We start from the raw sequence: 68,828 nt of genomic DNA, 5'->3' as shown, positions 1-68,828 counted from the left end.
GGCTCCCTCCCTCCTGCCCAGCCCTGTCCTGGCTTCTCTGCTCCCAGCCCCCTGTCGTTGCCACCTACCTCCTGAGCTGTCACCGCTGGACACCCCGGTCCCTGGCCACCAATGACTACATTTCCCAGCCTCCCCTGCGCACAATGGTCATTCAGCCTTCAAGTCCCAGCATGCCTACGCCAAACATGGGGGGCTCCCCCCCCGCCCCTATTAACTCCTTAGGTCCTGGGGTGCACTGGGCTGCCTGTTCCAAAAAAGTTTTCCTAATGAATGCCCTAACCTCCACCTCTGATCCTCTAAGTCATGAGGCCAGATTTACCCTCCCAGGGCCGGGAAGGAAGACAGTCATGTCTGCCTCAAGAGAAAAAATAATGCATTTTTATTTTCTCCTCAATTCCTTTCTCAACTCCTCTCATTCATGTGGGCCAACTCTGGCCTCTGCTAGAACTCTTCCTCCCCAAATAAGTACCCTGTACTAGCTTAAAGGGGGAACAACACAATGAAGAACCATTATCCACTTTCTAGCTGGAGAAACTGAGGCTCAGAGAGATTCCCCAATTTGACCAAGGCCCTGCAGCTAGCAAGTGCAAAATTGGGCCTCAACTGATTAAGTCTGACTCCAACTTCTATGCCACTGGCCAGACACCGGTACACGCTGCCTGTTATTTCTTCCCTTAGCTTCACGTGTATGCATATGATGTATGTATGACATATGATGGGGAACACCCAACCTGTCTGCCTCATGGAGCGGCATGAGAATAGGTGTGAATGCACTTTGTAAAGGATGTGACACTGTTCCTATGCTGGGCTGTGCTGAGTCCCAGTTCTCTCTTCTTCTCCTCCGGAAACAGTGCCCTTTATTGTTCCCAAGCCCCATCCCCTGATTCACCGAGCCATGTACACTTGGGCAAGGCCTTTCTCTTTTTAGGCCTCATTTCCCCATCTAAGATGAGGAGGTTGCTCTAGATGGACAAAAAAGGGCGAGCTCAGATAAGAGAGTCCAGTACTGGTCTCTCAGCCTATTGGCCATTTCACTAAGCTGTACCCTCCCTGAGGATGGGACTATGTCTTTTCCTTACCACCCTGGCACAGTCAGCCCTCATGTTTATTGAATTATTAAATTAATGAATTATCATAATGACTACACCTGCCCTCAAGCTTTGACTCAAACTGAAGGGGCTGTGCTGGGGAAGGAGTAACGCTGTAACTTCTAACCAGTGCCTCTTCTTCCTTCCCTAAGCTGGGAGTTGCTGCCCTGACGACTTTATATGAAGTCCAACTTTGTATATATAAACCTGTTCCAGAAACAACCATCACCTTCTTCCCAATCTTTTCCTTTTCCTGGAAACAACCACGGCACAAATGAATATCAGGTTTATTTGAATTTGGTTTCAGAATCATGTGGAGGATGAGGGGAAAGGGGATTGATACAGACCCTTAGAGGTAAATGGGTTGGGTGTCACTGCAGGAAAGTGGGGGAACCCCAATCCCAGCCCCATGCTTTAATGTCAAAGGCTTGGGAGGAGGGTATGGGAAAAATGGATGGGGCCAGGCTCTTTTTATAATCTTTCCCTTGCAGAACTTTTGGGTCTTCCCACTCGATGAGGGTCAGGCAGGAAAAAAAAAAAAATTGTTCTGTTTTTTCGGATAAACCCCAGCCTCTCCTTGGGATTGGGGCTAAGGCCCTGACTCCTTAGAGGACACAATGGTTAGGCAAAGGGGGAGCCGAGAGCCCAGACAAAATAAACCCCTTTTAGTAAAGATACAGCTATAGGAATCAGAGCTGGGGGTGGGCCTGGGGGCTTGCTGGATGCTGCTCCCCAATTCAGCTGGGCTCAGCTAGGGGAGCAGGAATAGGAGCAGGGCAGAGTTGAGGAGCAGCATCGCCCCAACCAGGGACCAGTACAGGGGGTTCCTGGTGGCCCCTGGGGCTGCTTGGTTGAAGTGGAGGTTCCCATCCAGCTGGAGGCAGCTGCCTGAGGTTGAGGCTTGGCAGCACTCCTGGAAGCAGGACTGAGTCACAGCCCCATAACACCTGTGGATCCCTGCCATACAGGCCTGGCTGCAACCCGCAGTGTAGCCTGAGCTGAAGCGTTTCAGCTGCAAGAAGAGATGGAACCATTCATCTCCCAGGCCCCTTTCCCCAACTCACGGAAGCAGAAAGTGTTAAGTGGGCCATGGCTGAGCTGAACCTCTCTGGACCCCCAGCTCCCACCCCATGAAGTTAGCCAGCCAGTCTCCAGAGGGCATACAATGTGATTAGTAACAATGGGGGCATGTCATGGAGACTTAGAAAATTCCAGCATAATGCTGAGTTGAGAGGGCCAAGCATGCTAGACCCCAGGCAACCCGCCTCCCAGAGGTCTAGCTCCAGACAGATTTATCTGCTGACCTACTCTGCCCAGGCAGAAGGAGAAAGGCCTGCAGTTCTGTAGGACAGCACCCCAATCCTTGGAGCACTCTGGGGGCCCACCTCACAGAAGTCCACGCCAACGGGGCACAAGGCCACAGCTTTCTGACCTTTGAAGCAATTACTGCCTTGGCAGGAAAAGGTGGCACAGATTTTCTTCTGGAAGAGAAAGTGGAAGGAAGGTTGAGGGGTGGGGAGCTGTTCAGACTGAACAGGCACTGAATGCCAGACAGAAGCGAGGCTGGAGCCTCATCATGCCTACCCCACTGGCTCCAGCCACCGCACAATATCCATCCCTGCCTCCACCTCCCAGAGCAGACAGGTGTGAAAGAGACACTCACATTTCTCACAAAGGCTGGTGGAGTGAGAACCAGCTTGTCCTCTTGGATGGTCAGGTGGCCTAGACCTAAAGGCAGGGCAGGGTTGCCTGGGGGAAGTGCTGTAACACCTCAGCTGCGGGGCAATTCCTCTGCAAAGTCCCAGCCTCCGCCCCAAGGGAGGGCATCTTGTGTGTGGGACAGTCACAACCTGAAACTTTCCCCTATGCTACCACCCTAGACAAGCACAGGAGATTGTTCTGGCTGCCTTAAAGCTTGCGGGGTGTGGGGGGGTGGGAAGGGGTGGAAGGGAGCGCTGGCTAAGAAGGCCTGGGGAAAGGTGGGAGTTAGGAAAGAGAATCTAGTAGGGGGTAGAACACTGAAGGTAGAAAGCTCAGACTTGGAGAGTCAGTAGGATAGACCACAAAGATAAGGGTCAGCCTGGAAACGTTTAGAGGTTAGGGTGTTGACAGAAGTTGAGAAGTTGGCAAAAACTGAGCTCAGATTTGAGGACCTGTGAAAAGGTGGGATTCAGAGGTGAGGGTTAGTGAGCAGGCAAGGCTCAGGGCTGGGGAGAGATGTGGTGGGGCTCAGAGCTTATGGGGCCCATGGGAGCAGGAGTCAGAGTGGGGGCTCGGAGTTGGAGGGCAATGGAGGATAGGCTCGGAGCTGCGGGTAGTGGGACTGTCTCACCGGAGTCCAACTCATTGAGCACCAGGCAAAGTGGGCCACCACTGCAGCACTGCAGAGAGCAGGGTCCCAGGCTGAGGGCCGAGTTGTTGGCCAGTAGGCAAGGGCTGAAATCAGTTCCAATTTCCCCCTCACACCTGGAGCTGCACCGGGCCATGTAGTGAGCAGCAGTGAGTTGAATCAGCTGCGTAAACAGAGTGCCAGAGAGTCCAGGAGGATGGGGATGGGGAGTCGAGATACAGTCCTGGGCTGTATCTTGAGTTCTCCCAGCATCTCAAACACTGACTCCTCTCCCTCCTGCTTCAGTGTCTCTCTCCCAGCACCTTCCTGTATGTACCTGAATGTCAGCCCCACTTCCAACGGCACACTCCCAACCCCTGCAGCAGCCCCTCGTGGTGGCCTCCCACCTGGGGCCCCACATTAGCCCCACGCCACACCTCACAATGGTGCTCCCCAGGTTCACACTCTGCTATTTGGTTGGCGAACTCCGCTTCCTGGTAGCACATCTCTCCGAAGCAGTGGAAGCTGTGGCATATCTGTGGAAGGGTTTGAACACCATGGCCTCATTCCCATAGCTAAAGGGATCCAGGAGGCTCAATTTCTTCATACGCTGCTTACCTGGACAGGAGCAGGGGTCAGCTGACATCTGGCCAGGTTCTGGGCTACCAGTAATATCAGCAGGACTGGTAAGAGGAAAAAGAGAGAAGGGATCACTGCAGAGAGTAACCAGCTCAAGGGTTACAGGTCAAGGAAAGGTCATGCAGTGGTTAAGTGGAAGAGGTCATGAGGTCAGGGCAAAGAAGGGGCAGATCTAGGGTCCAGCAATAGTCATGGGTTAGGGTTGATCACAGAGTCTAGGAAAGGCTGGGATTCCTGGGCTGAGGACAGCTACCTCTGAGCAGAGCAGCCCTGTGGCTACTATTGGCCACAGACATCTTCTGTCGAGGTGCTGCAGGAGCTGGAGAGAGTGAATGACAGGTCCCGGGCAGCCCAAGTGAGGGCTGCAAACAGAGAGTCCCATTATTACACTACGCAGATGAGTAAATTGAGGCTGGGGAGCAGGGGAGATCAACCTGCAGGGAAAAAAAGGGCCCCAGGGGCAGAGCTTTTGCTTCCTACAAGTCATACTGTCAGTGACATTAAGGCAGGCACAATGGGGCCTCCAGCCTAGTGACAGCCCCTCTGAGAGGGAAAGTTATTGGCCTGGCAACAGCAGCAGCCCAGAGAGACAGAGCTGGAACAGGTGCAGTGACAGGAAATAAACATTGGTGCCACTGATCTGGCCTCATTTGCCTCTAACATCAGAAGGTGCCAAGGGTGGAGGGTGGGGGGTAACAGCTGGCCCAGGGCAAGGAAACCCTGGCTCACAGAGAGGGTCAGAAGTCAGGGCTCACCTTGTCCAGGTTCTTCTGGTTCAGACCCCGCTCTGTTCCCAAATCAGAGATGAGCCAAAGGAAAGAGGTAGCTCTCAGACCCTGGATATCTGGATCCTGGCTCTTCCCCCAGGACTGGGGCATCAGAACTGTAAGGGTCTACTAAGCCTGGTTCAGGTTTTTCCATGCAAGGTAGAATACTGCAGGAGATGAGAAGTGCATTCTCATCTTCCCACCCAACCCTGGGAGGCTGCGCACAACCCAGCCCCCAACATTTCCAGGGCATGTTTCCTTATCTTCAGGGCTATACTCCTCCATTAGCCCTTGGATGTGTCTCTCAGGTGATGGCTAGAGCTAGGACCCTCTCTGGGCTGGGCCCCTTCTGGCTGTAGTCTTTAATGCACAAATGGGGGCAATGCTCAGGATCCAGGGTGCTGAGGTGAGGCAGGATAGGACCCCTTAGGAATAGGGGCTACTTCTTTCTCTACTCTTCCTCCTCCTTACCACCAGGAGCCTCAGCCTCTCCGCTGTTCTCTCCAACACTACACTCAAGAAGCAGCTTTCGTCCAGTCAGCAACTCTCCAAGGGGACCTCCATCTCCAAGATGAGCAGGTTAAGAGAAGGTCCGTGTGTCCTGAAAGGAAGGGTCCAAGCCTCCCACACAAGTCCCTCTTCCTCCCCCTGGTTTGGGTAGATGAGGCTGCCGGGACAGCTCAGGAGTGGGAAGGGGCCAAATAGACACTCAACAGAATCAGAAAGCCAGCAAAGCCTTGATTGTTATCTCCTAGTCTGTATTAGTTCTGGCTCCTTGCCCATCTACTTTAGTTTGTGCCCCTCTCCATGGCTGGAGAGAATATTCTCAATATTCCCTGTGCCCCATTCCCTCCAAGCTGTAGACCTACCTGCACACCCGTAGGTGCAGAGGGCAGAGAGTGTGTGTGCATGAGTCAGGGAGGCTGCAAATGCAGCCCCCGGAAGCTGGCAGCTGCTCCTCCTCCCCTCCAATCATTTGCCAGCTCTGGGAATTCTCTGTGATGTTGCTGCCACTGGGGACACACAGGGGTCACAGGCAAAAAAGGAAGCACAGCCAATGTCTAGACTGTAGCTAGAGGGAGAAAATAAAGCCAACTGACAGCTTAGGCAGATCGAAGGACCCCCATCCCCACATCCCACTGGGACGTGCTTTGTATAGATCAGAAACATGGCAGGTAGAGAGGGCTCTCAGAAGAGATCAGAGGAGGGCGGGGCGGGGGCAGTGTCCTCCCAGAGCCTGCCTGGAATGGGAGAACTGTCCAGCAACTAGTGGAAACGGTAGCGTGGGAAGAAGTCACAGACTCATTCCTGCCACAAGAACGCTGAGGTGAGGCTACTGGCAGGACTTGATGGATGAGGTGGGGAGAGGCAATATCATTCCAAGGATAAAAAATAATAATAATGAAGGAGGAAGAAAAACCTCAGAACTTTGTGTGCCTCTCACTCTCCCAACACATCAGTTACCTTTGGGGTGGTCCCTTTGTAGAGTGTTCCAGGCAGAGAACAGAAAGTGGAGGGAGGGATGACTGGTTGAGGCTGGACACAGATTTCACTTTCCTCTCGGAGGTAGGGAGCGAGGAGACTCCTGCTCCTGGGAAGGTCATCCCAGGATCGGCCCCTGGGTTCAGCAACTCCAATCTGGGGATCAGTCCCAGATTGGGTTCTCCCCAGATGCTTTTTGCCTGGGGTGGGAGTAGCAGACGGAGTCCTGCAGCTTCTCTGATGGGGTAGCTTTCCTCCTTGAAGAGTGAACTGAATCATCTATTCTCAGCAGGAAGCACCCTGGCAGAGGTTCAGACTCCACATCTAAAGGAGAGATTCTTATGAGGCTCAGGAACCAAAGATGGACTTCCGGAGATTCATGAACCCCTAAAATTGTGTGTAGAAATATCTATGCACGTCTATCTTCCTAGGGAGAAAGTCCACAGTTATCTTTGTATTTCTAGAGGAATCTATGATCCCAAAAAGATTAAGAACTACTGATCTAAACCAAGAAAATGCAACCCTCCACTCTTTCCCCAGCCTAGTCAGGGGGCTCAGCTGGAATCCTGTTCTACCTGCAGCAGACCCTCTCAAGTCCAGACTTTGAGGAGTCACCTCTGAGGAGAACCACTTCTGATGCCAAGTTTCACTGAATCTAACAGCTGTGCCCTTGGGGCTGTGTGGAGTTGGCCACATGGCTCTTCCTGCCTGACCAGGAGGTTGTCACCGAGCCTCATCTCTGGTTCTGCTCCCACCATCTCACCTCCACCTAATCTTCAAGGTTTGCAAACCTCACTGTACCTGACACATAAAAAGCATGAATACAATATCTGGATGGAGGTAACAAAGAAAAGTAGCCTTTGCTATGATAGGGAAGCCCCAGGTTCCCGCCAAGGCTGCTCCGGTACGTAGTTCACAGGACTGCAGTTATCTGGGCAAGGGTGAAGGCAGGACTCCACAGAACCAGGTCCCATCTCCCCTGCACACTGTGAAGAAGAAAAACAGGTTCTTGGCATAGCGCCTTAATCTTGAAGTTCTGGGTACCCACTCCTAAAGAGGGGTGCTGAGGAATGTGACAGCTGCACTCCTTGGAGGCCCCGATGCTGCTCTAACAGAAAGTCCCCACATTTCCCATTTCCAAGGTTATTAAATCTCTTCCCACTTGGCAAGGTCTCCTTGCACTTTGGGCTTGTTTTCGGTAATCAGTGTTTCTAGATGGCTCAATCAGGTTTAATTATCCACTCACTCTGCTTCAGCAGCTCAGGCCCTGGACAGGTTGCCCAGCTGGGATTTTAAGTGACTGGATGAGCCAAAGCACAGACAAGCACGTGAGGAGTTGCCCTAGGGATAGGTTGAACCAGAAAGGAAAATATCGAGAGTGAAGTGCCACAAGGGCTGGGTGGTGAAAACCTATTGCCACAGAGGTTACCAGGGCAACAGGGAAGTGTGAGGGAGAAGGCCAGTTCCAACTCAGGAGTTTTACAAGTAGATACATTACAGACGGACTGAAAGTCTGAGTGCTGAGGGGCAAGGGGGCTCTCTGGAGAAAGCCCAGACCTTCAGATGATTCTGCCTGCGGGCAGATCGGAGCCGCCTCGGCTCCCCGTGTTTTCCATTTGGGATAACAGATTCAGCTCCTGGGGCAGCTGCCCAACTCCACCCAAATCTTGGCTATCTGAACTTGGAGGGCACAAAAATATTAGCCACTTCTCAGTAGAGGAGAGATCACCAAAGACATTCGTTCTGAACTAGCAAGCGGGTGAAGTCACAAAGTCACTGTTGGTCCTAGTTCCACTGTAGGCCAGGCTGCTGAGGCTTGGGGAAGGGAAAGGGCTGCAGGCCCATTCCAAAACAGCCCAACTCATTTCTTTATACAAACAAAAAGGGGAAACCTTGGTGCCAACAGCTTTGTCCTTAACAGAGGCCCTGGCTTACCCTCCCCATCTTTCCCTTTTAATGGCTGACTCAACTAAGGGCAGGGCTTATCATAACTGGGGTAGTGCTATTAGCTATTAGGTCCTCATTTGGGGAAGTGGTGAAAGAGGTTATGTCACATTTACCTAACGATATATGTAAACTAACAGGTGCTCATTACCTTAGTTGCTACTGAACTTGATGAGAAAGTGGTAGGGATGTGTTAAGAACCAAAGGTCTGAACTACTCCATAATCCAGGGCTTCAGAACAAGACACATTCAGAACAAGGGCTAGTTTTATTTTCAGAGAGAATCTTTTTTAATATAAAACAAAGATAAAACCCATCTCAACCCTGCAATCTGCCAGCATACCTTGTCTCTACAAGACACATGCTAGACCATAAGACTAAGTAACAAAGAGTCTTTAGGAGCATTTGGTTGAGAGAGATAGAAAAAGCAGGTCTTAGGGAAGCCTGGGCAAGCCCAAAGGCTGAGACACATTCCTGACACTAGAGCAGTCCCTGCCTTTTCAGATCCTCATATGTCTTCTTATTCACAACATTCCCACTGGAGTCTTCATACTCTTCCTGAAAGAGAAGAGGTACACTGTTAGCTTACACCTCCTAGGAACCAACATCTGGGTACCTGAGCTCACCCTGGCCTGATTCCACAGCGTTCATCTAAGGCAGCCCTTCTCAGCTGTGGTTCTGGAAAAGAATTAAGCCCCACTGCCCTAAGGCACCCATTGTGTGTAATGAACTAATTTCTCTCCTAGAAAAGTAACACTTATGACCCATCCTTGGGACATATGAGAAAACAGTTCATTCAAATCACTTTCTGTGTTTAAGATGAGGAACCCTGGTTGAGAAAGGCTAATCTAAGATGACAGTTTTCAAATGGTTCCTAACAACCCTCGGTTTCTGCCCAAGAGGCCACTGCAGAAAGGGAGGTTGAAAGGGAGGCCAAGAGGCTGGGCCTCCTCACTTCCAGAGCAGTTCTCTCATAAGCGATATCCCTAGAGTTCATTAAGGCATTTAAATCTCTTACATTATTATAAATAAGATAGCAATATCCGAACGTGAAGCTATTAGTTTATTAGAATTCTACATTACAGTGTGAAAAGAACATTGCTGCTAAAAAAAAGAACTACTGAAAACCACTAACCTGAAAGAAAAAGACTGGCTACCATACCTCATGCATATCACCCATTATTTCTGAAATCTGCTGTTTGGGATGACTACTCGAGACCAATAGGGACGTCTCCCCATCCCATGAGAGGCCCATCTCTCATTAAATGCTATCTTCAGAGGAGATCTAATATATAACGCGGATTCTCAATGTCTTAGTTTATAAATCCCCATGGCAAGACAAGACATTGGGTACTCCTGTTGGCCACTTCAAAATTTCAGTGAGAGAATACAATTCATCTTAAGACACAGATTTAAGTCTGACATATTTGATATAACAAATAACTTAGGCTTACATGTCATGAACCAGTTTATAGATACTGTCACATTATATTTGCTACTGCAGTGAACCAGGAACCATTTTTCACCTCCCTTCTACATGATGACTGAGCCCTGTCACTTGATGCTATCCTTGGCCTTATGGTGCTACCCACCTCAGTGTCAGGCTGCCATCGTTCTGATGCCTTCTGCAGTTTCAGCTTGGCCCACACTGCAGGATGAGAAATGAGCAGACTGAGTATCCACTGGGCACACAGTGTTACAACACACCCACCATTAGGATTCCCCTGGATGACTCTGCCTTTGAAGCTTCTGCTTGCCCCAAACTGGAATTTTGGTTCTGGACCACCCACAGACACTTCCAATGCAAAATTTACCATAATCTTCTCTGTTTTGCTGTAAAAGAAAAGTTGGATCGAATATAACCAAAGACCTCTCAGAATAGAGAACTGATGGTCTCAAAGGGAAGAAGTAAATGTGGTACAAGTTATAAGAATTACTGGACAAAGTGAACTGTCTTAAAGTTCACATAGAAGAAAAATAAAACATCAGACATTATCAAATATGTTTATTTGAAGTCTGGTGGATATATTTCAGACTTCAGAGGAAAAAAAAGAGGTAAAATAATATGGCCAAAAAGTCTGAAAGATAAGATGGCTCAACATATACTGGAGACATTAAAACAAGAATTCTGACAGCTCAACAACAAATTATCCCAATGAAGACAAAAAGGGGAAGATATCTACAGATACCACCACGGCTTCAGAGGGAGTGACCAGACATGTATATAAGACAGGACAGATACAAAAGCAGACTTAAATCTCTAAGAATGGTGTCAGGAAGGTGCACTCTCAGGACAAAGGACAGGTCCACTGGCAGAGAAGGAAGGTGATAAAATATTAATAGATGAAGGTAGGAAGGTACAACTACTTGCTTCCTATATTTTACATTTCCCATCGAGTAGATCTCTAAATTTGACAAGATTAGAAGGAACATCTCATAGAGAAAGTTGACGCCTAAGATGGGTAAAGAAATAGTAAAGGAGAAAACATGAGAAAGTGCTTAGCTCTGTCCCTAGCATATAGGTGCTCAAGTAATCATCTTTTCCTTGCTTGCTAATTGCTTTAAGTTAGCTGAAGTCCTCCGGCCCAAATAACATGTACGTCACCAAGGAACAGAGAATTTATCATGTGACCATGTGCCAGGGCAAGGCCCTGTCACTCTTTGTCCAGGCCATTCAAGAATCCAACCCAGAGTGGCATTAAAATACTGGAGATTGGAAATGCTGTCATAATTTTCTTAAAGAAAAAAATGGATGTAGGAAACTATAGACCAGTAAGAGAAATGTTACTCTTCAGAGGGATCTAAAAACAATTAGAAAAGAATGGGACCACCTCTGGGCACCAGCATGGGCTCACTAAGAATAACTGCAGTAAACCAACTGAATTTCCTGTTCTTGATGGGATAGCTGACCTGATAAAAAACCATAGACACATGACATTGTGACTTTAACAAAGCAATTGCTCTCATAAGCAATATCCCTAGAGTTCATTAAGGTGTTTAAATCTCCTACACTATTATAAATAAGATAGCGACATCCGAACATGATGCTATTAGTTTATTAATAAGGTGGATTTCTACCTAGTGAATACTAGTCAGTTATGACTAATCACTCAAATGGGGATCTCTGGTCACAATTCCACAGAGTTCTTTCTTAGATGTCATTTGTTAAACTTTTTAAAACGATCATAAGTCTGCAACAACAAAATAACTGACATAATAAATTTATAAGTGAAATCTTTCATTTAAGTAAACAAACAAAAAAATTATTATAATTGAAATCAAAATACTGAAACCCTCCCATCTGGCTATAAACTCTAAAAGAAAAACTTCCACAGAATGACTTAAAGCAATGACAAACAAGTAAATCCAGTGTAACATCTGTGCCAATGGGTTAATGGCTCTGCACACTCCATTCTTAGGAAATATGTCCTCCCGACGTGTTCTGGAAGGAGCAGTCCCCTCGAACAAGAAGCTATGTTAGCTTCCGGCTACTGGAGACACAGCTGACTGGACTACAGATAGGACCTGACCCGGCGATGCCCACCTTGTCTTTCTCAGGTTTTAGAAGTTGGGACACTGAGAGAATAAATGGACATTAGATGACGGTAGGCTCTGAAAACTGAAAGGGCACTCAGAGCAAGGACTGGAGCTGCCTTCATAGTGAGCTAAGGTTAGAAGATATAAAAAAGTGAAGAAGGCATATGTATAGAGAGAGGCGCAGCTGAATAAGCATATTCTTGCAAATAAGATGGAGGGCATGGAGTTAATTTTAATTGGCACGCGTCCTTATAACCAAAAATCCCTAAGATGTCTAGTTTAGATGCTTAAAATAAAAAAATAAAAAGCACGATCCAAGTTTAATTAAAAAAAATTATTCTGATAGGAAATAAAGAAAAATTGCAGAAATTCTACAGAATAAGATAATTCACTTAAATCCAATAATTAATTGATGCTTACTATCAGTAAGATGCCTGAGATAAAGTCTGTGACAGTCTTGTGGGAGCCAATATGTATCCAATCATCTACCTGTTATGAAAGTCTGAAAGGAAGCCAGAGAGTTAATCTAAGATGTTTACAAAAAGGAATAATGCCTAGGAAAAAAAAAAGGGGAGGAGGGTGGTGATAATAAATTTGTAGTACACCTAGGAATGATCTATTGAGGATCGGGGGAGAAAAAATGAAGAGAGACAGTGATACTGAGATAGAAACAAAACTCTAAATGCTATGCAGAACAGAGAACCTAAAAATATCAAAGGAAGTCATGATGGGTGGAAATAAAACACTAAATCAAAGAAGTGGCAATAATAAAAACATCCATGTGAGAGAAACTGATTAACCTAGACATTTGAACAAGGAGATAAATTCCGAAAATAATATGGATAATGGAATTATGACCCTGCCAACAATATTCTGGAAAAAACAAAAAAAATTTTTTTTTTCCTAAAATATCTCTGTATGGCTAATGAGAGACTGCATGAAGTTTCTTTCTGGAATAACCCTCAATGATCAATTCTTTAAAAAAATTCTACTTGATAAGCATGATTTAAAAGAAGGCAGAAAAGAAGGCAGGAAAGAGAAAAGACTGCTCTAAGACAGACATGGGTTTGATCCCTGGCTTTTTTCTCCTTACAAACTGTATGACCTTTAAAAAGTTACATAACTTTCCTCTTTTGAAAATGTGAATGACCTCCCACTTTACTGGTTGTTCTGAATATTAAATGAGTGTAAAACATCTCCCATTTACCTGGACCAGAGCTGGCACTTGATACGTGGTAGCTAATAATGCACTTGATACATGGTAGCTAATAATACTAACATCTAACTCTCAGTGAAGAGATAAAAGTAACTTTGGATCTCAGACTCTGCAGAGCAGCCCATGAGTGAAGGTGATGATGATGGCAGCTTATGCTTACTGAGCACATTCTATGTTGTGTGTCAGACATGATTGTAGCACTTGACCTGTATTATCTCATTTAAACTCTGAGACAGCTCTGTGAAGTAGGTCTACTATTACCACCCACATCTGATAAATATGGAAATGCAATTATATTAGGAATGTGGTACTGAATCAAATTTCCTCTTGAAGCATATCATTATCAACATGTAAAAAACTTGACAGAATCCATCACCAAGTCCTAGAGTAAAGATCATGGTAAGAGATCACAAAAGTAGAAAAATCATGTTTTATAAACAAGGTGAAAAAAATATTGATAGGCATGGTAAGATTAAAGACATAAAAACTACTGAATTATGAGAGTAAGAAATAAGTACTTAAGATTTACAATTCTTGAGCATTAAAATATAATCACCTCCTATAAATAATTCAATTGAACATATTAGTAGCAGAAAACAGATATTAGAAGCAGAATAAACTCTTAGTTGAAATAGTTAAATTAGAAATGTTAGAAAAATACCTATATAAAAGGAATAGGTTCAAGTTTACTAGATAATCTATGTAAATGAGAAATCTAAAAAAAAAAAACAAGAAAATCTTTCCAGCAAAGGAGTTAAATATAAGTTAAATACAAATAGATCAATCAATACATCGAGTGTCAAAGGCTTAGTATCCCTATACAATGATAAATATTAATGACTGAAGTAAAAAAAAGCCCACATTTGCTATCAAAATTTTGATAATTGGGAAAATGGTCTAAGTTTATGACAATAGAACAAACAAGCTATCAGATAAAGGAAATTTGAAAAAGAAAATGGGAGTGGTCAATATGGTTACAGTATAACATTGAGTTTATGCGGCTCAAATACTACAAAACAAAATACATACAAAAATGAGAGAAATGCAAGAGACAAAATTTAGTTGTATTTAGAAATGCCAACATGTCCCCATCAGAATTCAAAATAGATGTAAGTATGAAATTAAGGACCTGAACACTCTAAGAAGATTAAATAGCTTAGATGTAGAGAAAGATACTTCTTTTAAGGTATATCTAAACTTTAACAAGTCACTGATTATACACTGGACACAAGGATAAAATATATTCTAAATTCAGGGAGTATCTCACTACATAGGCAAAGAAAAATAAGAATAAATAAAATAGTTAAAAGGTGTCCAATCAACTAGAATTAAAAGTACTCTTAAATAATTTCTGAATTATTTTTAAAAAATCAGAATAAAATCTTTACAAATAAAGTTCTAAATATAACATTTATTGAATGGCTATTCCCAATGGATTCCTAACAGAGGGACATCTAGTTGTAAATGTTTGTATTAGAAAGGAAAAAGAAACAAAGAGAAAAAGTTCTTGACTGAAGACTTAAAGAAATAAACAAGATCACAGAAGTATTAATAGAAACAAGGAAATAATAAAACTCAGAATAGAAATAAAGCACTTGGTTTCCTACTTTGTCATAATAAATCTAGGAATTATATGGGTTATTAACTAAACAATCTTCTCAGAGTGGTCCCTTTATATGAAGATGTAATAATTTCTATTTAAACATAAACGGTTTCAAATGACAAGAGAATGTAGCAATGTAATATTTCCATTTTGTCATATAGTTTTGATCCCTAAACCAGGCAAGTGTCTCAAAGGAAAACAGGAAGCTCATCTTTTATTTATGAACATCAGTATAAAACTTCTGAACAGAATCCTAACAGAATAAATACATTAAAAGAATAGTCATTACCCAGCATAAGATAATCCAGGAACACTGTTTTATCCAATGCCTGACAGAAGTAATAAAAACAATCTTTTTTAGATAAACTCACAAGTCAACTTAAAATTAGTGTAGGTGCACAAGCATCGTTTCTTTTAAAAACAGCATCCAGGCAAGGATGACCTACCTATCTCATGCTTCTACTAAACGTAAGACTTGAGGGTAATGCTTGGGGATAACTATCCATGAAGAAAAATAAATACATGGAACAAAATTAATAAAAGTATCCCTTTGTTTTTGCAGTTGGCATGACTTTAAGCCTAAAATGATATAAATCTATCTTGAGGTATCGGAATAAATTAACTCAGGCAAATTGTAGGACATAAGAAAACACAGAAAAAATAAACTGTGACCTATTAGTGGCATATAGCTAGAAAATATAACTCAAAATGAGAATGCATTCAAAATGCAGCATTATAGTTCTAAGGTATTTCGTTTCTAATTTCTTCCCAGAAAAAGACTGACAAAAAATGAAGAGGCCAAATGGATAACCTGGCAATAGAGATACATTATAATTCTGATTGGAGGAACTGTATGATCCTGACTCCTAAATTAATAAGGGAAGACACGAAAGCAAGGAGTCCTCAAAGGTGACTACACATAAAAATCTTAATGAGAGTCTCTAGAGTCCATGGCTAATCAGGGAGCAGGGAGCTCCTCACAAGGTCATTTCTATTTGGCTCTGCCATGAAGGATATTTGAACAGCCTCAGAGATGGGAGCCAAAGGAGTGAGCAAGCAGCTGAGCAGTGAGAATGAGTGCCTAAAATTTACAAAAGTGGACTGGTAAAATTCCATTCTTCTCAGTCTAACCAGCTGCAAACTGAAAACGTGACAGAAGAGATAAACTCGAAAGAAAATAGAAAGCCTGCGAGGAAGATGCTAATGGCAGAAACAGCTACCACTGCCAGGTGAAAAGGGAGCCTGACTGAGGCCCCGGGTGCTTTAACAACACATTCCCTGACATTTGCTCACTTCACTCGTCCTCCAAGAGGTATTTCGCTGCTGAATTTCTGTGTATCTCTCCTGTCACTTCAGAAATAAGCTGAGACCAGTTCTATTTTTTCCTTCCTATCAGTGGTACTTAACATATTAAAATCAATTTAGAAAAATATACATATACTCATTCACTCAAAATCTTGCATACAGGGGAGTTCATAGCTACTAGTTAAAAGCCTCATTTCATACTCAGCCTAGGGCTCTTCTCAAGGGAGAAACAATCGGTACAACTAACTCATTCTCCTCAAAAATACAGTAATTATATGACTGTTGTAGCTTTTACATATCCACAACCTGCTGCCCTTAGGCCTGGATACACCAGGGTAATGGGAAAGTGAGCTGTAAGAGTGGCCACCTAATGTGGCCAAGGGAACAATAAATAAAGCCTACTTACAGGAGACAGCATCTTCAATTTGTGTCACATTAGCAAAGTGGGCAGTGTTTGGGATGCCCAAACACCTCATGCCATGAGCATGACGCCATTCCTGGAAGGAGAGAGAAAAAGGACAATGTAAAATGGGAAGAGCTGAACACAGGGCACTAACTCCACTCTCCTCATAAGCCCTGACCTGACCCTTTGCAAAAGACTCCACTAAAAAGCATTTCTTCTGTGGTTCATGTTTGTAAACAACTGGCCATGACTGACGAGACACAGATATTTCAAAGCAGCATTGCACTGTTTGCCTCACTGGGGTGGTTTATAAAACCAAGATCCTAAACAAAACAAAACAAACCAACCTAGATCCTAGATTTAGCACTCTTTCAGATAAAACCTCTCAAGACTATGGAAGAACACCACAACCAACCAGTCACCTATGCAGTTTGCACCATCAGCATGAGTAAGGGTTATTGGCGGCAGGTAAGTGCCATCTTTGTAAACAAAGAAGACTGTTTATCAGATATAGGAATGTGAAAAAGAGCAGGGAGAGGCACTAACGTAATGATAGTTTGGGCTGAGGGATGGCATGTGGCATGGGCTTTATCCTGGATGCCAATTCCAATTTACTGGAAGTGATGTTGAGAAAGATTGAGACTACTCAGGGGCTCAGCAGAGAAGACCCAGGATCAGTTAGTACTATGTCTGAGGGAGGGAAGGAGGGAGAGCGTACAAATTCACAGTCCTTGGTCTAGTAAGTCTTTTTCATTCTGTAAAATTTCCTTCCAAGTACTAAGAACTGAAGGCAGAAACAAAATGAGGGTGAACCCACTTACTGGAGCACCACCCAGAATAACTTGGTAAATGTCATGACTTTAGTATCTTTTTTTCAAGGAGGCAAAGACCAATTTAAGACCCAAAGAAGGAGGAAGTCAGCCCTTCCTCGTTCCTGCGTACTAGCACTGGGGTAGAGAAATGACCAAGGAGTCAGAGATTGGTCTAAGATGCTGGCAGAAAGACAAAAAGAGGGAAGTACGAGAACAAGTGAGAGAAAACCCAAATGAGGTTCAAACAGCAAAATGGAAAAATGCCGCCGGAAACTCTCAGGTGTTATCCAAGGGGCACTGGCGCCAGAGACCACATGCCACATGCTTGACTGGAGACCCACTCCTTCTCTGATTCTCTTAAGCTCCGGACACTAGCGATACTCTCAGGCTGCTCCTATCCTCTTCTCTGAAGACTCATGTTTCATACTGCAATTTCCAGGAGAAATGGCTCTGAATTCCTTACAGCAAAGTGCCGCTGAAAGGCCTTGGGACCTCGGTAGGTGTAGTTTCCACAAATCTCACAGTTGTAGTTGATATTCAGGCCATGAAGCTTATACAGCCAGTAGGGAATGGGCTACAAGAAATCAGAAAAGAAACAGCATTAGAAGAGTGTCTGCATCTGCTTCCAAATGGAAAATGGGGAGAAAGATGGTAGTGCTGGGACTTACTTTGCCATCCCAGCCAAGGGGCAGGTTTTTGGGGTTGTAAATGATCTCGTTCTCTTCATCTTCACTTTCACTCTCACTGATCTGCTCTTCCTCCTCTTCTTCTCGCTCTTCTCCTGTTCTTGCCTGCTTGCGCTGTACATTTTCATGAGTGAGATGCCGCTGTTCCTAAATCAGGTCCATAAATGAAAAGTGAAGCCACAGAAAAGAAGTGGAAAGCGAGAAGGGAAGTTTCCTATTTTCCTACAACCCATGCAGATTCTATTTCTAGGGATAAGGTTTTCTTTCTTGTAGAATAAAGGAGAAGTCTGCCTTCATATCAGAACTCCTATCAACAAGCCTTCGTTAATTCCTCCCCAAAGGTCGAAGGTTTTGTCACTTGCCTAAATTACTCATCTGTAGCCAAAGATAATCACAGAACAGAGAACAGTCTCTAAAATATTTCTTAACCAGTCCTTTCTTTCCCTTCCCACTATTACTGCCCTCACAAAGATGAAAACCTTCTAACTTGCCCTGGGTCCCTCCTCACTCCAGTCCAGCTTCTACTTTGTTTCCAGGTTTATCTGCTTAAAAAACCCAATCTAATAATACACTTTGTATAAAGTGCTTTTATTGGATTTCTACTGTTTATAGGACACAGTTCAAATTTCCAACATAACACCAAATTTTTCTCTGACCACTCCCTCCCTCACAAGGCACTCTTCATACACACTGAATTTCTCATTTCCTGAACCTCTAATTTCCTATCGTAATATTTTACCTTCACGGCTTGCCATTTCCTCTAGCTGAAATATTTTTTCTTCCTTTTTCTACTGAGAAAACTCAATCTCAGTGTATTATAACATGAATCACATCCCACACATTTATTTGTCTCCCAACCACAAAGTGGATTTTTCAAGGGCAGAAGGCTGCGTCATATAAACTACTGTATCCAAAGATTCAGCACAATGTCTGGAAACCAAAAGATTATCAATAAATGGTGAAATGATAACAAAAACCGTATTGGTATATGACAACAACTTCTGGAAACCATTTTGGCTGGAATTCCAAAGAGAATGGTGCCACCTCCTGGCAAGGAAAGCAAAATGCTCTCAAAAGAGGGAGAAAGTAATAGGTAGGTACGTACACCTTATGTCAAGGGCACAAATTAGCTTCCCAGTCATCTTCAGGAAACTGGCAACTCAGACTGCTGCCCATATTAGTAAAACCTAAGTTTACTGTAGAGAATATAAGTGTTCCCAATGTCCAACGTCTATTCTCCTTTTATTGAAAGCAGCTGTAACAGACGCAACCAAGTGACTAAATTTGTAGTGATAATATTGACTAGATTTATAGCTACTATATATCTGGTCCTTAAACAAGAGCAGAATGAAAACATCCATGGCAACTGACAAAGATACATAAACAAGCTACCTAAGCCAGAGCCACCCACTCAGAACACCATCTGAGCATTTGTAAAGGGAAAGGCTCTGAAAACAGTTGAAAATCGCACAAAGCCGACAGTTATCAGAAAGGCTAGTTTACTGCAGGATGCCCAGAGGCACTGCCCACAAGTGCTGCCCTTTCTTCCACCTTCCCTTCCCTGAAAGAGAGGTGTATTCCTCCCTATTCCTCCTATTCCTCCTATTTCTGACTGAGATAAGCATTCTGGCCAGGTTAGGCCTTTTTCCACCCCAACCAAGCCCCCAGATCCTTCTTGAAAGAATATTCAAGGAGCAGCTCATAGCCAGCTTTGAACCACTAACATGCTAGCCCCAATAAGTTTCTCACAATCTTGTGAATATGTAATACCTTTTCATGGTCATTGACACCTCAAGAGCTGCTGTGAGTAGCCTTTCTCTTACTTCCCTTTTGAGTGTCTGCTTCTTGGGTTATCCCCTGGGTATATTCCAGAGTTCAGGCAAAGAACATGCACCATTTTGGATACTATACTGAGAGGAGAGTCTAGTCTTTCCACCTAGCCTCATGAGAATTAGGCAACCTTGGGAATATTGCCAAACATGGACTCCTAAGAACAGAAGAGGACCTCACTGAAGGGTCAATTACCCTGAGAAAACTCCATTTTCTCTGAACTAGTTTAACACCTACCTTTCTTTTATCAAGTAAAAAAAAGATCCTATGAGTTCATATTTCTCTTACTCTCATACTCTAGCATTTATAGTTCTCAGCAGAGTTGGTTACTCACCCCAAGAATCTCTACATATTCGTAGATCTGGGCTTCTAGGAAAGCAATGTCTTTGTTCCTCTCAGTGTCTCTGAGAACAAGAAACAAACTATCACTCTAGGGTTCTTTTACCTCATGCTTGTTCCCTATATCTGAGAACATTTATTACACCAGTGCATTAAAAATTATAAGCACATGAGAAACATCATGCTCTGAAAGCAAATGCTCTGTTTGGCTCAGGACTCACTCATAGAAGTACCGAGGTTATTTCTTAGAATGCATGGAAGCTTCCTTTTAGACCTCATTCTAGAAGGTAAAAGACGTACCCAGATATTTAAATTTCCATCATTATAATCTATAAAGAAAACGTGTTACAGAAGAGTGAGCTCAGGAATAGGCAGACTTGGGCCCAAATCCTGACTTTGTTACTTACTAACCGTGAGAAAGTAGACACAGTTCCATAACTTTTCTGAGTCCTTATCTGCAAAAACTCAGGATAACAACTACTTTTCAGGGTGGTTGTGAAAATTAGAAACACGTAAAAAATGCCCTGTACAAGCCTGTGGCTCAAAAATAGATCCAACTGTCATCAGGAAAAATAAACTTAGGAAAATAGTTTTTGAACCTATTCAGGCTCCATAAGCTATTAATGCAACAAAAGGTATCTTAAGCAGTTTCAGCCTTATGGACTTCACCCACTCTTAATCACCTGAGTGCAGATTGTCCTTGGTTTATAACAATGACAGCACTCTCTGCTATGAACAGAGAAAAAGAACAGACTGGACTCTATGGATAAAACAGGCTTTAAAATCTCTTGTGATACAAATCCTGCATAGGAATAATATTTAAAAACTATGCACACAGGTGCTATGCCAGCCACTCACCGCTTGGTGCCCTTTGACTTGGGATTTTTGGCAAACAGGGAGGTGTCAAGTGACTCCAGGGACTTTCCTTTGGTGCTGAATAGCCTCTGGGCTCGCTCTTCTAGGGTCCTAAGGAGAAAGGAGGGGCAAAGGATTTCAGGATTACCTTACCACACAGACTTGCTTATTTTCACAATCAGAGACGACAGAAAGAATGGTTATCAGAGTCACACAGAAGATCATGCAAACACAGTAAATGGACAGTTCTGACAGAAAACCAGTCTCTTACCCGCCACACTTCAGGCCTAAAGCTAAGAGTGCAGATTTTAATCTGTCCAGACCCAGGGAGGCCAACTCCTGTATAAAAAGAGACAAGTTATAATTTTGTAGAAGATTTTGAGAAACAACGAATGTTCAAACCTAGGTCTTTGCAGGCTAGTGTGTGGGTGTTCCTGAAGCTAGCAGTAAGCTCAAACTCTCCTACGGACTGACTCTGTGGTCAGGTTCATACGTAACCATACTGATAATGTTTCATACCTTCACTACAACTTAATATTATGGAAAGATTGGGGGAAAAAATTTATCCAGCTACTTTGAAATTTGTGAAATAATAGTTCTAACTATATTAAGTTGTAGTGGACGTATGAAACATTACCAGTATGGTTACGTATGAATCTGACCACAGAGTCAGTCCGTAGGAGAGTTTGAGCTTACTGCTAGCTTCAGGAACACCCACACACTAGCCTGCAAAGACCTAGGTTTGAACATTCGTTGTTTCTCAAACTGGTGTCTTATCATAAGTCCATGGCATTAAAAACAGGAAATCGAGTGGTCTCTCAGAGGAGTTAACAGGCAAGACCAGTATAGTGGCTAAAGAAAACATACCTCCCAAGAGGAGAAAGCAGAGAGGTCAAGATGGGCTCCAGCATGGGTCAGGGCGCTGCTCGTCTCTTTCTGGCAAGAAGAATAAGATGATGTTCATTAAGATCTAGGTTTAGAATGAAGGCAAGGGAGCCATCTAAATTACCAGCTAAATTATACACACGTATGAATAAGAATCAAATTCCCCCAAGAGCAGAGCGAAAAACCGGACAGTCTATTCTCTCTCCGAGAATTCAGGAAAACTCAAGTTTATCCCCAAGGGTGAACATACATAGTAGAGATTGCTAGCCCATAATTTCATCAGTTTTTGGTCAGTAGGAACCACGCAGCAGTAATGACATGCTTGGTGAAAATCCTGGGCCCAGCCAATGGCAAGTGGGCCCTGACAAATTTCACTGCAAAGTGCACAGAGATAGCCTAGCATAGTGGGCAGAGAACCCCTCAGGGGCACAACTGATCCCGAGGGATCAGCATCTAATGCCTTAAAGCAGAAGCTTAAGATTATAGTAAAACAGTTACTTCAATTCCCTGGCATGTCCTCCCCCACATCCCCGCTGAAGCTCACCGGCCATCCAGGAAAGGTACCATTCTCCCATTTCTTCTCAAACTCATTTTGAATCTTCCCGAAAAGTTCATTCTGATCTTGGAGAGGCTTCACTCTATCTGTGTAATCCTGAAGGTACTCAAGCAGCATCTCCAGGTATCTACAGAGAAACAAGCAATACAGAGAAAGAGGGTTTCTATTTTTGATATACTGTTATGCCCTATAAAATATATTTATAATTCTAGTGATACTAGTTTTTAAAACACTACTTTTTAACATGAGCTTACAACTGACTTTTTTTCCTAACATGTCATCTCGATTCTGATCTTTCCCATCTTATTTCCTCCTCATTATATAATTCCAAATAAAGTCTTAACTCACACATAAAAGATTTCAGGTAAAAACAAAATTGATTTCAGGTCAAAATAAAATGTTATTTTATCACTAACCAGAGGTATAATAATACAAACAAAACTTAACACCTATACGTCAGACTCAGGCACCTTACTTAGTCACAATCTGAGAGTTTAATTTTTCCCCATTAAACTCTAAAGACGCAGAAGTCTCTGGATGGGAGACTTCCTTCTACAATGAGACAAAATTAAGAACGTATGGCCATAAGATTGCAGATGTGCTCACAGACACATATTCTTCCAGAGCCAAAGTATTACAAATGTTTTAAAACTATCGTTCAAATCCCTAACCTCCAAGAAATCTGGAAGTCATTCATGAATGCTTTTTAAGCAACGAAATTCAGAATTCTGCCCTCAAATCTTTACAGTAAATAATCTTGTAATCAAATCCAGAGGAGGCCTAGAAGCAGTAATGCTTACCTCTTGTACTCTGCATTCTTCCTTTCTTTAGGAATATCAAATAACTGGTCAAAGATGGATAGGTATGTGATATAATCCAGCTTCTAGAATGAGAAAAGAAACAAGAGTTTCAGTTTGGTGTCTCTATCAAGTTACAAAATAATCTCCAATACACGAGATTAAAGTTGTTGCCTAATAAAGTACCGAGGCCTGGCTCATTTAGCCTCTTTTTTCCCCTCTGTTTAATTCCCATACAGTTATCAGACACATAATTAGCTCTGCAAAATAAAGATCGAGTTAATAAACAGTAAACTAAAAAGAAATATTTGTTAAACACTTACATGCCAGGCACTTGGTTAAAGACTGACACCCATTACATCCTAAAATAAGGTCCTGGAAAGTGCCATTTGTTCCCTCATTCAATCACTTATTGAGCAACTTTGGACCAAGGACATGGATACAGATGAGAACAAGACAGACATGGAATCTGCCCTCACGAAACTTTAGTCACTGAACTTTTGGGACAGTTCCTCACAACTTCCAAGAGGAACTTAATCATATACTTGTGACCTTTCTGAGATTGTTATATTAAATGTCATCTCTTGTGAGAAGTTAATGTCTTTTAAGACGTTAAATAGCCCTGGTTCGTATCTTCCATGTACCTAGTACTATGTGTGCCTAAACAGTTCAATATTTATGAATTTTTCTAAAATTTATTTTTACAAAAACAAAATATGCTTGTTGTATTAAAATATTAAAATTTATTAATAAAATTACTTATTATATTCATGTAGAAACCTGGCTTTCACTTTGAATACTGTTTTAGTCTAAGCATATCACTTCTTTAGTATTCGCATAACAGTTATAAAACATAAGGAAAATCCTCTAATTGCTTCATCTAGCAGGCCCAGTCCAGCATCATGACTCACCCCTAGATTCAGAACCTCTCCCTCTCCTGGTCTTACCTCAGAGGCTTTCAGGTTAATGTATTTGAGGTAACAGTCATGGAGATCGAGGTAACGACCGTATCCCTCCTCATCTGTGAACTCCACCAAATCTGAAGGAATCAGAGATACCAATGATTCAGATATTAAAGACCACTTTCTTAGACTTACTTGGCTTTTCAAATGGACTGTTAGTCCCTTGTTTCATAAAGTAGACCTTCACCCAAATGCTGTCTCTATGTTCACAGAGTGAATAGACCTCAGCTTTCCAGGCAAGTAAATTTAAGTTAGGCTAGCACAAAATTGAGTATTCCGTCCAAGGCCAACGTAGAAGGTCAATATAGTCCAGAGACTAGCAAAGAAAAAACCAGTAAGAAAATCTGACTACAAATTTCTCTGGAGCCCTGTTTTCTAGGGCTCTCAGGGCAAACTGAGCTGTTATTAACTTGTACTTCTGCTAGTGCTGGATGGAAATGCTAAATCCTATTTAAAACTCTACTTACTTTGTGCCTCTTCACTTGGATTCTCTCGAGCCTTCAGGAGCTCCTCAAATTCCACTGACATTGGCACACAGATCTGATAAAAAAAGAAAAAAGCTCAGGTGGATTTTTCAATATAAAAGTTGCAATACTATAGAAATGGGCTATGCAGCAAATTAGACTTTTGACCCTTTGGCCTTGATTTTTCTTCAGGAGCCTACTACTGTTCTCCAATTATCTTGCTTTTTTCTTTTCCTTTTCTGTATTGCTTGACTAAAAATTGCTAAAGTAACACATGCTCACAAAAACTCAACACAAAAAGACAAAATGAAGAATCAAAGTCCCCCTTTATTCTTCTGCAAATAGTTAACCACTGTTAACGAACCTTTTTTTATGCCAGTCATTCCCAAACTTTGCTGCACATTAGAATCACCTAAAAGTGTGTTAAAAAATCCTGATGCATCTGATACCAATTTAATTAGAAAGAGAGCAGGTATCAGTACTTTAAAGATCCCCAGGTGATTCAAACATGCAGCAAAATTCGGAAACCACTGTTCTATGTGTTTATATGTATTTATACAAGCACACACTAGTGGGAGCAACGTTATTGTTGTTTTTCAATCCTTTATATAACCTCACCTTTCTACTACGGCTGGAATATGGCTAACACGCTGGAATGGGACATATCTTCTCTCTTGATTAGCAAAAGACTCAAACTCTACCCTCCAAGGGAGGGTGGCGGAAGTGGGGGATACATATGTAGGTATGTGAGATTATATTCATCTATCTCCACTTAACTTCAATTGCTTTTCCTTTCTGGTATTTTCAGTCTTTTCCTTTTTCCATCTGTTCCTTTAAACAGGTACATCTTTCTCATCTTTCTTACGATCTTTCTGTTTCTCTTCTTCTATTTTCTGCCAGTCTTTCAAATCTATGTTCCATACTCCATACTATTTCCCCATTACCCACTCTTACCCGTGACCAGATTTTCATTCCCAATACTTCAGTGGAGCAGCAACCCTGGCAGTTATCAGTCAACACCAACACCAGCTGATATCAGAGACTTCCTTTCTAAAACTCTCTTTTGCTTAGCATCGGTTAAGATAACATTACCCGAAGCTGTCATTTGACTTCTGTGATGGAAGTCCTCCAAGGCTCCTTTTCAGTCGGTACCTTGTGAGTGTACCCCAAGGCACACAGAGAAACTCCAACACTCTCCCTTCACACTGTGTTTCTCCCACAGCTCTATGAGTCATGGCTTCAACCATCAAGTTCACGTGATAATTCTCAAATCTAAATCATGATCCTTTACCTCTTGCTTGAGCCCCAGTCGCTTAACTTCAACAGTTCAGGGGACATTTCTACCTAGATATAATATCCCCTGAAAACATATAAAAATTCATCTTCTACTGCAAATGAGTTATCTCTTTCTTCCTTATTTCTATCAAGGGAGAAAACAACTTTCAAGTTACATAGCCATGAAAGCTCAGTCATTGCCGACCCGTCCCTCTCCACTTCCACAGCCATGACTTGTCCCCTCTCCCCCTAAAATTCCTTTGATTAGCTGTGCAAGATGCTTAATAGGTTCTAGACAATTTAGACATAATCCCTGCTCCTTATAGTTTTATGATATAGTGGGGCAGACATTCATTGTCATAAAATAAGAGGCTCATAAAGAAAGGAAAGATCAATGGCAGGGGTAAGACTAGGTAAGATATCTCATGTGAGTTGGCCTCTGGGCTGAATCTTAAACGTGTAATGATCACTAGAAGTGAGTAAAGCCTCTTTGTGTTAGCTGGATGCTCTAGGCAGCAGATTTTAAGACAATTAGGAGTAGAGGTGAAATAGCCATGAAAGATGAAATGGAGAGGACTGGGCAGGGAGAGCCTAGACCATGATAAAGATAGGACAAAATCTTGACCAACCCAATGGAGAGCTCTGCAGCAAAGATTACTCATAAGAAGAGTCTCACACTGGGCAGAAATAGCCAGGCTACAATCTCCCCCACTGTGCTGAGTCACTGGTTGGGGATGCCCATCAAAAGAATGGCTTTGGCTTAAATCTGAGGGGGATCCTAAAAGAATTGGAGTTGTAGGATGTCCGCTAAATACATTCCTTGCAGCTAAACACCAAGTTCTTTATTGAAGGAACATAAGAGTAGCACATCTCCATTTTCCTTAAACCTTTCCTTTAGCAGGCTCTTCTTAGACAGGTTTGGAGAAAATACTTTTTAAGGCCATACCTCATTTGGGTGCTTCCGGTGGAATTCTTTTATTTGCTTGAGTCTATTGTAGAATTCAGCAAACTCATTGGGTCCTGAAATGGCATTGAGCTCCTCCTTTCGTAACCTGCAATTTCAGAAAAAAACCCAAAGAACAGAGCACAAAATCAGTTCTTTGACCATGGCTCCTCAGAAATACTAACTCCTGGATTGGCTATGACTGTCACTTACCCATCCTTATCATCATACAAATCCCTCAGGTTCCCACTGACTTCCATATACCTCTGAAAGGCAAACACAAACCCATGAGAATGAAGCAATGTGTACAATTATAGAGCTAAGCAATCAACAAAGGAAACCTTGAGTGATGTGGTGTTAAAAGTTCCTGTGCTTTCAGGTACCTTTAATAGATAGCACTGATTCCTGGTTAGTGTTTAAAGCAGGTCAATTTGAAGACTACCTAAGTGATGGGATTCAAGGGGTGGCAGAGAGTTCCTATATTTACATACTACTGAGGCTTAACTTTCCCCAGAAGAGTCATAAAAGACAGCCATATGGTAAACAGTATTTCACACCTAAGACTCTCGAAGATAAAAGGGTGGCCCAAGATGATCTTTACTACTTCAAAAAGCTTGATTGAGGAGTGCACATCGCACAGCTAGCTTCCTTTGGATTCAAACTCAGGATGGAACAGGTACATAGTCTCTCCTCCAAAACTTAGGGACCAGATCTGCCTTGGAATTTGGGATTTTCAGGTTCAGAAAGGTACTATATATTATGTAATACCCCTAGTAGAATCTGGAACAAATATTAATAGTTCTGCAGTGAAATCTATGCATTATTTACTAAATGGGATAAAGACCATAAAAAGCCTCTCATATGTTCAGGTCAGGTTTTGCTGCCAAGTGAGATCAAGTCAGTTATTATCAAGTAATAACAAAACAAATAATAAATCGTTTGTTTTCAGAATATTTTGGATTTAGGAACTCCAATAAGGAACTAAGGGCTGTGATACTAATTATCTACTACAAATCAGAAACTGATTAGGTCTTTTATTCCTTTCTAAACAGATTTCAAACATATGCAAGAGTAGAGATCATAGTATAATGAACCTCTACGTACCTATCACTCAGCTCTAATGAGAATCAACATTTTGATTTTGATTAGTTTTTTAAAAGAAACTGAACTACTACTACGCAAATGCAGACAACGTAGGCAAAAATACTTCAAAAACGGTGCATTCTCAGAGCGAAGAGACAGTACCTGAGTCATGGACTCCTCATAACCTATCTAAGCACTTCCATGAGATGCAGAATGCTATAAGAAGGGGCGTTTTCCCGGGTAACAAAGAATTTCGCATTCCGAGAGGTGATGAAGGGCAGTTCAGACCCTCAGGCTTAGCAGCCGCGAGGACGTCTCCAGGCAGACAACTCAGGACTAGCCACTCTGGTTATTTTTGGCCAGGGCTCAGGTGACCCCCGCACCTCGCCTTCCCTCTCTTTCCCAGCTCATCCCGACCCAGAGAATCGGACACCCGGGCACTCACATCTTGCATGGCCCGTGTGCGGTGGTCAGAATTGATCTGGTCCCGGAGCTGAAGAAAGGCAAACAGTAACACAGACGCCGTTAGTCGGGAGTTCTGGAGTTAGAAAGGCCGCCCGAGGGCGGAGCTTATCCGCTCAGATCTTAGCGACTAAAGCAAGTCGGCCTTTGGGGCGCTGGATCCGGGAGGTTACCAAGGCCGGAGCTCGAGGAGGGAGCCCAGAAGGGTACCGGGGGTGGGGGTGGGGCAGGCGCGGGGAGAGTCCGAAGATCAAAGAAAGCTCTCGGAGATTACACACGGGGATGGGGCCCAGCCGCAGATGGAAGCCCCTACCCAGGCCCAACTCACCGTGGACTTCTTAGTGAGCATCTCTTTGGCCATGACGTCCATGAGCCGTTCCTTCTCCTCGTGATATCGCCTTTGCTGCTCCAGAATTGTCTCCATCTTTCCTAAGCCTCCGCAACTCAATTCAGACCTACAGGGCCGGAAACAACTCCTGCCGCCTTGCGCGCCTGAGTCCCCACGCAGCCGGTCCGCCTGTACCAAAGTTCCGCAGTGCCGGAAGTACCTCGGGGACTGAAGGAAAAGTGAGCACCACCAGGAGAGCTCGTCTGTGCCATTGAGATCCCAGCAGTGCCCCCTCCTGGCCGGGGGTGTGGTGGAGTGATGTCGATGGGTTTGCAGGCACCTACCTCTAGGGGGCGCACAGAAATCAAGGAACCCTAAGATTCGGGGCGGCTTCCTGAGGCCCGCCAGGCGGGCAAGGATTAAGGAGTAGCTGAAGAGCAAGGATGGAAGGTGGGGGACAGGAACTTGAGTCTCTAGCTCTCCTTGTGACTTCTGACAATGTTTTCTTCTTCCCTGGCCTTTTCAGTAAAATGACGACGATGGTGGTTTTGTGTTGTTTCTTTTGTGAACGAAGAGGGCATTCTGTAATAAAACTGACAAGTCCAGTGAGGAAGGTAACTTTATAGGGTGATCTGATCATAAATTCCTAACCGGGCAGGTCAGGGTGGGCATATAACTTTTTTAGTAAAAGGTTTAAGCAAACCTGTCCATTGTGTTAGCACACCTTTGGAGTACCAGAGCAATCCTCTTTTTTAGACCCCTCTTGGCCAGCAAGTAATCGAGGGCTAGGCAAGTGTCAAGGACCACTAGAGCAAGAGAATTTAGGGACTTTTGCTGGGCAGCAATAGTCTTAGCCTTTTTTTTTTTTTTTTTTTTTTTGGCTATTTGTCTGGTGGCGGTGGACAAATTCCTAATCATAGCCCTATTGACATATATTCTGGCACTAGGGATTAGTATGCTGAGTATACTTTGTCCTTATCTTGTCATCATAACCGGCCAGCATTTCTCTTTTGGGCCTTGTGATCTGCCTTTGGTCCTGTTAAAATAGTTCTTTGTTAAAATAATTTGTCTTATGGAAAGGAGGGGGGTCCTTATGAATAGATAAAGAAGTGACAAATTGCCCCAACAGGCAGAGTTCTTATATTTGCCAACTGTCTAAATATCGATGTGCCCATCCTTTAGTCCGGGGATCTTCTTCTATAGTGAAAACAAAATGAACCTGGATGGCGCACGTTTCCTCTTCTCTCATGCCCTAGTACTCTCGTTTATGGATTTATTCATAGGTGTGACTGAGAAAATTTTTGCAACCAAGTGTGAAACCGTTTATATGCTTTGCAAAATCCATCAGAGTGGCATCCAATAGAAAGAACAGGCTTACATGATTTGGCTATATCGTTCTAATTTTGTCATGTAGACATTTAGAGATCAAGTAAGGAAGAGATGAGGGGCAGATTTAAATTTAAATTCAGTGGGCACAGATAATGATAAGCAGGGGGTAGGAGCCTCTGATTTTTAAATAATATCTACCTAAAAGACGAAGTTAAATCTGAGAAAACAGTGACATTAGGAATGGTATTAAAGTTGGTAACTGGAGCAACTAGTGCCAGGTATTGTTATTTTATCAATTTAGAGATTTGGTGACATACCCAAGAACTAGTTAAATTTCCTCTCGTAGCAGCACTTTGAGATAGTTTTACTAAAATATTGTCTTTCCAAACATCAGAGAGAGAAATGAAGGAGAGAGTAAGAAAAGGAGAAAAACTGGGTTTGTTCTTATGTTGATAATCTTCCCTAAAATACAGTGTAGCTTTATAAACAAAGGTCAGCAAGAGAGAAAGACAAGAAACTCAAGTTAGGAATCTTTGTGAGGACTGGTGTGGTACAGGCCTGGTTCTGTTCCTTGGGAACAGTTGTCTACTTCAGCTGTCATCTTCTTCTCGTCTTGTTGCTTGGATTTTGGTCAATTGGAGTTTGGTTTCATTGATGGACTGGGAAGCCCATTCAGCAACAGGGTCTGGGACCTTTTTCAAATGAGAAATGGGAATCCATGACTACACATCTAATAATTTAGCAGCAGGTGGATTGGTCAGAAGTACCTGATAAGGCACTCTTCAGCTATGATGAAGGTCTTTGAGTTGGAGTCTTTTCTGGCACATAAAATCCCAGAAGGCACTGTAGAAGGAACCTTTAACAAGGTTATTGTTATGTTAATAGGGTGTTGATAAGCTCCTTACGGTAATGTAGGAGATCTCCTTTGATAAGTCCTTCATCTAGGTGGAGCGGATGACCTGTGATAATCTCAAAAGGGGAAAGTTTATGTTTTCCAGTGTGGGTAGAAGGAAGGTTAAGGAAGACCTTAGGGCATGGCAGACTAAACGCCATGCAAATTTTTGCCAATGGCATCTTTATTATTCCATTGGTTTTTCTACTAGTCCAGAGGATTGAGGATGGTAAGCATGGCGGAAATGCTGATAGGCTAATTGTTACAAACAATTGTTTTGAACAATCTGTCCTATAAAATGAGTTCCTTAATTACTACGAAGTTCTTGAGGGACTCCTCCAAGATGGAATAATTTTTTCTAATAGAGGTTTAGCTACTGCCAGGGCTATGGCTTAATGGCAAGGGAAAGCCTCAACTTGACATGAAAACATACAGATCATGACCAGCACATATTTATAACACTGTGAGAGGGGAAGTTGGATAAGTTCTAATTGCCATACCTCAAAAGGACCTCTTGGTAATGGAAAGTGGCTCAGAGAGGCATGCAGCAGTTTCCCAGAGTTATATTGTAGACAAATTTTGCACATTCTGCTATGTCTAGTGGGCAAGAGTGAGTGAGGGATCCCAATAATATTGTTTTCCCCATTGGATCATTTTCTCAGTGTTCTAAGGAGTTAAATCATGGATGAAGGTCAAAATCTCCTTCTTCTGGAGACCATTGAGGCAGACAGGGCAGTTATTAGGACATATGCATAGTGTTGAGAAGAATCAAAAGAACAACTTTGTTTAATCCACTTCCCCCTTCATCCTCTGGAGAAATGGCCTGAGATTTAGCTGGTCTCTGGTATAGGTGAAAAACCAGAGGAAAGACAGTGATTAGTTTTAATAAGTAGGGTTGTCATTATCTCCTGTAAAGTGGCCAATTTGTCAGCAGTATTGGTGGTTTCATTTCCTTGTGCCTCTACATTTTGGGAGGAATAATGTCCCTGAACATTAATAACTGCTAAGGCTCAGGGAGTCAGTATGGCATCTAGGAGTGCCGGGACTTAGTCTTTGTTTTTAATTTTCTATCCAGATGAGGTAAGGAAACCTCATTTCCAGAGCATAGCAAAGGCATGGGTTACTCGAAAGGCATATCTGCTATCAGTATAAATATCGGCAGTTTTATCTTTGGGTAATTAAACATGCCTTAGTAAGAGCATGTAGTTTTGCCTGTTGGGCAGATCTGGTATCAGGTAGAGTGCCAGATTCTATGATTTCATTAAGGGAGGTAATAGCATACCCAGTTTGATAATTGCCATTGGGTCCCTTAAATGGGATCCACCAGTGAGCCATCTGTAGTTTGCATTGTGAAATGGGGTATCATGGGAGACGAGGCTGGTCCATCATTGTAATACAGTTGTGGGAGATGTTATCATCTGGAAGAGGAAGTAGAGTAGCAGGAGTAAGTTGCATGGATGATAGTGAGGTGAAGACAGAAAAAAGACTTCATATTTGGTTAGATGATCTACAGAAAAATGCTGAATATGATGGGAATTAAGGAGAGTTTCAACAGTGTGGAACGTAGTTAAAGGAGATCCCATAGCTATCTTCTTAGTAGCCTTGTAAGGGGGGTAAACAGCAGCAACAGCCTTAAGGCAAGGGGTAAGTCGTAATGTGACTGGATCTAATTGCTGACTGGAATATCCTATAGGCCTGTTCTGCCCTCCCCCATGAAGTTGAGTAAGAACCCCCTAGAGCAGGGGTCCCCAACCTCCAGGACGTGGACAGGTACAGGTCCATGGCCTGTTAGGAACAGGACTGCATAGCAGGAAGTGAGCAGCAGGCGAGCAAGAAGCTTCATCTGTATTTACAGCTTCTCCCCAGCGCTAGCATTACCACCTTAGCTCCACCTCAGATTGTCAGGTGTTAGATTCTCATAGGAGCATCGGTCCCTGGTGCCAAAAAGGTTGGAGACCGCTGCTGAGTGAAGAGGTCAAAAGGCGGGTTATAATTTGGGGACTCTGAGGTTAGAGCTAAGATAAGCTGGGTTTTTATTCTTTAAAAAGATTGTTGGGCATCAGAGGTCCATTGTAGAAGATCAGGAGAGGAATTCTTAAGTAGTTCATAAAATGGTTGGGACATTAAGGAAAAATTAAGAAGCCAATTCCAACAATAACTTGCGGGTCCTGAGAACCCCCTGAAATTGTCTTTTTTGTTTGAAGGAGGGAGTTTAAAATTCTGTGTAGGTATGCGTGATCAAGATTTAATCCTTCTGGAGTTAGGAGCTATCCTAAGAAGTTAATGGAGATTTGACAAAAGTGGAGTTTCTTTTTAGAATCACTGAGTCTTTTGGAAGCATGAAGTAAATGGAGGCCGTTGGTGAGGCAATCCTATTTAAGCAAACATAAGAGTAAACCATCAATGTATTGGAGTAAAGTGAACCTGCATCAGAAGGAAATGGTGGATAGGTCAACCTTAAGGATTTGAGAGAAAGAAGTGGGGTTTTCTGTGTATCCTTGAGGAAGAACAGTCCAAGTGGACTGTTGGCCTTTTCATGTAAAGGTAGAAAGATACTGGTTGTCTGAGCCTACTAAAAAATGCACCGTGGAGGTCTGTTGCCGAAAAGTATCAACTTTCAGAGGAAACTTTAGAAAGTAGGGTGTGGGGGTTGGGAACCACAGGATGTCAAGGAATGACTATATTATTTATGGCTCTGAGGTGGTCAACAAATCGCCGTCATCTTCTGTTGGGTTTGCAGACTGGTGAGATGAGAGTACTACAAGGGCTGGTCCTGGGAATGATTTTATTCTTTTTTTTTTTTTAATATATAAAGTCATCTATTATAGGTTGTATTCTAGCAAAGGCCTCAAAGTCTAGGGGGTATTGTTTAATATTGGGGAAGGGTTTATTGGGGCCTATCTGTATTTTAATTGGGGATGCTGAATGGATATGGCCCATGTCAGGGTTGGACTGTGCTTAAAGGCTCTGCAGCCCTGGGAGAACAAGATGTATATTGCTGATGAAGCTAGCTGAATAAATGTGGATTTAGGTGAGAGCCATCTCAGAGATAGGATACTCTGGTGAGAATAATTCAAACATCACTTCTCCCTTTCGAGAAAAGGAATTATGGATTTGGTAGGTTTCTTAAAAAATCTCTTCCCAGGAGATGTATGAGAGCTGATAGAACAAGTAAGAAATGATGATTACCAGTAAGAGGTCTCAAATGAAAAGGAATGGGTATAGATTTAGGGATTGTCATAGGTTGGTTGGCTACCCCAACCATTTGGATAAATTCGGAAGTCTGAGCAGGGGACACTGAAAGCATGTTGGAGTTGAAGACAGACAAGGTGGCTATAGTGTCAATTAGAGCTCTAACTACTTCATCCTCAATTTTTATATCTAATTCTCCTAATTGTGTGTGTGTGTGTGTGTGTGTGTGTGTGTGTGTGTGTGTGTGTGTGTGTGTTTTAAGTAGAGGAAATGTTCCCAGAGCATTCCTAGCCCTGCTCAGACAAAGAGGGTTGGGAATGGTTATCAGGGTTTAGTTGCAGTTATCATATGTTTTTGAGACAGTCCCTTTAAAAATTTCCAGGGCATTTACAGAAAAAGCAAATTTTCTGATTTTGATTTTGGGGCTGGTATTCTAGGGCATTTCTTTTTAATTGTTGGAGTTGGACTATCATAAGCTTAGAGGTCTCTTCCCTGATAATCTAGGGCTCATGTAGCCCTAGGTTTCCTGTCTTTCTCTAAAGTCTTAGATAGCTGGTTAGCCAAACAGGCTATCTCATGGGGTCATCTTTCAGCCCAGTGAAGGTCATTTCGTTTTATTAAGGGCTTCAGAAAGACCAGCCACAAATATGAAATTGAATAGATTGAGAGTTTCATCATTTAAATTTTTTATTCCCAAATTTTTTGGAGGGTCTGTTCGAATCTGTCAAAATAGTCAAGAATAGGTTCATCTTTTTTTCTGTATACAATGGCGTATGGCTTTCCAATAGACTTGGCGAGGAAAAATTTAGGGAATAACTCTTAATAACTTAGCGGCCTGTTGTTATGCCTTCTCAGAGCCCTGCAAACCAGTTCATTTGAAATCCTCCAGAGGTTCATTTCAATTGGCAGCCAACATCCATTCCTGGGCTAAACATTTCCTACAAGCATGTGAATAAGTTGATAAAGATAAAAAATCTGGGCTTATAGGCATTGATAATTAGGTTGAAATGCCATTCAAATTCAAGAGAATTAATCATAGGATCAGAGAAGTCCTTTACTAGGGCCAAAAGTTTGGAATTAGTCCATGAGGCCTAAGAAATCTGGTGGTCTACCACCAACTGATTCAACCTTAAAAAGAGCTATTAAGGAAGGGGAAGGGAAGTCTGGTGCATTAAGAGAAGCAGGAAATAACAAGAGGGAGAAAAAAGGAAGTTCGGAAAGAGCAGAAAAGGGAGGAAAAAGTGGGGTGTGTGGTGGGAGTGGTAGAAGAGGTGCAGAGGGTGGTTTTTCTTGAGGTTTGTTGGTAGGTCTAGCTTCAGAATTGCATGCGTAAAATTTAGAGGAAGAATTTCCCAATGGTTCCTCTTAACTTCAAGGTGTTTATTCAATTTATGATTATATTCTTTAGTAGAGGCTATCAATAACACCTCTTGATTTTGTTTAGAGCTCTCCACTGTCTTTGGGAGGTTCTAATTGTGCATGTAAATAAGCAAGTTTTGAAATTCCAGAAGAGCCCCATCTGGTCCAGCAAAGTTCAAGATCATCCTGGGTGATATTTGTCTTAAGACCCAGCAAGTTACAACTTTCTGAGCCATAGGTCTTGTGCATAAAGAAGGAGCTTAGAACATAGGCTGTCCATTTGCATTCACTTAGTGAAGGTGTCCGTTCATCTCTTTGAAGGCACCTTAACTGTGACTCTCCCTATAAAACCTTATGGACTGGGTCAGAAAAACTGTATGGATCAAATCTGAGCCTTATGAATGAGATCCAAAGAGCTTTGTAGACCAAGTGCAAATCAAATGTTATAAAGAGTCCCTGCCCTGAAGTGAACAGAGTCTCTGAGATCTCAACCAAAAATGTGGGAAGTCTGGAATTGAGAGGCCACTTACCCAGCACTGCCAGGGAAATGACTGTGTGCAAAGGGCTCTTCTGGTACTGGGGTATTGATTCCGAGATGGCGTTAGAAGGAGAGTAAGGGTGCCGCTTCAGATCCCACTGCTGCCACCAAAATGTAAACAAATCCAAAAGGCATTGGAGCAAAAAAAAAAGGAGACACTTTATTCAGGCAAATAGTTTGCAAAGTGGGGAGACAGGCTCCAGTAAACACCCAAAGTGTGTGCTCCCCCAAGTCAAAGGGGAGACCATTCTTTATACTGAAAATTCCCACTCACTTTCCTAATTAGATCTGTTTTATGTAAATGAGGTATCTAAATTTGCACAGTTCTGATTGGTCCTACTCACGCAGTTCTGATTGGTCAGGGGAGATCTCCGTTTCTTGGCTGAAAGGCGAAACCAGGTACTCCTTTATAATAGTTGACTTTGAGGGTATAAACAAGGGCAGAGTGCAAGAAACGGAGAAATTCGGAGAGTCTTCCTAGTATACAGAGTATATGAGCAGCTGCTGCTGCCAGCAGATGAACTCTAGAGTCTTGCTATTTGTAAAATTTGGGCCCTTGGTTGACCACGGGGAGTCTATCTCGGCAGGTAAATTCTCTTTTGGGGTTTACATCAAATGAATCTCTCTTCCTGGGGTGTATTAATATCTTGATAAAACTGTTTTTAAAATCTCTATAAACTCATATGGAAAAAGATGGTCACACAAAGTGAAAAAAGCTAGATGTACAACGGTGTGTATAAAAATAGATGCCTAAAGAGATTCTTTCTCTATGGATAGCCAAGTAACAGCAAACAGTGGTAGTTTGTGAGGTAGTCTGGAAGATCTGGTATGGGAGGGAATTTTTCTTTGTAGCCAAAATATAGCATGATAAGTTTTTTTCTTAACGTGTACACATATTACTTTTTAAATTTAAAAATAAACTTAAAACTAAAAAAGAAAATACATACATGCACATGCATGCTTGTCAAAAAAGAACTAAGAGGCTATTATACACAAAGAAATCATTAATGACCTACCTTTTCTTCTCTTTACTTTTTGAAATTCAATTTTTCTACAACAAGCATGCATTGCTCTTTGTTTGGAAAATAACAAAGAGATAATGACTCTTGTCTTGACTGCTCCTGGGGTGTTGTGATTATGTCTAAAAAATTTAAGTAAGACCTCAACCTTAGGGAGAGGACCCCAAGCACAACTTCTCACCAGAGGCTTTTCCTGCACTACTAGGAATGAAGTAAGAAACCTCCATTCGGGGTTGCAGAAACCCAGCATATCTTTTTATTGGGGGGAAGGGGTTGAAGGCTTGGGAACTACCATATTTCATCTAATTTGAGATGACATCAAATCTTAACCTCATTAACCTATTATTTTATGTTCCACTAAGAATAAAAGATAACCTTTGATTATACAATGACTCTCAGTTTCTGAGATGTTAACTCTGAAAAATGTTTATCTTGAAATCAATGACACAGAACTGGCCCTGCACATCTCTTCCTCTTAGTCGGGTAGATCACCTAAGCAACGCCATTCACCTGATGCCTTCCTCTCCTTTAAAATTTCTCCTCAAGACCTACCTTTTCCACTCTTGCTGCCACCTGCCTCATCATCTCTCACCTGGACCAATGCACTAACTTGCTAACCAGCCTGCTCATCTTACCCTCCAATCCATTATTCATACTGTAGCCTTGAGTGATCATCTCACACCCCTGCTTAAACATTTCCACTGGCTGCTTTACCCTATAGCAGAGTGAGGTCTGTTTAACTTGGCATTTGGCTTCTCATGCCTGGCCTCTGCCTGCCGTTTTAGTCTCTTGGCACTTTCTCCAAATGAAAGTACTTGCTGCTTCCCCAAAGTACCATATGTTTTTTTCAGGCCTCCAGGCCTTTGCACCAGCTGTTTTCTATGCTTGGACTACTCTTCCTCAACAGGTACTTATTGAACATGAAGTAAATGCTGGGAGCTGAGAATAGGGGGCAAGCAAGGCAGGCGCGAGCCTTCCTAGAGGCTGGTGGAAAAGACAAAAATAGAAACATATGATTATTAATTATAAGCATTCAGGGTGGGCATAAAGGTTCTTTGAAAATGTCAACCATGGCCTCAGAAAATTTAGAATTCGAATTGGGCCAGGAAAGCAGTGTGAAGCGGATTAGAATTCGGGATCTACCAATGACTACCTATGTGACTTTGGGGAACTGACAAGCAGCCTCCACCTCTGTGAAGCGGAAAAATGCCCGCCCCATAGGATTTCTGGGAAGATTTAGTATGAGATACATATAATTACAAGGTTCTGCCAGACCCAAAGGCACCTCCCCTACAGGGTGCGAGGGTCTCGCAATCGTGGGGTCAGAGGCAGGGACAGGGACGCGGGCAGGGGAAGGGGGCGACGGACGCCGAGAGAGGGAGCGCAGCGCTCCGCCCCATCTCCCCACTTTGGGGGCCAGCCCCCTTGCTCGTTCCCGCCCCCGCCCTTGAATCACTGGGGGGCGGGGCGGGGCCATGACCCATTCATGCCGGGAATCGGATCCAGATGTTCCCGCGGCGCGTGCAGCTGCATCCTTGCCTTTTTTGGCAAAAAACGTGCGGCCGCGAGCGGATCCCGGGCCGCCTCCGCTAATCCTCGGGAAGAGGGGGAAGGGGACTGAGGGTCTGGGCCCATGCTCTGCGGGATTTGAGAAGGGTTGTTACTGGAGGGGGCGATTTGTACCAAATGAGAGCGCGCATCGACACCCCTGCTCCGGCTGGGAACCCCACCTCCCCAATCCCTCCCTTCTCCACGGGAAGAGAAAGCCCTTAGCCAGCAGGGGGGAGGCTGGTTAAACCCGAGAGGGACGGTAGCTGCAACAGGGATCCCCTTTCTCCCAAGAGATTTCCCACTCCATGGCCAGGCAGCTCCCCCCTTTGCCCTGCACGGGGGAGGTCTGGTGGAGCCTCTGTCTCTGGGTCTGTGAAGGAACCTTCCTTCCCTTTCCATCCCGAGACAAACACACAGAGGCCTGGGCTTCTTCACGCTGCTTTATTGCAGAATCTCGAAAGGGATGAGGCAATCCCACCCTGCTGCCCATCTCTGGGCAAAATGGAGCTGAAGTTAAATGATAAAACACTCGACGGGCAAAAACCTTGTACCCTAGGATCCCCTAACCAGTGAACCTCTGATTTGCTGCTCAAACAGCCCCACCCCAGGAGTAGGATTGGGGTGGAGGGGGGTCAAGCCTGAGTATAGTTCGCTCTTGAGGACTTCTCAGGCACCCATGAGAGACCTAAAGTCTCTGCAGAGAAGTCTAGATTGAAGGAGGTGTGGATACCAGAGTCCAGGTTTGGAGGGCTGGGGTCTAGAGCCCTGATTTGGGCTTGTTCTGGGAACCCAGACTATAGGGGAGAGGGCTGAGTTCTGGAGTCCTGGCTTGGGAGGGGATTTGAATAGAGGCTCAGTAAGAGCCCAGGTTTGGGGCCCTGGGTCAGGGAGTACCAGTTTGGGGATGTTGGAGTGGGGAGGCTGAATCCTGGAGCCCAGGGAGAGCCCCAATTTGGGGAGGGGCTGGGTCCCAGAGATGGATTGGAAAAGGAGCCTTAGTCCTCGAGCCCTGGTTTGGGAGGGCCTGAGCCCAGGAGCCCTGGCTCAGGGCCCTGCTTGGCTGCAGCCCTGGCAAAGCACTTGGTCTCCATCCGGCACAAAGCCTTGACCCACCAGGGAGGTGGAGCAGCGGGCGCAGGCGAAGCAGCTGTGGTGCCAGTGGCGGTCTTCAAAGGACACGTACTTGCCTCCACCAAGTCCTGGAGGGAGGCTGGAGGTTAGCTCTGCAGACCTAGAGGGCAGTCCTGGCCCTCAGCCTCACCCAAACCCAGATTCCATTCCCTCGTCTGCACCCTACCCACTCAGTTCTTTGACCCTGGTCCCACCTGTGATCGGGCGCTTGCAGCTGCTGCACTTGGGTGCAAAGAGTTCTCCAAAACAGGCCACACAGTAGGGATCTTCATCCCGGGAGGTGAACTGCTGTCCTGCCAGAGGTGTCTGGCACCCAGTGCAGACCAGGCATTCTCGATGCCAGGGCTGGTCACGGTATGTCACACCGCCCTGTGTCAGTGTCTGTAGGAACGGCATCTGTCAGCAGGGGGAACTGGGGATTCCCACCCCACAACAGAGCCTTGCTCACCCCCGCCCATGTGTGCAGTAGGGATCAGCACCCCGACCCCACTGGTCCAGCTCCCACCTTGCTGCAACGGGCGCAGCGAGGAGCAAACTTGTTCTCATAGCAGGGCACACAGTAGTGGGCGCCCTTGTCGGGAACGAAGGAACGAGAGCCTAGTGGCTGCTCACAGCCACTGCACAGGAAGCAGTGTTCATGCCACGTTTGGCCTCCATACTCCAGCTTCCGGGACCCTGTGGGGAACAAGGGTCCCACTCAGAGGCTGTGTCCTGAGCTCCTGAGTGCCATCATCCTCTGCTACCCCGAGTCTCCACTGCTCCCATAGCCTGTGCAGGGTGGTGTCCATGCACATGCAGCAGGAGACCTACAATGTATATTGTACCTGCTAACCTCCTGCAAACATTGGACATGCTGGCTGAGCAGGTGTTAGGCCTCCCCATAAACTAGACATGAGGGTTTGGCATATGTGAAATTCCCATATGGACCAGATATGAGTATGTCAGCACACGCCAGGCCTCCATGTCACAGGCATGATGACTCAGTATACGCTAAGCCCTTATATACCAGACATGATGGTTTTAGCAGACACACAAAAACTCCACTTATGCTAGCCAGGCAAGTCTCTGCCCACACAAAGTTCTAATGTCCTGGACATGACAGGTTCAGTACGTGTTACCCCTTGTATAGCCTAATCATGCCATTCTCCACATATTCTAAATCCTCATATATATCTAATTAGGCATGCAGGTCACTCACTACACATGTTAAGCCCTCTCTTTATCTGTCTCCGCACGCTAAGCCCCAACGTACCAAGCATGACAGGCTCAGTGTACTCTTAGCTCCTTTGTGTACCAAATATGCAAGTCTTCATACATGCTAAGCCCACAGGTGTATATGGAGCCCACTGGGCTGGCACACGTTAAACCCTCAGGAATGTACCAAGCTTGTCAGTCCTGTACATGATAAACTTTCATGTGTATACTTGGGCATGCCAGGTCCTGTGCATGATACGTTCCCAAGAGCATACAGGCAAGACAGATCCTGCATACACTAAATTCCTAGGAACATGTTGCATGTGCAGGTTCTTTACTATATAAACCTCTATGTATGTATCAGATAGGCATGACAGTCCCTTGCACATGCAAGAACCCTACACAGATGCCAGGCATGCCAGTCCCACATACAATGAGCCCCCAGGGACGTACCCGGCATGACGGTCTCCCCACAGGCAGAGCACTGTGAAGAGAAGGCACTGCAGTAGCAGTCATTGCAGAGCAGCTCATTGTCCTGGCAGGTGAAGGGCTCATCTGCTAGGGAGCGCTGGCAGCGGCAGCACCGGAAGCAGCCCTCATGGAAGTGGCGGTCTTCATAGAACAGTTCCTGCCGAGAGCACGGCAGAGGCACTGGCATCTTTGTCCCCTCCTGCCAGCCTCCACCCGCTCCCCCTGCCCTATCTGGTCCGGTCCTTACCCTTGAGTCATGCCCGATCAGCTGCTGGCACTCGGCGCACGTGTTGGCGAAGGTGTTGTCATAGCAGGGCACGCAGTAGGGGCCATTGTCCGTCTGAATATATTTGCGGCCATACAGGGACTCGCTGCATTTTGCACAGTCAAAGGTCTCGCTCATGATGACTATGAGTGAGCCCTGTTGGGGACACAAAGTACAGCAGGGTCACCCAGAGGGGCTCTGGCTTAGCCCTTCACAAGAGCCCTTGGCATTAAAAAAAAGAGCAAAAGACCGGGCATAGAAAATGCCAGGTCAGAGTAGGTGACGATGGGGAAGGGGTGCTTCTGGGAAGCCAGCTATCCTGCATGTTTATTTCAGTATTGAATGGTGGAGGTAGAAGGGGGTCAGGAAAATCAGGAAGCAGAAGTTGTTTTCTTATCTGGGCCCTGGCAGATCTGGGGGGGAGGGGGCTTTTCCTGGGTCAGTGACTCATTTCCTGCCACAGCCTGAGTTTAGCCTCCACTGTCCCTAGTGTCCCCAAAGGGGCAAGAGCATGGACAGAGAGCCACCCCACTTTATCCCATATAAACAGTACTCCCACCCTCTCCTGACTCCCAGGAAGGGACCCTTGGGGTATGAATAAAGGAACCCTTACCCAGAGGTCTGTAGTGGGGAGCTTAGGGATGGGAATGGGCTGTTCCTGCCTCCGTCCCCATCCAGGAAACAGTGGAATGTTAGAGAATGCTGGGCGGATGAATGGTGAAGGTGGAGGAGGCGATGTCATTGAGCCTTACCTCCCAGGAGAATTACCCAGCAACAAGGACTTCAGAGGCTCAGCCTAGGTTTAAGCAGGAAGGAAATCCTGCAAGCTGGATCCAGTCAAGCTTCCCCAGCTGGACCCTCTGCCCTCACCCTCTTCCACCCCCTGCTGGGTCTCTGGTCACACTAGCCTGGACCTCCTTGGCCTGTAACATCTGCAGCAGCTGTGGCAACCCAGATGGCCAGATGTCAGGTTTTGCCAGCAACAGGGGAGAGAAAAGGGAAATGAGATGCCTGGGGAAGGAGAGGGGAACTGGAGACAGAGATTATGCAGTGTGCATGCTTGCCACCTCCTGCTGGGGGGCATCACTCCTGGCAGCATCTGGCAAAGCCCAAGATCTTTCCATCCCCTGGGTTATAATTTCCCTCCTCCTGCCTCTGGGAGGGACAACCTTGCCCTAGCTTTTCTGATTTCTAAGGGTTTGGGGCAGGGGGAATGAAGGGTGAGAGTGGGAGCCATTGAAGATTTTCTCCCCAATCAGGCCCCCTCTCGGATAGGGAGTCAGGCAAAGGGGAGCCCTGAGAGCTGTTGTTGCAGACACCCAGCCCCCCACCAAACCTCAGACACTTTCCATTTTCTCAGGAACAAAGCATGTTTGTGGGATGAGGTCATCCACACAGCTGCCTCTGGAACAGGAGTGTAGGGAGTTGGGGGGAGGCAAGGAAGTGGGGTTCCCGGTCCCTTCTGCCGCCCTTGATTCTAGTTTCTAGCCCCAGATTCAGAGCTCCCCACCTCCAACCTCCTCCACCATAAAGCCTGCTCTCCTAGGACTGGGATCCTGAGGTGGGAGGAGAGGAACCACCAGGACCTGTAGGAAGGGGGTGTTTTCACAGCTGCAGATGAACTTGGGGTGTACAAAGGAACCCACCAACCCACTCCCTCCACATTAGACCCCAGGAATGGGCACTCCCCAGGGTCTGCTGTGGCTCAAGCTGAAGGAAAAGCCCTCATTCTCTAAGCCACCCCCATCGGAAATTCTCGCCAACAAGCATTGCTCTGGCTTGGAGTTCAGAATCCAGGCGCCAGCAGATGCCCCAAGTGTGGAGGGCCTGGCTCTTCTGAAGCAATGGCTCCTGAGCTCATAGCTGCCCTTTTGTGTAATGGGAGGGCACTCAGTTCATACCCCAGGCCATGGCATGAGGCTACCAGGAGCTGGGGTCTTCAGAGCAGGGACTTATGTGGTAGGGACTATGTGTAGGGTGGAGGGTTAACTGCCCTTCTTGGTCTGCTCCCTGCCACTCGGCCTGGGTTTCCTTTGGCCCAACATCTGATGGCTGCCTGAGGTGTCAGCCACTGGGCAGCAGGGAGACACACAGGTGGAGTGTGGCCATGCCTATCTTGGAGCGCCCTGGGCCTTTTCCTTCTCTCCTTGCTTGGCCTGCAGCCGCCACCTTCCCAGGCCTGAGCTAGCCCTGGGCCCGCCCCCTGGGAGGCAGTCATCACTCTGAGACAGGGGCACCCCAAATAGGGTATGGGCATGGCTTCTGTTTCCTTCCCAGAATCCCCTAGTCTGTCCAGCTGGGCTCCAGTGAGGACAGAGTGAAGGGCACTATCAAGGCCCACCTGTCTCTGCCCATTCCCCTCCTCCTCCTTTCCCTGGCAGAGCTGGGGGACTGAGGGAGCCAGTCTTGTGTTCCTTCATGGCTGGTAGGGAAGGTGCAGGAGAGGCTGCTCAGTCTGCCAGATGGCTCTAAGCCCCTGTCCCCACCCCCACACCCCTACACCTGACCAAGACACATACATCTGGCACCTCTCAGTGGACCTCCTGGAACTCAGAATGGCTGTGGCATGTGGTGGGTAGAGGCTCCAACTGTGAAATATAAACCCGGGTGATCTTGGGTAAGTCACTTAAGCTCTCTGAGCCTGTTTTCCCATCTAATACTACCTCCTACCTCCTAGGGTTGTTGTCAGGCTTAAATGTGATGATACTTAGAAAGCGCCTCACAGTTAGTTAATCGGCAAATAGAGCCTATTAGTGTTTTTCTTATTAGCCACCCCCTCATACTGAGGTCAGACAACAGGTTGCTGGCCAGCCCTGGGTCAGGGAGCTGGCTTGGAATTTGACCTAGACATTCTCAGTATAGGCTCAGGGAGAACAAAGACGGAACCCCTAGTTCTATTGGGGACAACAAAGAGGCCCAGGCCATGGGGCCAGCCTGACTCCAGTGAGCATAACTCTGAGATCCTTCACACAGGTACACAGAGGTATGCACCTGCAAGCTGCTTTCCCTTTCACGAAATGCATTTGCACCCACCCCATCATCTCATCGGATCTCACAAAAGGCAGGACGGTGTGTCATCACCATTTTATAGCTGAGCAGAAGCCAGGAACAGGGTAGGAACATGCTCAGGGTCACTCAGGTATCAGAGCCCAGGAGCCCTTTCCTGTTTCTCCTTTCCTGGAAATGCTACAGTGATGGTGGAGAGGGTAGTAAGCATTTAAGAGCAGGGGACAGGAGATGCTGGGTGACATCAGTAGCACAGGAACCCGGCTCTTCTCCCAGCTGCCAGCCCTGAGACTGGAAGACACCCAAGAGCCTTCTCGAGTACCCATGCCAACAGCTCAACCCTTTTGCTCCCCTTCAGCTCCCACTGTCCAGGCCCCACAGCTGTGAGTCAGGATCAGAACAGACCCCTCCCCCAGCTCCCTGGAACTGACAGGAGACTAAAGGGGAGAAATTGAACTACTCCAACCCCCACCCTCTGCTAGCAGAAACCAACCTTGAACTCTCTATTTTCCCCTCCCCCCATGGGGCCTGGAAGTCAGAGCATTTGGGGGTGGGGGGCGGGGAGCAGGATCCAGCAGCTGCTCTGGGGACAAGAGAGGAACAGTTCATTCACCCTGGGTCCCCCAGGGCTGAAGTAGCCTGTCCAAGATCAGAGTTTAAAAATAAGTTGGGACTGTCTTGATGTATGTATGAGGGCTCTTTCTTGATCTCTCTTATTGTCTGAGGTCCCCTCCTCATGGGGGCTCAGTTGGTCCAGAGTTTGTGTTTTCCCATATCGTTGCTTTCCGATCTTCCAGGCCTGAGTCTCTTAGGGTCTGTCTCGGAAGCTGTCAGTGAATCTCCATTAAATCTGTCACTCGGTGTCTAGCTCTGTGCCACTCAGCATGTGCCTATGTCTCTGCACACTTCAGCAGCCGTATGTTGTGGGTGTCTCTGTATGTCTGTGGATTTCTACCTCTGAACACCCAAGTCTGGTCTCTTAGGGCCTCTATGGGGAGGGAAGTCTTGGTCCGCACTCCACTCCAATTCTCTACCTCTTAGCATCTCTGTATGCCTGAGTGTCTCTCCAGTCTCTGAATGTATCCATAGGCCTCACAGAGGCTGATGCACCAGGAGGCTAAGGCATCTAAGGCTTCTGGGAGCCTCACTTGCCCAAGACCCTCCAAGGCCCTGGGACGAGAGCTCTATGGCAGGGTCATTGTACACTTTTTCTTAAAACGCTCTACAAAATCTGGGTCTGTCCCTGTGCCTCAGGTCAGTCTCTCGGTGACTCTACGCCCAAGTCTCTGTCCCTGTTTCAGATAAATCTGCAGCCTCCTGTGTAAGCCTGTCGTTTGTGTCCGGGTCTCAGTCCGGATCTCTCGCTCCACCTCGATTTCTGGGAGCCTCAGTTTCTCAGAACTCTCCATTTTTCTCTCCACTCTGGCTTTTCTATTTCAAACTTGGCCCCCTCCCCCGCCCAACTCTCGCGGCAGCACCCGCCCCACCCGGTGCCGGGAGCAGCGCGGAGCCAGGCTCAGCGCCCTAGGCGCCCGCGGCCGGATTCAGGCTGGGGCAGGGGGCCGGCCGCCTCCGCTCCCTTCGCGGCCCGAGGGCGGGGGCCGGGAGCTGGGATCCGAGCCGGGCTCGGCAGGGAGCTCACCTCGAAGCCGGCAGCCGGAGCGGGGCGCGGCGCTCGTCGCGGGGGGCCGGGAAGCCAGGCCCGGTCCCTCGGCGGCTCCTACCTGCGGGCCCCGCCGCGCGGGAGCCGAACGAGCAATCTGCAAGGCTGCCGGCTGCAACCGGACCGTGTGGGCGAGTGGGAGCTCGGCCCCAACCCCTCCCCGAGGAAGTGAGCACCCGGGCTCGCCCCGCCCGGACCCCGCCCCCCGGCCGCCCCTGCCCGCGGGGTGCGGACCCCGCCCCCGGCCCCTGGTCCCCGAGGCTGGGGGCCAGACCCCGCCCCCACCTCGCTTTTAGACTGGAACCTGCCCCAACCCCCGTCCTCGGGCCCAGCTCTGACCTGGTTCTCCAAACCTTCCTGGGAAGCCAGGACCCCGCCCTGTCCCCCTCCCCTGCAGTTTTTGCTGTCCTCTCTCCTTGCTCCCTCCAACCCCCCAGCTGCAGGCGGAGACTCCTGTATTCAGTCTCAGGCAAGGGGTACAGGATCCAGCCCACCAAGGTCCATTTGCAGACTAAGAGTCCTCCTCCCTTCTTCATGTCCCCCTGCCTCCCAGTTTACCCCCAAGGGGTCACACTCAGCTCCAATAAAAGGAGCCAGCTTTGAGGAGAGGGTAGTTTTGACTCTGCTGTCATGGCTCTGTCAGTGGGGACCTAGGTGTTCTCTGGAAACGTGGAGTGAGGAGAGGACTTCCCCCTTCTCAATAGAGCCTTGACCTTCACAGGGCTTTATTCTACAACTGTTGAGTGGCAAAAACAGAAGTAAGCGCCTCCTCACCTCCAGCTGCATCCTGGAACGGAGAAGTCCTGCCTTGGTTTCCACAGTGCCCAGGAATAGTTTTGACCTTTGAGGCCCAGGGGAGATCCTAATCCTTGGTCTCATGATTTTTGGACTTTTTGGGGAGGGCTGTGAGGAGAGTGCACGGTCACACTGCAGGGGTGGTGGAGGGAAGTAGAGGGAACACCCCCTCCCTCACCTCTATGATTTCCAACCTTCTGGCTTCCTCCCTGTGCCCTGGAGGGAGGACTGGCGCCTGCCACGGACACAAGGCCCCTCTAGGTCCTTGAGGCCATTCCCCCTGGGATTCTCAGGCTTGTCACTAGAAATAAATAGCTGGGATCTGGAAGGGCGGGGGAGGAATGAGGAGGCTCTGCAGTGCTGTTTGCAAAACAAGAGACAACAAACCAACCCTAGAAATAACCTCAGCATCTAGAGTAGAGACTCAGAGGCTTTCCCATTCCCCAGGCTGGGTCAAACGAAGCTCTCAGAAGAGATTCATTCCCACCCAGGCTGGGGCTCCTGAGTATCCTCCTCTCCCATCTCTGAATCACATGCTTGCCTTCCTGGGTCCCAAGTCACCCTCAAGTTCAGCTTTCCTTTAAAATTAACTAATCGCTTGTTTATTATTTAGTTCCTGATGCTTTAAACTGTAAGTGCCTGTGAGGGCAGGGAATGGGTTCCTCCTGTTGACCACCACATTCTCAATACTTACTCCAATGTTTAGATAATAGATATCTGATGAATGAATGAATGATGGACACTGCTTCAGTTTGGATCCCCCCTTGCCCTCCCAGTTTGGATCCCAGACACTTGCTACCTCTAGTCTAGGCAGTGAGTAGCCAGCTGGGTGGGCCCTTTCTCTGGGATTTGTCTTGCTGGTATAGGAAACTCCCAGGTCTGGGGAGTGCAGGGAAGACTGCCTGGTTGGAGCAGATGGCAAAAAGGGGTCTGCTGTGGGGGAAGGGCACAGGTGAACAGCCTTCAGAAAGGAAGGGATTGTGAGTGAGTAAAGTAGATCAAAGGTAGAGTTGGGGTCTCTGGTTTTTACTCATAGCTTGAATCTGCTGCACAGCCTTAATAAGAGCCCATCTTTCCTAAGTTCTTACTTCACACCAGATCCTGTCTAAGCACTTTACATATATTGGCGCACTTGATTTCCCAACAACTTTATGAAATACATATTCTTATACCTGTTTTAAGGATGGGGAAATGAAGGCACAGAGAGAGTAAGTAACCTGCCAAGGGTGACACAGTGAATAATGGCAAGCCTAGATTCAAATCCAATCAAATGTCAAAGCTCCTCATGCCAAAAAAAAAAAAAAGAGCTTAACTGTTAGGCCGTTAAGTCTCTGTAGGCATTTAACCTCTTTAAGCCTCAGTCTCCTTATCTGTTGAGTGGTTGACTCCTGTCTCACAGCATTCATGTGAAGATTGGATGAGAGCACACAGTAGATACTTAATATGCGGGGCTTCGCCCTCCCCCACAACTGCCTTTCATGATCAAGTGTTAAGGTTCTGCTGCTGGACTTGGAATCTGGAGGCCAGAGAAAGTTAGGAGATTTCTGACTTGGCCCAGACTGGGGGAGAGAGACTGGTACAGGGCAAGGGCTGTTTATCATTGTTGTTTCTGATGCCTAAACTGTAAGTGCCCCTCTGGTTCTCCTCCACATGTCCAGTTCCCCAGTGGTCTCACATTTCCCTGCCTGCTCTATTTTCGTTGACCCAGGAGAACGTGCCCCAGGGAGGTCTAGGGATCAGCCATATGGACTCCCTGTTCCTGTTCCCCATCAGTCTCCCCCCCCCCCTGCTGCCCCGAACAGGTGTGTCTGAGCTGGGGCTGGAAGCAGAGCCTCAGTGCTAGATGAATTGCTTTGGGTGAGTGGGATCTGGTTGTCCCTTCACCCAGCCAGTCCCCACATACCCTTCCTTATCATGTGGTAGAGGGGGCTTGCTCAGAGTCTCCCAGTTGTTCCCTCACCTTGGAAGCATTTTTGAAAGGAGGCCCTGGGTGATGACTGACAGGCCTCTCATGGTTTCCTCTTGGGTGCTGAATCACTCTCTTATGCTTGTAACCAAAAGCCCTCCTTCCCCCAATGAGAAAATTTCCTTCCTTGTTTGGATGTATTGCTCACCCTTACCCTTTGGGGTGCCTAGAGCCCTGCAGGCTGACTCCAGGGTTTCTTTTCCATTCCAGTGTGCAGAGCTGTCTTCTCCTGGGTATGCTCATCTCATAATGCCTTTTTCAGGGGAAGTGGCAGGAGTGACTGGGGCTACTACCATGCCACTCTGCCTGGTGGCTGGGCTTCTTAATCAAGATGAGGCTGAAAAGGTGGGCATAGGCCAGATCGTGACAGGCCTTGTCTTTGAATGGTTAAGTAACAAATGGGATGGAACTTTGTTAATGCATGTGGCCCTAGTTGGCATGAGGCTCATTCTCAGAGACAGAAAAAGCTTTTCACTTGCAGATCTCAGCTACTTTAGGCTTTTTTCATGCCCACTGGTCTGCTGGACTTGCAGCTCTGGGGACTGAGGAGAGGATTTCCTCAGAGCTCCTCAGCTGGAGGAGACAGCCCTGTAATGTGGAATGGGTGCCAATTACAGAACTCACTGAAGGCTAGCTTTACATGATGGAAAAGAAACCAAATGCCTCTGGAGTGCTCTGCTGTGCCTAACCCTCTCTCTATCTTTACAGTTAGGTTTAGTAATAATAATATAATAAAATAGTAGTTCCAATTGATTGTAAACTTGCTAAGGGGTGAACACAGCATTTTAAACATATTATTTCATTTAATCCTCACAACAATTCTGTGGGTATAGTATTATCACCTCCATTTTACAGATGGGGAGACCAAGGTTGAGTGAAGCTAATTTTGCCTTGGCTGGTAGCAGTTAGGATCAGAACACATTTCCATGGTTTATGGTCCTAATGATTTACATTGTTCTTCATCTGATACTGGTTCTGTCAGCCAGCCGTTCCCTTGAGGGTGTAATTCTCAGAACTTTATAACTACTACCACAATATGATTCCTCCATTCAACTGAGAACCCCTCGAGGACCTTAAGAGGCAAGCAGAGCATGCTATTAATATTCTTGTTTTATGGATGAGAAAAATGATGCACATTAAAGTCAAGTGGCCTGTCAAAAGTCAAACTGCAAAGCCAGACATGGTTTTAAGGTCTGTTGTCTCGCTATAGAGTACTCTTTTCTGGTACACAGTAAAATTAACAGAGTTCCCAGCTTTAAACGCACCGCACAAAGACGGCAAGTGGAGCAGCGCCGTAGGTGACCGCGCATGCGCACACTCCACTCCTAGCTCAGCGGAGGGCAGTAGCAGCCATGTGTTCCCAGGTGCCAACGCGGAGCCGAGCGCGAAGGCGAGAGAGGTTTCGGTACACGTGGGCGAATAAGAACTGGCTTTTGTAGAGTCAAGAGACTGGACTTAGGGAACTACACTTCCCAGAAGGAGCCAGTGATGGACGTCTTTGTTAGAACACGTATTTCCGGAAAAGCAGGCCCCTGCATAGGCTGCGGAGAGGAACTGGGCGGTTCTAAGCCTCTGGAAGCTCGGCCTGTTTCCGGTGGGGTCTGTGGATTCGGCGTCTGAGGTGGTACGGCGCCAGCGTTGTCTATTGAGCTTTCCCAGGCGTGGGCAGATATGTCGGCGGCTTTTCGGAAGGCGGCCAAGTCCCGACAGCGGGAACACCGAGAGCGAAGCCAGGTAGGACCGCACAAGCTCCACGAACGCTGGCCCATGTGCTTCTCTCGCCCCAACCCCCTCTCCGCCGCGGGTCCTGCTCTCTTCTGTACGTAGCATTCGGGTGTAAGTAAATATAAGTCTATGCTAAAGATGCTGGCGTGGCTGGGGCGGAGCTTCACGGCTCCGCGAAGCGAAGGGGTTATCATTCTCCCTGGGAAGAGCAGGGGCCGCTCCCCATTTCTTGGGGGGTAATCAGAGCTATCTTGCAAGGTTTCAGTGAGGTAATTAAATGAGGTACTGTGTGTGCCAAGTGCTTGACCTTTTCTGAGGAAGTTGAGATCAAAGCTCACACAGCCAGTACGTGCGCGGGCTGGAACTGGCAGCCACATCTAAAGGTGCTCAGCTCTGCTCGCTGCATATGGGGGTTGTGACCAAAGAGATTGGTGTTATTGATAGGATATCATCGCCGTGGGCTTTGTGGTCCATGAAGATCTGCCACGTACGCTTTTTGTTTTTGTCTCACTCTGTAATGTTTTTCGGTGTTTTCCATCCCCATTATACAGACGAGAAAACAGGTCCAGAGAGCTAAAGTGACTTTTCCAGTCGCCAACACCGAATTCAGGGAGAATAAACAGTTGTAGGACTTCTGTGGAGGATGTATCTGTGTGGAGAGGTTGAATAGAAATTCGTTTAATATATGTAGAATCAATTTATTCCACTGCTCTCGGGAATCTCAAAATATCCAATCCAGAAAGGCCCTTAGAGATATCTGGTCCAACTCCATTTTACAGATGGGGAAGAGAGGGAGAAGATGTGTCTTAAGTTGTGTCGCCAACTGATGGGATGGAACTAAAGCCTCTTAACCACAGTTTAGTCTTCCTGCTTAATATTATTTATCAGACATTTGTTGTTCATTTGCTGTGTGCATCGTGGTGCGCCAGGAGCAATTGTGTAATATGCCACTTTGTTTGGACCTATGTGTAGACCAAATTAAAAGTAATAATAGCTAGAAGTGCTTACTGTGTGCCAGAGCCAGATAAATTACAAAAAGCTTTCCTCTCATTATCTCTTAACTCTGAACAGTGTGTGGAAGTAGGTACTATTATTTTCTCACATTTGCAAATGGGAGAACTAAAGTTCAGATAAGTAATTTGCTCAAAGACAGAGAGCTGGTAAGCGGCAAAGCCAGGACTCAGACCAAGTATTTTAAATCCAGAGGCTACTAAAAGATGAATCAAAAGGCAACTTTGTAAGAGGTAGCACATAAAAAATGCCAAATGAGGCATTCGAGTGGGAAGAGTAGATATGAAGCATCATCGTGAAATTTGTTGGACTTGGAAGGCAATGATAACAACTGTCACTTTTTGAGCCCTGACTCTATGCTAGGGTACTTCCCAATAGGCTGTACAAGGTTTATTTCATATAATCTTACAGCATTTCTGTGAGGTGGGTGTTACCTTCATTCTTTACAAATGAGGAATCTGATGTTTAAAGAGATCGAATAGTGTGTCCAAAATCACAGTTGTAAGTAATTGATTTGGATTGGCAGAGAAGGCTGGCTATGAGCATGACATGGCCATGTCTGATTAGGAATATAAGGTCTTGGGGAGAGGTGCGGAGAAGGTCATGTTGGAAAGGTGGATAAACACAAAGCACTCCTGATTTCTGTAAAGTTTGGGTTTTATCCTATAGATCCTTCACTGAAGCAGTGGGGACGCTATTGAAGATATTTTGTGTGGAGGGATCATGTGTAATTATCGAACTCTTTCAGATGCAATGCCAGGTTTTTTTTCTATAATGCCGGTGCATATTCAAGTGGACATGACAGCTTTCAAGATTTCTGCCTCATGGTGCTGCTCTTTTGACCTTTGAATTTTCTTTTTCCACTCTCTGTCAGTCTCCCTTTGTGTGCTATGATTAAAATAAAAATGACCAGAAGTTTGAGTGTTAATGTATATATCGACTTATTTATTCTATCACTTCAAGGGTCACTGTTAAAAACCCACCCAAATTGTTATACAAGTTTAAACAGTAGAGGAGTGTATGTACTTCCTTAAAAGTTGAGATTATTCAGAGCAGAAGAGGATGCAGTCTAGTGGGGTGTGGGAAGAGCACAGACTGTGGCCCCAAATACAATGGGTTCTATCTAGTTCTAGCTTTGCTATGTACTAGTTCTGTGCTCTTGGGCAAGTCATTCTCTAAACCTCATTTCCCTTTGGAAAATTGGGATAACCAATTCTTTGTTTTCTTTACCTACTTTACATGATTGTTGTGGGGATTAAATGAGATTGTGTGTAATGAGGTTAGACTGCTTTGTAACAGAGTAAGAGCTTAATAAATGTGGCCTGTTGTGATGATGTAGGCAAAGCATCTAGCACAGACCCTGACATATATGAACCGTTCACCAAATGGCAGCTTGTAGAACGAAAATACCAAGACGTAATCCTTGTACCTTCTGTGCTATCCAAGTTCTGTGTCGGAGAAAGTATTTTCTGTCATACTTGGTTTTATCTCATACTTCGTATCAAAGATACAATAATAACAGCAAACATATGCTGGGCACCTGCTATGTGCTAAGCCATGTGTAGGCACTGCCATTTATAGAGGCTCATTTAATCTTCATGATAACCATGACAAGTAGGTACTGTAATTCTCATTTTATAGGCAGGAAACAGCAGCTCAGAGAAGTTAAGTGACTTGCCCAAGGTCACAGACTGTTAAGAGGTAAAGCTTGGATTTGAACCCAGGTCTCTTGACTCTAAATTTAGCTTCCTTACCACAGTTGCCTCCTTGTTACTATGTATTCCCTTCATAGTATTTTATAAACCCTTGGATTAAGTCTGTAGTAATTTTAGTACAACTGGCAACTGCTTGCTTAGTGCAGAGTCATTGTTGCCTCTCTCTGTCCTTAATAGGCCAAGAAACCTACTATGGCAGTGCTTGTGACCTTTCTGGCGCCTGCATGGTCTTTCTCATCCTTGGGCAGAGCGCAGTTGGGGGTGGGGAGAGAACAGGGTAGTGAGTTGGCTCCAAGGACAGGGATTTACTGAGCACCCCAGAGACGTTTGTTCTAGTCAGGTGTTATGTTGAGCTGAGTATGTGTTTGCTGAAGAAACTTAACACTTTTTTTTCTTTTGTCTTCTAGCCCGGCTTTCGAAAACATCTGGGCCTGCTGGAAAAAAAGAAAGACTACAAACTTCGTGCAAAGTGAGTTCAGTCTTTCTGGTAGAGGTGCTGCCAAGAAAGCTTACAACCTCCCTGTACTGCATTTGAAATGCTTGAGTGTCCAACAGGGGATAATTTCGTGCCATTGATAAAATGGCCAAAGCTCTGGCAGCCTGTCAGATACTTGTCTGTGACCCTAAATTTCTCTCTTTGTTTAGGCAGAGCATTATTTATTTAACTGTAGTTGCATTGTGAATTTTTTTTTAATTATGTTGCTCCAGATTGTTTTCTCATAGTGGCTTTGATTTGCCCCTGCCTTGGTGTTGGTGCCAAAAATTGAGTTTTTTCCTCTTCCTTTTCTTGAAGTGCAAGATATAATCTAAAATTCCAGCTGTTGGAATTTTACATCACCATGTGTGTGGTATGGAATGAAGAGATGTGAAAGATGGATTCATGAGACTGAGCGTGGGTGATAATGAACTCTGAAAACATTTTATATAACAATTATCCCCATTCTTCTTCTTCTTTAGCACTTTATTTGCAGAATACTTTATAATTTTTTGTTAGCCATACATGTCAGCTGAGGTCCTTTTTGTGCTCCTGGTACAGATGGTGGGCGATGGATTGCTCTCTCTTGGTCTCAGAGTTTCTTAAGGGGAATAGTAATAACCAAGTGCTATCATTGGGCCAAGCAGAGTTCTAGGAGAATTATAATTTTTACACTCATTTTTTTCTTCCTAACAACCTTCTGTGATACTATTATTATCATATCCATTTTACAGATTAAATTGGAATACAGAGTAGTTTGTCTAAGATTACCCAACTGGAAGTGGTAGAGCCAAGGTTTGAACCCAGACAGTCTGGCTCCAGAGTCACGATTCCAGTCATTGTGCTATACTGCAGTGTGTAGTTTCTTATTTGGTCACTTGGCACCCAGGCTTGCATCAGAACCCTGTCTAAGGAGTTTTAATTTGTGCTTTGTTTTGTCTCTCTGTGTTATGATATAAATGGTACTAAGAGATATGTGAGACGTGGATGGTTAATTTCAGGTAAGATTGGGATAGGAGGGGGACCTACAGAGAGGAGCTCAACATCAGTGATAGTGGCATAGGGATCAAATGTAGTCATTGCTTTGGCATTTTTTGTTTCATTTTGTATGAACTTGAGAGATGCTTGTAGTTTGCTCATTGTGGGTTTTTAAAAACCTTTTTCACTACGAACCTTGTTTAACCTCCCTTTTAGTGACTACCGGAAAAAGCAAGAATACCTCAGAGCTCTCCGGAAGAAAGCTCTTGAAAAAAATCCAGATGAATTCTACTATAAAATGACTCGGGTTAAACTCCAGGTGGGTCACTAATGGATCAGTTGGTGTTTTGAGCTCCAACTCAGTAAGGAAAATGGAGAGAAGGAATCTTGGCTCTTACTCAGCCCTTCTCCAGTTGGTCCAGGTCAGTGTCCGAGGCAAAACTGTCCCTGCATGAGCAGCATGCATTTCTGCCCCAACTCTGAGTTGTCTTATGCCTGGAGCTGTTCTTAAAGGGGACGACTGGACGTGCTAAATTGACCATGTGCCTTAGGCGCCTAGAGCATTGAATTGCTGCTGCGTATAGCATTTGGTGTTCTTTGTTCCAGCGATGAACTTTGCCAACAACTTAGTAATGATTTTCATCTAATAGGAAATGTATCTTTTAAATTTGGATTTTAGGATGGAGTTCATGTTATTAAGGATATTAAGGAAGAAGTAACTCCAGAACAGCTGAAACTGATGAGAACTCAGGATGTCAAATATATAGAAATGAAAAGGGTTGCAGAAGCTAAGGTAACAACTGAAACTCTTTGTTCTGATGTATATTTTTGTTGGTTCAGAAGAGAAATATAAATATCAATTTAAAGTTATAAGTTGATTTCTTCTGGTATTATAGTCTTCGAAGTATGCTTAATTGTGAAAATGACTAAGAAGTATGGTAGAATGGAAAGTTCAGTTTTTGGAATGAGACAGACAGGTTTGAATTCTTGCTCTGCCATTTATTAGACACAAGATTATGGTCAGATTAACCTCTCTGAAGCGCTTTCCTCACTTCTCATAGGATTGTTGTAAGGATTAAATGAGTTTTGGGGAATGCGTAGCCCCGTACCTGACATGTGGTTGGTGCTCGATAAGTTTTAGTGGTCCTTTCTTTTAAAAGAATGGGGCAAATTCTTTACTGCCTGGTGATAATTATGTGAAATGGTTTAAACTTTTGCAAATTCATTTCTGATACCTTAGACGAACCCAAAATAAAATGAGACCATATTTTGTGTTGTAGAAAATTGAAAGACTAAAATCAGAGCTCCATCTGCTGGATTTCCAGGGGAAGCAACAGAATAAGCATGTGTTCTTTTTCGACACTAAAAAGGAAGGTATGAAATGTTTGCAGGTTCCTGGGACAGTCTAGCATTGTGTTGTCTGATGTTAGAGACAGTGCCTTAAGGTTTGTTTTGACTTTTAGTTGAACAGTTTGATGTTGCAACTCACCTGCGAACAGCCCCGGAACTCGTGGACAGAGTCTTTAATAGACCCACGATAGAGACCTTGCAGAAGGAGAAAGTGAAAGGAGTTACCCATCAGACTCAACTTAAGGTAATAGTCTCCATTTTTCTTTAGGTCTGAGTTTAGGAGAATCTAGATTCCTTTTTTGGTCATTGCATTTAATATAATTATTTGTGCAAACACGTTGAGTTCCCTTAGAAAAGTAGGAGGGTTCGATGATGGGCATGAGAGTGGAGGAGCATTCTTTGGTTTCTAAGATTGGAGGAAGGGTGACATAGTGGTTATTAGCAGCTTAGGTTTTGGCCTTTTGATCTGCATTTGAATCCCACCTCTGACCCTGGGCTTTGTGTTTATAATGCTTGTAACAGATGCCAACAGTTTTAAAGTGCAGAGAAAGGGGGGGCACTGAAGATGAAAGGATTTAGTATACTTCGATATCGAACCTTTAGCAGTGAATACACATATCAAAAATTCTTTAATGTTATGCATTTGTAACCAAAATTTTGTTTTGACTTTTCCTTATGTTGGTTTCCATCACTGTAGCTGGGTTGGTACAGAAGATATGCTTTTTCTCAAAGCCTTCTGGAGTTGAACTCTCACTTCTGACTGATTCATTTAAAAAAATGCTGTCAATGTGTTTCAGTCAGACAGCTGTTCTGTTTTGATTTGAATCATTTACACCGCATCAGCTTTGCTTCCAATGTTTAATTTCACAGCAGTTTCTCTAGCTCAGAGGCAGCTAAACTTGCTTTAGTAATATAAATACCCCTAATTAGTTTGACTATATTGGGTAGTGCCATAAATTTGACAGTCTGTGCAATAAAGTGAAAACAAAAGCTGTCTGAAACCACTGCTGGGAGACTATGCTAGAATCGGGGAATTGTTTAAGTGTGAGGCCTCGTAATATTCCCCTTTATGTAGATAACACTTCCAGCTGAGAAGCCAGTTGACTAGTTTTCTCGTGATAACCCTGTTTGTCAATTAGTTGTATTTTCAATTAGCTGCGTCACTGATACTTCTCAAGAATTGTGGTAGTCCCTAAAGAGATTAGTATTTCAAACTCTGTAGAATACTTCACCAATTTATCTTTTGAGAAGCTGGGAAGGTTTGAATCTTGCCATTTTTGTCTGTGTTATTTCTTTTGGTTGTTTTCTTTAAAGCAAAATTATTTTTATTAAGGGACTGCTGGTGGGTGAATCACAAAGGAATTTTCAGTCTAATTTAGAGGGGACGGGAAGTTCATGAATGGACTTTAGGAAGTCTATGAATGCCCTCTTTGACACACTGAAATTTTAAGCAAATAGGTATATATGTTTGTACAAATTTAGATCATGTAGTTCTTCCTTTCTCAATTGGAGTTCTGTGGGAGAATAAGCCCTACAAATTTGTACACATATACATTTATTTCAAGAAAGAATCCAAAGCTTTCATCAGTTTCTCGGAGGTTTACGATTCTCCCAAATTTAAGGACCACTGGTCTTTGAGGAGTCATCAGCAGTGAGAATTTTCAGGTCAGCTTCTGCTGACAAAGCCTTTCTCCTCTCTGAGATCTATGGTTCTCAGATGCTGCACACTGCCTGGCACCCTTCTCTACTCACTTCGTGTAGGGTTTCCAGTACTGGTTCATTCCTGCGTCACCTTAGGTAACCAGGACACTCGTACAAGGGTTGAAGCAGCTTAGTGTAGTAGTGGAAAGATTCCTGAGATCTGTGAGACTCCCAGGACGGTCCTGATTCTGCTCCAGGTGAACCATGTGTCCCTGGGCAAGTCTCCAGGGTTCTGTTCAGCTCTAGAATGTGATGTTCTTAAAACCGACAATTTTAGTGTCTCGTTATGTTGATTCTGGAGTAAGGAGGGAGTTGATAAACCATCAATAAATTTGGGCTTGATTGGATTAAGAAATAGTTTCTTATTTATATTTTAATTTAATGTTTTATTGAAAATGTGTGTTTCTTCTGCAGCGGATAGCTAAAGAAAGGCAAAAGCAGTATAACTGCCTGACACAGCGGATTGAACGTGAGAAAGAATTGTTCATTATTGCACAGAAAATTCAAACACGCAAAGATCTTCTGGTGAGGAGAGAGAGCCTTGGGCCTTCATTTTTTTTTTCCCCTTGTAAAGGTCTTAACCGAGACTGGATTTCAGCTGTGTGTAAACCAACCCCAGTGAAAATGTCTGCTCCTCAGGGGCAGTGGTTTGAGCCAGTGTCTGTAACTCTGACAGCGCTGAAATATTCCTTGATTAAGAAGGTAACAAGAGGCTTATTAGTCAGTGCTTTGGAACAGCAAAGGGTAGGATCAGGTAGCATATGAACTTTATAGCTTATGAGTAGCTATCTTTAACATTTAAACAGGTTAACAAAACAGTGCATGTCACTCATTGGTGTTTAAAAATAGACAGCATTGTGTAGTTAAATAACAGCTGAGGAATATAAGATGCCCCTTTCATATTATGATTCCTCTAAATGTCAGATTCTTCAGCTTTGCAGATCCTTTAGTTCTGCCTTTCTCAACTGGGGTTCCATGTGAGAATAAGCCCTACAAAAAAAGAAATGACTTGAGTACCTTTTTTAGTTTTCCCAAGAACCTCTACACGCTCTAGTACCTTAGTAGGTGCCCAGGGGAGAAGTTGATTTTGTGGCATGGGGGAGGTGGGTGGGATGCCTCAGGGCAACTGGGCTTTGTCTTTCCTGTACTTTGAGAAAGGGCTGAATTAGGGGCTTGCTTTTTTTTTTTTTAATCCCTTCTCCCTTCCCCCCTTGACCTATGGATGTTGCCATCTCCCCTTAAGAGCTGGACCTCCAGGGTGTCTCCTCCCACATGCTCCTGGCAAGCCCGGGGCCTGGTGCACCCGGGGTATGGGCCCTGGCTCTGCTGGGACTCGAACCCAAGACCTTCTGTGTGTAAAGCAGACGTGCTAACCACTACTCTATGGAACCACCGAGGGGCTTTCTTATAGGTAGTTTATGAACTTTCCTATTTTATAAAACCTCTGGTACAATTTACTGGAGTAACCTTTTTACTCTTTTATAGGATAAAACTCAGAAGGTGAAGGTGAAGAAAGAAACAGTGAACTCCCCAGCTATTTACAAATTTCAAAGTCAGCGAAAACATTGACGTGTTACAGATAAGCCTCGTCATTCTACAATGAAAAGAGTTCTATGTCCCCTCCCTCCTCAGTAATTTCAAGTCCCTTTGGTCTAAATGACATGGTTTCTTTGTTTGTAACCATAATTTATTGTGATCTGCCATTTGATGTGAACGACATTAAAACCCCTTCCCTTGTCTTACCGTGTTTATGTTGTGGTCAGTCTTAATTTTATATATTTATATTTTTTCCATTATGAAAGTTCTGTAATCTCATTACAGCAAATTTGGAAAATAAATGAGTTCATCCCTAATCTCAGAGCTTATTCAAGAACAACAAATAGTTATTGCATACTTACAGTGCTGGGAGCTAGGACAGTGAGGCTGAACGGTCCTGTGAGCATTCTGGTTTATTTCTTTTGTTTCATAAAGGTATGCACTGGATTTTGTATATGTTTTTGTGTTTTGTAGTTGTAATTATAATAAACAATTTTATCTCTTAGTTTTTTCATTTAAATTATGAGCTCTTTTCCATTTTGTTACATCACTAAATTTTAAAAAATGTTCAGTAAAAAATACTATTTCAGTGTTTGTATAATGTTTATCCAGTGGATAGACTGATTTTGCCCTCATTTATTCTATATTTGTTGGATATTCACGTAGCTTCATAAGTTAGCCATGGAGGAATTTTTTTCTCTTACACTTTATAGCTACAGATAGAAACCCTTGGAACTGGGAACCCACAGGGGCACCTCTTCTTTACTGAAGCTCAAGTCAGAGCAGACCTGCCTCTCTGTTTCTGCCCTCTGCTCTCCTGGCCAACTCATGAATCCAAGGCCTTTCTTCACCCTGGAGATATGGACCCCGGGGTGTGTGTGGCAGCTTCCTACTTTTCCGAGTATCAACTTTCTTCAAGGCTTTTAGGACAGGACTGAGCATGTTCAGAGCAAATGTCGAAGGAACAGGGTTCCAGAAGACTTGCTTAAACTTTGTCCCCTAGAAGAGAAACAGCTGTGCATGGATATTAAAGATGGAGAAAAAATAGTTGTTAAAATTTAGTTCTCGTGATTGCTAGTTTCTTGTATAAAGCCTAAAATGAAAGCCTTTTTTTTCATGGTGTACCCAGTGGGATTCAGATCTGGGGTCCTTGGAAAATGGGAAGAAGGGCCCGGGGAATAGAAGCTAGCTTGGCCTTCAGGAAGGAGGAGCTTCCCAGTCTGCATGTGAACTCCCTTCTGGGGAGGTGTTCAGTAAATGTTGACAGTCTTAGGACACCGGGCTTGGGGGCACTTGAGTCCCAGACAGGGAAGGAACTCACCACATAGTCATTAGAGGAGTGAGCTGACCAGTCAGCAATCTGTTCCTCACAAAACAACTTGACTGCTGCTCTGACTATCCCTTGTCCCTGCTGGCCAGGAAGGTAGGGGACGGTGGGGAGTTGAATGCCTTCTCCTTAAGTGCCTGCCCACACAAAGGTACACACACTTCATAGGCTCTCCTATTAGCTACACAGGCACATACTACCTAGGCCTCATGGACAGGTGAGTGTACATCTCTGTAGCCTCTGATACACGGACACACCACTAGGGTTTCACATGCAGTGGTTCCACTTAAACGAGTCCTCACGTAATAGGTACACAGTGATGCCTGAAGAGACATGTACAGGCCAAAAGCAGCAGGAAGGTACATCCTCTTTGGAGTAGCAAAAGTTCTAGGCTGGAGGTAAGCAGAACCGTAGAGGATAAAGCTAGGTGTCTGGGGTGGCTGTCGTATTGAGGGCTGTCTCAGGCCCGAGGAGTCCAAGAGGAGAGACTGGCTGCCCCTTATGATTAACCCAAGACATAGGCTCCAGCCTCATGGAGCCTGGAGTCCTGAAAACAGGCCAGGCCCTTGAAACTTTGGTGTTCGGTGGAGCATTGGACTCCTGGCTCATTGCTTTGGGGGAGAGTGTCTGAGCGCAGAGGGTGATTTGGGCTCTTGGCAGCCTCCTGCTCTGGATGTGCCAAGGGGAATGTGGATAGCCTACCAGGGTAGGGAGCATTTCTGTGAGTCAGGACTTGTATGGTTCAGGTCTCTTGTACAAGCCCAGTCTCTAAAGCAGCTACCTGGATGATATGGAACCCTCCAGTCTCCCCAGCAGAGAACCAACCAGCCTGGCCCAGTCTTGGTCCATTGCCACAGCTTAGGGCTCTTCTGAACAAAGCAGGAGAATGTCAAGCCCTAGCTTTATTCTTGAGGAGAATCTTAGAGAACTGATTCCTTGCTGAGCTGATTCCTGGCGACAGGGTGGGAAAGGGACCAGTAGGTGGAGCTGCTGCCCCTTCGCTGAGGTTAGTTCCCATGGTGCTGGTGTCCACCTACTTAACAATCTTTGCTTCTGTTGGAAGCATCCTGTACTCCGTAGGTGCTTCATATGTACTTATTTATTGGATTCAATGTCATGGGGAGAGGGCTTGTAAAAAAGGTTTCCTCCTGCTCCTGTTTCCCCAGCTTGAGGTTACCCCAAGACAAGTACTGGGCAGGAAAGGGCTTTTTCCCATTTCTCGTGAGGACCATGGAGAGAAGAATGTCTTGGAGTCCCAGGTTGTCCAGAGGGTGGTTCCATCAAGACATGGTGGGGGTCTCCCCACGTGCAGTTTTGAGTGTTTGTTTATAGCTGGCTGTGGGGGAGGGAACAGTTAGAACTGCACATCCTCTGGCAAGGAAGGCAGCCAGCAGATGCAGACTTGCTCTGCCGACCTGTGGAGGCCGGTGAGGCCAGGGCCTGTTGGGACTTGAAAGAGTGAGGCAAGTGGGTGGATGGTGTTGGCCTCCCTTCCTCCTCAAGCTCTCCCAGTGCGTCAGTTCACAGAGCCTGTGCCCAGGGTTTTGGGGAAGGGCGGGCCAAAGCTTGGGTGGGAGTCTTGGCCCGAAGCTCCAGGTGAGTTGGAGGAATTGGGGGCGGACCCGAGATACTGTCTTAGGGCTGAGCTGGCAGGTTTCTTGGGCTTGTGCAGCTGCCTCCTGGGGTCAGAGGGTGCTCTGTCTCTTGCCAGCCAGGTCACGGGGCCTCTCTGCTGGCAGGGCTCCCACCTAGCATCATGGGTCTGTCTCAGCAGAAAGTGCCAGGAAGGATCAGAGAGAAGCTATGAAACTCCAAGAGGCAGAGCTTCCTTTCTCAAGCCTACCACTTAGAGTTAGGAGGCTCAAAAGGCTGCCCACATCATGCTTCTGCTTATTCTTTCTCAAACTGTTTAAAGGAATGAAATTTTTACTGCTTCTTCAGACTTCCTATAAGCCATCTCTCAGTTTCTTATTCCTGGATCTATCATCATTGCTTTTGAGAAGTGCTGTCTAATCTGTATCTCTTCTAACTGAAGTTTGTACTTAGTTCTCCCCGTCCAGTCTTGCCTGCTTCACTTGATGGCTTTACTAATGGCAATGGCTGTCTCTTCTCTTGTGGGAGGGGAGTAAACTGCTTGAAGGCGGGGCAGTAGAACAGTCTTGAGCCCCCTGCTTTGGTGGGTGGTAGTAAGGACTGGTCCAGAACAGAGCCAAGGACCTAGTTGTTTCCAGGCAAGAGAAGTGTATCTGGGGACTGCTGTGTTTGGGGTGAAGAAGAGGGTGGGAAGGAAGCCCTTTCCTTTCCTCCTGTCGTCTGTCACCTGATGGCCATGCTCAGATCATAAGTGTTAATGAAATCGTGGTGCCCTGGAGGCACCTGGGCAGCCCCCTGCTCTGAATCAGCCTGACTCATTTACAGCCTTCTCCCAGTTACCCCAAAGGCTCTGAGGTGACAAATGTTGGGGGGTTGGTTTCAGGTTTCAGGTTTTTCACACAGGGTGGAAAAAAAAAAACCCTTTCCAAACCAGAAAACCAGCTTCTACAGCAGAAACGACATGTCTTGAGAGCACCGAAAATTTCCCCATTCTCTCTCTGCAGCTGCTCAGCAACAGAGACCTGTCCCCGGGGGGTTAAGAGGAGGGGGTTGGAGCCAGGCTGAGAAGCGATTTGGGGACAGCCCCTTTGGAGGTGGTAGCACTTGCCTTCCTGCTTAAAGACAGGGGATGACCTTTGCAGGGCGCTCTAGCTCTGGAGCCTATGGTCTCCAGTGTCCAGCAGTGGATTGCCAGGGGCCAGGGACAGTCAGCTCAGGATGGGCAGTGGCCAGGGAAGGAAGCCACTGTATCACATCTCTAGTTAATTTGATCCCAAGAGGTCAGGGGCAAGTGTGCCTCCCTTGGAGAGGGCTCTTTAGGTAGAGTGGTAGGTGGGAAGATGCAGGGTCCATCTGGCACATGGAGATGGGGGTACCACCCCTTCCTGTTACTGGCTGGTATTATGATAAACCACCCCAACTCCCCACAGGGGCAGATGGCTTCCATGGCAGATGGAGACTAGGCCTCTAGTGGCTGGATGAGCTTTCTAGTCTCAGCCTGGCCTCCCTGGCTAATAAGGCAATCCAGAGGGCAGTGACAGGGGTGTGTGTGTGTGTGTGTGTGTGTGTGTGTGTGTGTAGGAGATAGAAACCTGGCCTTGTTGGGTCATTCTTGGGGAGAAGTAAAGAAGGAACCCTAGACAGAGTCAGGGGATCTTGGGGCACAGCTAAGTTTGCTGTGTAGGATTGGCAGGTGCTCAGGGCCCTGACACTGCCCACCTGCCTGGGCCTTTGAAGCCGCCCTAGTTAGTTCTCGAGTAAAGGGGATAGTCCCAGGGGTGGGAGTTTCTGCGGCAGCTGGATCCTGGTGGGCTTGATGCAGACCCCCTGCCAGGTCCCTGGAGCTCAGGGTCTGGGCAGCAGCTCCTCCCAGAGGATGCTCCGTTTATTATGCGCTCGGGCTCCCTCACTGCGCAGGCAGGCAGCGGCCTTCATTAGTGGAGGAGCTGGGGTCTGTTTTGGCTGCCTCATCAGCATCAGTGAACTGCGTCCCTGCGAGATTTGATACAATTTAATTAACCTAATTAAAAGCTCTGATTGCAGAGATGATTGGGGTAGCGCCAGCAGCGACTGCATATTTATAATGAGCTGCAAGGTGTGGGACCGCAGCCAAACGCCACGCATCCTAATGAGCGGGAGCCGGGAGCCAGGAGCCAGGGAGCGGGAGAGGGAACGTTTATTTTTGGCAATAATGCCCAGTTCCTCCCTGCCAGGGAGTCAGAGACCCAGGGAGCAGAGACGGAGCTGCCCGCCGAGTTCTTCTGAGCAAGGTGGGAGCAGGATTGTGTGTGTGCTTCCCATGAATTCTTGTGCCTTTGGACGCACAGTACCTCTGTTTTCTGCCTGCAGAGTGGGAGCTGAAACCCCAAGCAATGCACTTTTCCTGCCTCTCTCCATCTTTGGGAGTCAGGGGCTGCCTTTTGAACTATGAGCCCTGACATGATGAGATGGCCCATGAGGAAAAGCACCACTTGATTTCAAGACTTCCAGATCCCTGGGTTGTTCTCTCAGACTTGCCAAGGAAGATCAGAGAATGACAGGATTAGGCTGAAAAGCTAGGTCGGGGGTCAGCAAAGGATTCCAGATGTCTAAGAGACCCCGATGAGGCTCCTGGGCCTGGAGCAGACAGGAGAAATGGGAGATGAACCTCCCACTCATTTTGAAGCCCCATCTCTTCCCTCTCTTCTGAGGACCCTGCCCAGAGAGGGCCACCTGCCCTGGACTTTCCTCTCCTCTCCCACTGCCTCTGTCTGGGGAGTCTTGGTTTGTCTGACTCAGCGTTTCCGCTGTAAATCACATCTAATAATAACAAGAGCAAGAGCTACGCCAGAGATGCTGTGGGTGAAGGGGACACCGGTGAGAAGGGGCACACTGCCCAGGAGCAGAGAAGTGTCAGGCAGGGAGGGAGCTCTGGGGTGGCAGGAATGAGGGCTGGGCTCTGGGAGCCTCTGTCGTAGGCCTTGGGGGAAGAAGGTAGGAGAAGTCCCTCTCCCCCCTGCTTGGAGCCTGTGTAGGTCACGAGCTCAGTTGAGCTGGCCCAGCCCCCCCCATGCTCTGAGTGCCGCCAGGACAAGATGAGATTTGTCCCCAGCCCACCTTGCAGAGCTGCAGCTGTTTAGCTCCCTTATCAATCTTCTCTGTGGGTTTAATCATCTCTCTGTCATCCTGCTGGGGCAGCCCTCCCCTTACTGGAGCCCCGGCTGTCCTCCAGTCCTCCTCCCCCAGACACAACCATCTTTCCCTACCTGACATTCCTTGTAGGAAACAGAGGGTGTGTCAGGCTGGCTTTGCCCCATGTTCAGTCCCAGTGGCAGGGGTGGGTGTCCCATTTTTGCAAGAAGTAAAAATGGATTAGGGATAGGTAGGAGTGGCGCGGATAGAGAATCCGTCCTAGCTGGGCCCCCAAGATCTTTGACTCCACTCCAGTTTGGGTAGGACAGGGCCTAGAGATTGGCCGTGAGAGCCTTCAGCCCAGCTCCAGAAGATTCTGGTGTAGGTGCAGTATCCATCTCTTCCTTTTTCCTTCCTTCCATCAGCCCCTTGGGAACTGTGTCCACCCACAACCATCCAGCCAGCCTGCTCTGGGCTCCTTTCCTGGGTGGGTCCTGTAGGGCCAGAGGCCCGTGGGCAGGAACCACGAGCCCACAGTTTTGCATGCATGTTGGGAAAGAGGGTGCCCAGGAGTCAATGGAGCCTGTGTTGTGGCCCAGGCTGGGAGCCAGGGTGCAAGGGGGTCTGGGGCCCATCCCAGTGCTGACGTGCACGATGACCTTCAGGGCAAGTCTTCGGCCCTCTCTGCTTTGCTCTCTTCCCCCTCCAGAGCGTTTGGGAAAGGGAACACGAGAAAGAGGGTCTTCCCTCCCCCTGCTCCCACCAAAGGCGCTCTCGGTGCAAGTGGAGAGTCGCTCCTTCCCATTTCTCAGAAGGGGATGCAAAGTCTCAAAGAGGGTTAGGATCCAGCTGAGTATCGCTCAGCTTATCCTCAAGGTCTCAGAGGGTCTCCTTAGCTGGGACGACAGGTTTTGAATGGGGCACTGACTAGCCTTGGGTTGGGGGGACTTATCCCTTCAACATAAGCCTGAGCTCTGGAGGACAATGGTGTGTTGATGAGGCTTTGGTCTTGGTCTCACATGACCCGATGGGGGTGGATGGACCGCACGTGGCTGAGCTGCCTGGGCTGACCTTTGGTCACTGGCTAGGGAAGAGAGGAAGCCATGAAGCTCTCCTGCCCACTCTATGCCCTGGGCACCCTGCCACCCCCACCCTAGGAACTGCCCTCTGGGCGCACACACTGTCTTCACCTACCTTCTTTTAGTTCTCTTCCTTTCTCTGTGCTTCAGTGTGTGTGTATATTACGTGTGAGAATGTCTGTCTGCGTAAATGGGAGACAGGAGACACCCAGAGGATGAAAGACAGTGAGAGAAGAAACTCCCTTTGTGGGGTGAATCTCGTTTCTCCCATTGTGAGGACAACACCAGGGTAGGGCTAAAGCGTACATGTGTGAGTGTCTGTGTGTGTTCATGGGCAGGAGTGGTCATGTGTGCACAAGCAGAAGAGTGCCTCCTACCCTGCCTTGTCCTATGACCTGTGTCCTCCTCTGGTGGGAGGGGGTGACTTCTATGGTTAGCATCTTACTGCTTGGGCTGGAGCCATATGCCCCTCAGGGTCAGAGTGTCACTGTCGGAAGGAAAAAGGAAGACTTTTTTGGGTTGTATAATTATTCTAATCAATTGAATTAACTAAAAATTACCATTCAGTGAGCAAGCAAGACGTACATGCATGCACACGTATGCAGACACACACACACACACAGACATGGATACACAGAGGGCAGGTTAAGATACAGAGAGACAGGGATATATCATAGGCATCCTTATTGGTCCCTCCTCCTCTTCCTCACCAAGATGCTAAAGTGATAAAGCAAAGGGGGTTATCTCAAGAGAATCTTTCCCTAAATTTCCCTGGGGATTGAAGGACAGGGCCTCTGAGATGGGAAAAGCTGGTACAAATGACTCGATACAGCAGTTTGAAAGGGAGCTCATAGCCTGACTTTGTCACATAACATTACAAACATTACGTGAGGATTTTTAATGAGTTCTTTGTTGGGGGCCCCATATGATTTTTTTTTCACTAGGGCTAGTCCACCCCTATATCCTCTTGGAGGCCCTGGGAGTATGTGCAGAGAAGTTAAACTTCCAGACCTGGGATTAGATGAGGGTATGGTGTCCAGATGCTGGCATGCTGAGGCCTGTGGGTGAGAAGGGGTCAGCAGGTGTGCCCTCAGAGTTAGTCTCCAGGTGTCTCTCAATTAACAGTTTTGAATGGTTTGACCGAGGAGTTATATTTCTGAACAATCCCGCCTCCTTCCCCTTTGTCCCTGTCCCCAACCTCCTTCCCCAGATGAAGTCCTATTAATCCCAATGGGTGCTGGGTGAGAGAGTATGGGAATAGTCCTTAGCACTGAAGCAGAAAGGACAGAGGCTAGAGGGGCTGGGATGGAGACTGGGGCTGAGGGTAGAGCTGGGATGTGAAGTTGCAGCTTAGTTGAGCATGGACTAAAGTGGGGTTATTGGAGGTTGGGTTGGCAAGGTATCTCTCCCAGTCTTGACAGTATTCTAAGAAGCTGATTTTTAGAGTCCAAGGCAGATGTTTTCCACCAATGAAGAGAATGTTTGGTGTCTGCTATCCCCTGAAAGCAGTGGGACAGGCCCCCTCCCCCTGCTCCCCTCAGCTGAGCAGAGTCATACATCACCAAGGGGCCAGGACTCTCTAGATGTATTGCCCTAATACGTCGCTATAGCAACTCCATCCTAATCCTGCATTATTCTAATGTGGTCCCCCTCCCCACTGTGATGTATAGCTTGGGTCTCAGTGCTTCAAGGCCCCTTCTCTGAGTCTGCTCCAAGTACCCCAGGGATGGATGGGTTGGAGGCAGTCTTGCCTTCCTTAGGTCCTGTCTTACTTTTCACCCTGTGCATGGGATCCTTTGTGAGGCTGTGTGTGGAGGGGGGGTCTGGCCCATTAGCTCAGAGAAGGGAAGCAGCCGGCCATGTGTCCTGGCCCTGGCACACGAGCGCCTGACGCACCGACCCACGCCAGCCTGCCTGGCCTGGGGACCTGAGGCCTTGGGGTTGGCAGCCAGAGCAGGACAATGGCTGCATTCCGGCTGTCAGCCACAGGCCCTCATTGTTCCTGTGGACACTGCCTGCTTGAGGGCCGTGATTCTGGCCCTCACCCCGCAGGGGGCGTAGGATGCTCCCTGGACCACTCCCCTGGGGGACCATAGAGGGGTGATTCATGCGGTGGCCAGAGCAAAGCAAGCCCCAGCTGTGCCCAGATTCTGGGGTGTGGGAGGGGGAGGCGACTGAGGGTTGTTTGTGTCAAGGGAGGGAGGGTTGAATAGCCAGAGGACTCAGGGCTGTGGACACCAACAACGTCATCTCTTACCCCTCCTTGT

The 68,828-nt window shown here is 45.9% G+C and overlaps 5 protein-coding genes across 12 annotated transcripts in view; 1 reads left to right on the top strand and 4 right to left on the bottom strand.

The window, feature by feature from the left end:
- INPP5B (inositol polyphosphate-5-phosphatase B) overlaps nucleotides 1–153 on the bottom strand; it is a 42,263-nt gene extending 42,110 nt beyond the window's left edge. For 2 of the 6 annotated variants that reach the window (XM_039850991.1, XM_039850996.1), the window contains exon 1: nucleotides 69–149. The gene's annotated coding sequence lies outside the window, so the exon portion shown is untranslated. Of the gene's footprint in view, nucleotides 1–68 lie in introns of all 6 variants that reach the window. The other 4 variants (XM_039850990.1, XM_039850995.1, XM_039850998.1 and 1 more) reach the window with 4 other exon arrangements.
- Nucleotides 154–1,358: 1,205 nt separating this feature from the next.
- On the bottom strand, nucleotides 1,359–7,054 carry LOC120593300 (uncharacterized). The gene is made up of 9 exons (XM_039851071.1): nucleotides 5,693–7,054; nucleotides 4,812–5,424; nucleotides 4,310–4,418; nucleotides 4,036–4,100; nucleotides 3,855–3,953; nucleotides 3,421–3,601; nucleotides 2,752–2,816; nucleotides 2,474–2,569; nucleotides 1,359–2,100 (listed from the first exon to the last, which is right to left on the bottom strand). The coding sequence occupies exons 2-9, from the start codon at nucleotides 4,932–4,934 to the stop codon at nucleotides 1,840–1,842; spliced, it is 999 nt and encodes a 332-aa protein (XP_039707005.1). The 5' UTR covers nucleotides 4,935–5,424; nucleotides 5,693–7,054; the 3' UTR covers nucleotides 1,359–1,839.
- Nucleotides 7,055–8,497: 1,443 nt separating this feature from the next.
- SF3A3 (splicing factor 3a subunit 3) lies at nucleotides 8,498–28,792 on the bottom strand. The gene is made up of 17 exons (XM_039851070.1): nucleotides 28,590–28,792; nucleotides 28,245–28,292; nucleotides 26,930–26,982; nucleotides 26,720–26,825; nucleotides 24,502–24,574; nucleotides 24,020–24,111; nucleotides 23,076–23,158; nucleotides 22,264–22,402; nucleotides 21,702–21,770; nucleotides 21,106–21,173; nucleotides 20,838–20,945; nucleotides 19,975–20,044; nucleotides 17,793–17,957; nucleotides 17,588–17,698; nucleotides 16,316–16,406; nucleotides 9,841–9,896; nucleotides 8,498–8,806 (listed from the first exon to the last, which is right to left on the bottom strand). The coding sequence occupies exons 1-17, from the start codon at nucleotides 28,683–28,685 to the stop codon at nucleotides 8,729–8,731; spliced, it is 1,506 nt and encodes a 501-aa protein (XP_039707004.1). The 5' UTR covers nucleotides 28,686–28,792; the 3' UTR covers nucleotides 8,498–8,728.
- A 10,102-nt stretch (nucleotides 28,793–38,894) lies between these two features.
- On the bottom strand, nucleotides 38,895–46,557 carry FHL3 (four and a half LIM domains 3). 3 transcript variants are annotated; one of them, XM_039851074.1, is made up of 6 exons: nucleotides 46,539–46,557; nucleotides 41,513–41,686; nucleotides 41,248–41,422; nucleotides 40,106–40,275; nucleotides 39,795–39,981; nucleotides 38,895–39,668 (listed from the first exon to the last, which is right to left on the bottom strand). In XM_039851074.1, the coding sequence occupies exons 2-6, from the start codon at nucleotides 41,666–41,668 to the stop codon at nucleotides 39,514–39,516; spliced, it is 843 nt and encodes a 280-aa protein (XP_039707008.1). In that variant the 5' UTR covers nucleotides 41,669–41,686; nucleotides 46,539–46,557; the 3' UTR covers nucleotides 38,895–39,513. The 3 variants fall into 3 exon arrangements, with proteins under 3 accessions (XP_039707008.1, XP_039707007.1, XP_039707006.1); XM_039851073.1 differs by lacking the exon at nucleotides 46,539–46,557 and adding an exon at nucleotides 46,179–46,358; XM_039851072.1 differs by lacking the exon at nucleotides 46,539–46,557 and adding an exon at nucleotides 42,144–43,230.
- A 3,966-nt stretch (nucleotides 46,558–50,523) lies between these two features.
- UTP11 (UTP11 small subunit processome component) lies at nucleotides 50,524–59,664 on the top strand. Its single transcript, XM_039850964.1, has 8 exons — nucleotides 50,524–50,694; nucleotides 53,819–53,880; nucleotides 55,081–55,183; nucleotides 55,544–55,657; nucleotides 56,145–56,238; nucleotides 56,328–56,458; nucleotides 58,330–58,440; nucleotides 59,401–59,664. Exons 1-8 carry the CDS (start codon nucleotides 50,632–50,634, stop codon nucleotides 59,482–59,484), a joined length of 762 nt encoding a protein of 253 aa, XP_039706898.1. The 5' UTR covers nucleotides 50,524–50,631; the 3' UTR covers nucleotides 59,485–59,664.
- The last annotated feature ends 9,164 nt before the right edge of the window (nucleotides 59,665–68,828 follow it).

This window comes from Pteropus medius, unplaced genomic scaffold (genome assembly GCF_902729225.1).
Source record: "Pteropus medius unplaced genomic scaffold, Ma_sr-lr_union100, whole genome shotgun sequence".
NCBI classification, from domain to species: Eukaryota; Metazoa; Chordata; class Mammalia; order Chiroptera; family Pteropodidae; genus Pteropus; species Pteropus medius.
Note: the sequence above shows the minus strand (reverse complement) of the source record. Positions and strands in the feature narration are given on the sequence as shown.

Bases quoted from the DNA above. Each gene is read 5' to 3' on its own strand.
- LOC120593300 (XM_039851071.1), bottom strand. From the start codon at position 4,934: ATGCCCCAGTCCTGGGGGAAGAGCCAGGATCCAGATATCCAGGGTCTG. The intron at 3,954-4,035 runs GTAAGCAGCGTA...ACCCTTCCACAG, and splicing joins TGACCCCTGCTCCTGTCCAG to ATATGCCACAGCTTCCACTG. The intron at 3,602-3,854 runs GTGTGGCGTGGG...CTGTTTACGCAG, and splicing joins CTGGGGAGCACCATTGTGAG to CTGATTCAACTCACTGCTGC.
- SF3A3 (XM_039851070.1), bottom strand. From the start codon at position 28,685: ATGGAGACAATTCTGGAGCAGCAAAGGCGATATCACGAGGAGAAGGAA. The intron at 17,958-19,974 runs GTGAGTAACCAA...GACCTGATTTAG, and splicing joins AATATGTAGAGATTCTTGGG to GAACAGCGGCATCTCACTCA. The intron at 16,407-17,587 runs GTAAGGAATTCA...CTCTCCTTCCAG, and splicing joins CCTTTCAGCGGCACTTTGCT to GAATGGCGTCATGCTCATGG.
- FHL3 (XM_039851072.1), bottom strand. From the start codon at position 42,272: ATGACATCGCCTCCTCCACCTTCACCATTCATCCGCCCAGCATTCTCT. The intron at 40,276-41,247 runs GTACGTCCCTGG...TGTTCCCCACAG, and splicing joins TGGGGAGACCGTCATGCCGG to GGTCCCGGAAGCTGGAGTAT. The intron at 39,982-40,105 runs GTGGGAGCTGGA...CCGTTCCTACAG, and splicing joins GCTGCGCCCGTTGCAGCAAG to ACACTGACACAGGGCGGTGT.
- UTP11 (XM_039850964.1), top strand. From the start codon at position 50,632: ATGTCGGCGGCTTTTCGGAAGGCGGCCAAGTCCCGACAGCGGGAACAC. The intron at 50,695-53,818 runs GTAGGACCGCAC...TTTGTCTTCTAG, and splicing joins AACACCGAGAGCGAAGCCAG to CCCGGCTTTCGAAAACATCT. The intron at 55,184-55,543 runs GTGGGTCACTAA...TTTGGATTTTAG, and splicing joins TGACTCGGGTTAAACTCCAG to GATGGAGTTCATGTTATTAA.